This window comes from Zingiber officinale, chromosome 2A, assembly GCF_018446385.1.
Source record: "Zingiber officinale cultivar Zhangliang chromosome 2A, Zo_v1.1, whole genome shotgun sequence".
NCBI classification, from domain to species: Eukaryota; Viridiplantae; Streptophyta; class Magnoliopsida; order Zingiberales; family Zingiberaceae; genus Zingiber; species Zingiber officinale.
This window is the reverse complement of record NC_055988.1, coordinates 165,647,775-165,715,846: the sequence shown is the minus strand read 5'-3', so window position 1 is coordinate 165,715,846 and position 68,072 is coordinate 165,647,775. Positions and strand designations below refer to the sequence as shown.

The 68,072-nt window shown below is 42.8% G+C and overlaps 2 protein-coding genes across 2 annotated transcripts; both read left to right on the top strand.

The window, feature by feature from the left end:
* Positions 1 to 23,328: 23,328 nt before the first annotated feature.
* LOC122043043 (MA3 DOMAIN-CONTAINING TRANSLATION REGULATORY FACTOR 1-like) lies at positions 23,329 to 33,606 on the top strand. Its single transcript, XM_042603487.1, has 4 exons — positions 23,329 to 23,457; positions 23,526 to 23,766; positions 31,200 to 31,294; positions 31,429 to 33,606. The coding sequence occupies exons 2-4, from the start codon at positions 23,541 to 23,543 to the stop codon at positions 33,202 to 33,204; spliced, it is 2,097 nt and encodes a 698-aa protein (XP_042459421.1). The 5' UTR covers positions 23,329 to 23,457; positions 23,526 to 23,540; the 3' UTR covers positions 33,205 to 33,606.
* Positions 33,607 to 49,885: 16,279 nt separating this feature from the next.
* On the top strand, positions 49,886 to 50,440 carry LOC122044216. The gene is made up of 2 exons (XM_042604742.1): positions 49,886 to 49,912; positions 50,027 to 50,440. Exons 1-2 carry the CDS (start codon positions 49,886 to 49,888, stop codon positions 50,438 to 50,440), a joined length of 441 nt encoding a protein of 146 aa, XP_042460676.1.
* Positions 50,441 to 68,072: the final 17,632 nt, after the last annotated feature.

Genomic DNA, 68,072 nt, shown 5'->3' with positions numbered 1-68,072 from the left:
CTATTTGTGACATTTAATATAGATTTTAGGTGTTATCAGGGTTCTGATCGGGCTCAGGCCGAATATATACATCACCCCTTCTGGCAGGAACTTCGTGATATCAAACTTCAGACCGGCTCAGACCGAATATACATCACCCCTTCCGGCCGAGTCTTGAACCTTTTGAGTTCTGGGGAGAGAGGGTGTCCGACCTGCCATTGGGTTGGGAAGGGAGCCAGCTCGGGAAGGCGAATATAAAAGTAGAATTCTTTCCAATGCTTATTGGAAGAAGGTAGTTTATTGAAGAAAACTAAGTCGGGCCAAGCCTAGAACATGTAAGTGCTCGGCTCAGACTGTTTAGGGTAGTAGAAATAGTAGAAAACCTCCGGTCGGAGGGGAATGTTATGGATTTTGAATAGGACGACAACGCCGCATAGAAGGCGGAAAGTGTTGGGTACTAAGCTTCCGAGCAGAATGCCGAAAAAATTGCAAACGTCAATGATAAAGGGATGAATTGGGAGGCGTAGACCGGCAGTGAACTGGTCGCGGAAAACACAAAAGGCTCCACGCGGCGGTTTGTGTGGTCGAGCGGAGGGAGTGGGTAAGATAATTTCGAGGTCGGAAGGGATGTCAAAGTTATTTATCAGAATATCGGCGTCACGCCGATCGAAGCGTGACTCCATGGTAACATACCACGGGCCGAGAGTTTGGTCTTGGGATTGAGAGGAATGGGTCATTGTCCGAGCGGACGAAATAAAAAAAGGCGAAGAAAGGTAGAGGATAGGAGAAAGAAGACAGCAAACGAAACGATGCCCCGAGGATTGAAACTCGGGGAAGAAATGAAAAGAAAACACAAGAACCAAAGAGAGAAAGAAGGAGAACCTTACAACGAAGAGGAGGATCAAGGGACGAGCACCGGAGATTGCTGAAAATAGAAGAGCAAGATCGCCAGAAATCTGGAACGCGAGAAGCAGCGGTGAGCACGCGACAGCAGAAATGCGGCGGTGGGTGAAGACGAAGGCTTTATAGGGTTAAGCCCGGGCGGCCTCAGCCGTCGATTGCAGGTCACGAGAACCGAAGTCCGTATCTAGCCATCCATTTCAAACCGTCTCGATCCCGTCGGAGCACCACGCCGCCGCCGTACAATGACGGCAACATCCCCACGTGGCATTCAGCCACTGGAACGCATTTAATGAGCGCGTGCTCGACCTTAATGATGGAGATTGGCGAAAACTTCGAAAAGATACCGAGGAGGGTTGGCGTTGATTGGCGTTTTAGCTACCCCCGTGAGGGCCGAGCGGAGGACAGTTGCTTATGGACGTCGCTCGACGAAACTGATGGTCCAGTCAGTCAGACTAATCGCCTCCTTCGACTAGACTTGAAGGGGAGGCAAGTGATCCGGCGGTAACGACGGGGGACCCTCTTTGAGGGAAGTCAACGCCACGTGAAGATCAGAGGTCAAACGGCCGACCGGAGAAGGGGATGCCGACCGGACGAGCAGGATCCTAGCGGAATTAAAGACAACCCGACGAGGGAGTCGGGTCTCCGACGCTCATGGGGAACAGGGTCGCCTGACCGATCGGGTAGCCCACTCGGCAGAGGCAGCAGCAATACTGTGAACAGTCAGCAGAGCACGCGACCGGGAGTCTCCCGAGCGGACCAACACCTACGACCGACCGGACGTGAGGGGACTGCCAATCGACCGGACGATCGACATTGGGGAAGAAAAGACAAAAGGACAAGAGAACATCTTCTGACAGCGGGTATGTTCAACGACCAGGCCATACGCAGGATCTTACGACAGAGGGTTCCGCTGTCCCATCAGAGAGGTGTTCGGGCTGTAGCAGTATGGTGTCAGGCAAGCCCCTCTGACAAGCCCATACTGAGGTATGGTAAGAGGACACGTATTCGCCTCGGTATGTGTGCATGAGCTTCTCCCTGGCTCTATATAAGGGTCCTCATTCTTCACCGAAGGTAGGCGATCTGATATAGTCGAAGCCACTTCTTAGTTTCCTCTTGCCTGACTTGAGCGTCGAAGGGTCGTCGCGGGGAACCCCTTCCCGGCTCGACTTCTTTGCAGGTTCGCCGGAGGTCCATACGACCCGTCAGAGATCTACGTCAGCAATTCGGAGAGCACCACGTGCCCAGCGTCCATTGATTCAGCGTTCGGACAGGATCAAAGCTGAATCTAAATAAGTGTCTATTCAGCGTGAAGAGTGGTCATTTCCTGGGTTACATCGTCACCGAACGGGGCATTGAAACCAATCCAACCAAAGTCAAAGCGTTATAAGACATGCCGCCTCCTTGGAACTTGAAGGAAGCTCAATGGTTGGCTGGTCGGATAACAACACTGTCCAGATTCATATCCAAGTCATCAGACTGAGCCTGCCATTCTTCAAAGTGCTTCGTTGAGCTACAAAATTTCAGTGAGACGTCGAGTGTGATCGGGCATTGGAAGAGCTTAAGGAATATCTAAACTCCTTGCCTGTATCGGCTAAGCTGATTGTTGGTGAGCCACTCTAAATTTATCTATTATCCAATGAACATGTCGTTGGATCGACTCTAGTTAGACAGAACGACCAAAAGTAATGGTCTATATACTTTTTAAGCCATATATTGAAGGATGCAGAGTCTCGCTACACCGGTTTGGAAAAATTAACTTATGCTTTGATTCTCGCCGCTCGGAGGCTTCATCCATATTTCCTAGCACACTCAATCATCGTGCTGACTAACAGTTTCTTGGGGCGGGTTCTTCTCAACCCTGAGGCATCAGGAAGACTGATCAAATGGACGACCGAGCTAAGTGAATTCGACATACAATATCAACCCCAAGCGGCAATCAAGGCTCAAGCCTTGGTGAATTTCGTCATAGAAGTCCAGAATATCGAGTCGGAGGTAACGTGGAAAATATATGTTGACGGCTCATCCACTCGACAAGGTAACGGAATTGACATATTGCTCATCTCACCACAGGAAGACTGGATATAGCTTTCCATTCGGTTTGACTACCGTGCCACCAATAATGAAGTTGAGTATGAAGCATTGATAGTCGGCTTACAAGCAACCCGACATGTGGGAGCCATTAAAGTCCTCATCCACCGGACTCTCAGTTAGTCGCTCAGGAGCTATCCGAGACGTTCGAGATAAGCATTGCCCGACTCAAGCTCTATGCGAAAGCCTTCAAGAAGCTGAAGACCTACTTTCAGGAGATCATTATACAAAAGATCCCCCGATCGGAGAACCAGGCGCCAGATGAGTTAGTAAAATTAGCCAATTCATTATCACCGATCGTCATAGGGCAGCCGATCGAGCAAGTCTCGCTCGTGGCACATATTGACCGAATGGAAGGAATGACCTTCCCGAATGACTGGAGGACGATTCTGACAGAGTTTCTGCGGTTGGGAGTTACACCTGCCGATCAGGAAGAAGCTCGCTTGCTGAAGAAGAGGGTCGGATGGTTCATCTTGGTCGGCGACCAACTTTATTAGAGAGTCTTCTCCAGGCCCCTACTCAAATGCGTCGGATCGGAAGATGTCAAATACATTCTGCGGGAAGTGCACCAAGGTTCCTGTGAAGGCCATCCGGGAGGCCGCACGTTAGCTCGAAAGATACTCCTAGCCGGATATTTTTGGTCGACCCTCCAAGAATATGTTGCTCGGACGGTAGCCACCTGCCTGTCCTGCCAAAAGTAGCACAACCTTCCGCACTGAACAATCGAGGAAATGAAGGTGCCCACAGTATCTTGCCCGTTCGACCAATGGGGCATAGACATCGTTAGGTCATTCCCCATGGCGATAGGCAGTGGAGATTTCTGCTCATCGCGGTGGACTACTTCTCAAAGTGGGTGGAAGCCGAGCCGCTTGCAAGAATAATCGAGCATATGATCATTAAGTTCGTTTGGCAAAACATCATACGCAAGTTCGGCATCCCACGGTGGCATGTAGGCCACTAGAAGCGCGCAAAGAGTTCCCTGCGGGGGACCAAATAATGATGGTGTTTGATCAGACGACGTAGGGGCCGCAGTCTCTTTAACTGGAGTTGGGGGCGAAGTTTCAACCCGCTTGATGGTTCGCACCATTAAGGAAGCAGAGCGGGATGAACTCTCCGTCCGACGCCTCTTATGCCTTATCAGTGGCTCTCCTAAGGAGGTCGGGCCCGACGCCCTCTCAACCTGAACGACTAGAAGCCGTTCGGAGGGAGGTTGTGATCCATCAGCCGCTCCACCGCTAGGCGTCTGGCTGGCTGCCCCCTTCTCTCACCAAGACTGAAGCCGCTTCACTTTCGTCACGTACGTAGAATGACTTCAGCTGCAAAAGAGAAAGAAAAATCAATTAAAATCAAAGGAAGAAGTTGCATACCTAGGCTGGATGGAAGCCAGGTGCGGATCAGACTCAGGCCAAAAATGTAGAGGAGACCCTCCGACAGCAACTTGTGGATGCCATATTTCTGACCGACCAACATTGAAGCTACATTGAGGTAGTCCGATCCGCTCTTGTACTATTTTAAGGGAGGCTGATTCGCCACTTCGGGCTACCAATTGGTTGGGAAGTCTGGCCGCTCGGGAATGTGCACAAAAAAGAAGTACTCCTTTCAATGCTTGTTGGATGTCGACATTTTGTCAAATAAAACTAAGCTCACTCGGACTTGGAAAAGAAAAGTCTCCGACTCAGACAATTTGGGATAATAAAAGTAATGAAAAAACTGGGGAGTGAGGGGAATGTCGTGCAGACGGAATAGAACCACTACCTTGCACAATAGCCGAAAGGAGTTTGATACTAATTAATGAAGGGAGATGCGAAACTATTTACATACGACAGGAAAGAAGGGGGTGGATGGGAAACCGTAGACAGATGGTAAACTGATCCCTAAAGAAACAAAGATAGCTAGGCGACGGAGAATTTGACCGATCAAAAGGAGAAGGAAGAATAACTTTGTATTCAGAAGGGAACTCAAAGGCGGCTGTCAGACTCTCAGTATCACCAACGTCAAACTTGAACTCAGTAGAGGTGTACCAAGGCCCAAGGATGCCGACGGGAGGTTGTGAGGAACTTGCCATCGCAGAAATGCCAAGGAGAGTGAAAAGACACGATTGGAAGGGAGAAAAGCTTACTGGGGTGTCGCTGGAGAGCAACAGAGGAAGAAAACCGCGGAGGAGCAAAGACAGAATGTCTCCAGGAAACACACGGGTTTATCGCTAAGGAGCTCGAAGACAGAGATGCGAAGGAGAAGGTGATGCGTACGGGTTTATAAACCTCAGGGCCGACCGACCGGAGCCGTCCGATCTAGGTCGCGGAAACCCAGACAGAAATCGGGTCGTTGAATTTGAAGCGTCAAACGTCACATCGCCAGCAGATATCCGCTTGTCACGTCAAGCGTACGATGGCAGCGGGCAGGACATGTGGCGTTTAGCCCCGGGACGACATTTAATAGAGGCAATTAAGGAGGCATGGGTTGTGCTCAGCCATCATGAGCCGGGATTTGCATGGTTTCCCAAAAATATGGCCGACGTAAGCCCGGATCGCGCTTGCCCAAGGCAGCGCAAGAAAAGGTTTTTCAAGTATGAATGTTCATTGTGCTGATTGACGTAAGGAAGCGGACATGTCACCGAACGACAGTCTTCAATAGGCCGATCGATAGTAAAAGTTGTTAACATTTGCTCGATTATAGAAGAGCAGTCCCATAGCCGACCGACGGATTATGTCGGGCCGATCAGAATATAAGGAGAATCATAAGGCGGGCAGGTGAAAAGCTTCACAAACAATTTTGTCCAGTCAGTCAGAATTACAGCTTCCTTCGACTAGACTTAAGGGGGAGGCATGTGATGCGGTGATAAGGAGGAGGCCATATTACGGGGGGATAGCTGCCGTAGTGGAGGTCAAAGTCAAGGCGGTCAACTCTCAGATATCATCGATCGGTTGGGCGGTGATCGTGCCCCGACCAGGATGAGAAGGTTCTGGTCTGATCCTGCATTTGACACGGGGGAGGTGTCAAATGACTGACACTCAATGGAGTATTGGACGTCGGACGGAGGAGAAGACGATATGTAGAAGCTGGGCTGAGCAGCTAACCCGCTCGGCCAGGCAGTAGGACTCGACATTGGTAGAGCGGAACTTCGGCCAAGTGGACATGACACAAGCACAGGGGAGTTCCGGTCGAGCGAACGCGACACATGCAACAAAGCCCCAGTTGAACGGGTGGTATACAGGAACAGCGAAGTCCTGGCCGAGCGACTTTCTTGCTCGGCCTAGCAACTATCTCGCTGTGTTATCCCTCGACATCCTTTTGGGAGTTAGTGCCGCCGACACCAGGCATTGTCAACCAGAAGATTGTACGACAGAAACTTTCACTGTCACATCAAAAATATGCTCGGTCTATTAAGATATTGTGTCAAGAACACTTTACTGACAAGTCTTTTTAGGGAAAACTTTGGGAAGCGTGATCACCTTGGGGAGCATGTATGCGGGCTACAAGAGCTCTATGTAAAAGGGGGTCTAAGCATTGGCGGAAGTACGCAATAGATAGTATTCATGCTACACTGTTCATTCTTGTTGTTGCTCCTCCTTTTACATCATCGTCAATGACTGACTTGAGCGTCGAAGGGTCAACGCCGAGGACCCCTTCCCTGGCTCGGTACTGACGTCATCTATGTTGCAAGGCGGAGCGGAATCTACAGACGGTCAGCGGAAGTGCCACATCCCCAGCTTTCCATTTCATCGACTTTCGGTCAAGATCAATATCTTTTCTTATTTTACCTAAACTAACTTGAGGATAAGACGATAAATGAATTGAATGTTCATGAATAAGTTTGATGTTCAGTTTGGTAAAAAATTATTTATGTTCGTTCAATACACACAAAATCAATTAAATAAATAAATTTGAACAACTCATTAAACTAAACGAGCATGCTTAACACATATGTGTTCAGGTCGTTGATATTCGTGAACAATATTCATAAATAAGACCTCCATAAATAAATAACATGAACATTTATAAATAAATTTGAATAACTCATTAAACTAAACAAGTATGCTAAACAAGGATGCTTTAAGTACGTAAGGATTGAGAATCCAAGTTGAGGAGCTTGATCAACTAAAAACATAGGAGATTGTGATTGAGGGGATACTCAGAGTATTCAAGGCTAGCTAGAGAACTCAGATGTTTGAGTGGACTTAATAAAAGAGGTCTAAATCGAGAAGTCATTCAAACAACTCAAGAGAACCCTTATTGAGAAGAAGTTAATAACTAAAGACATGTGAAGCCTCCGTGTGATTATAATGATGAAATATTTTGAACTTATTAAATGTATGAAAGAGAGTCTTAGTGTAATGATAAAGATGTTATCGTATAATCTAAAGTTATGATTTTAAGTTAAAAAAATAATTTTTTATAATACAGAATAAGGCTGTGTGTCATAAACTCTAACTGCCTGCTTGGTTAGAGGGAGTTGACCAAGGGAAAGGGTTTGGGAATTAATTGGTATGTTTGGTGAGTGGGTTTGTTTCCTAAACCGTAAATTCCATATACTCGTTTATGGGTTTTCTCCAATCCCTAGTAAATTAGGGGGAATGAAAAAACAACACTGTTCATTCCCGATCCCTATTTAGCGCTACTCTTTCCCTCCATTTGCCCTATTTCTTTTCTTCTCCCATCCAAATCGCCACAGCTCTTCCCTACCAGTTCTCTCCATAACTCTTCCCTCTCCTCGATGTTGTCCTCACCGTGACTCCACCCTCTTCGCGACGCGTTGGCGGATGTCGTTCCTCACCAAGTTAGGTTTTTTCCTCAACGTGTTCTCGCCATAGCTCTTCCCTCTCCTCGACGTTAGGTTTTTTCCTCGACGTCGACCTCGTCACGAATCTTCCTTCTCCGTGACGTGTTCTCGCCGTGACTCTTCCCTCTCCTCGATGCAGTTCCTCGCCAGGTGAGCTATCTCCTAACCAGGCATCTTTTTTTTTGTGATCTTGATTTTGTTCTGATTTTGTTCTGCGATCTTGATCTAATTTTTTTTCCCTCACAAAACTGAGCATAAGTTCTTCTTTCAAGTTATCTTTAGGTATTTTTATTTTTGTCTCAATCTTTCTATCTAGTTGCCTGGCATTTATTTTCTTTGTAATATTACTGATATAAGTAATATTCTTTTTCCGATCTTGTTTTCCACTCATATGAATGTTCTTCCATGTCATCTTTTTGGCATTTGCAACTTTGCCAATTTACATTATCTTAGCGTTTCCCATTTCCTTGGCATTTTTTTTGCGATCTTGATCTTTATAGGATATGAAGAAGAATAGTTTTAGTATCTCTTCTTATGAAGAAGAATATGGAAAACAGAACTTGAAACACATGGTTATTTGATTTATAAGGAAGATGCACCTTGAGAGATTTGCTTGCAATATATGATGCCCATGATTTGTTTCTTGTTTTAAAAATGGTAACTGATCATGTCCGAGAGTCGAGTAGACGGACGCTGGGGACGTGACGCTCTCTGTTGATTCCGTGTAGACTCTGGGCTGACGTGGACTCCGGTAAACTTGCAGCAAAACCGAGTTGGGGAGGGGATCCCGGCGACGACCCTCCGACGTTCAAGTTAGGCAAGAAGAAATTGAAGCAGAATAACGAGACAAAGAGCTACAGTAGATGATCATGCATACCTCCGTCAAAGTCTGGGGGTCCTTATATAGGACCCCTGGGAGGCGCGTGCACGCTTCTAGAGGTGTGCATGCTTCCCAAGACATACCTCAAAATGGATGTGTCAGAAAAGTACGTCTGACGTCATACAGTAACTGTCCGAGCATATCTCCGACATGATAGTGGAAACTTCCACCGTACGATTCTCTGTCCGGTCCGGTCGCCGACCATGCTGTTAGTCGGTGACACATTTCTTGAGAAGGACATCACCCACTGTCCCCTTCGTCCTCTTCTACACCTTTTGTCTGTTACTAGCCTGGACGGGAGAGATGCTTGGCCCCACTGCCGTCCTGGAGAGGACATGTTTTGGACCGAGCGGGAAGGCCGCTCGGCCTCATACTCGGACGGGAATGTCGTCTTCATTGATTTGCAACTCGCTTGAGCGAATAGGCCGCCCGGCGCCTTAACCCTCTTAGGCAGACTCATGAGCGTTGGAAACCCGACCCGCGATCGAGCTGTTTCTACACCGCTCCGGGTGCAGTCGTGGCCGATCAGCCATGTGGCCTTCCGATCGGCCATACTTTTAGGTCGACTATCTTGGCTTTAACCTCCACGTGTCATTTACCCTCTGTCCAGTGCGGGATTCCACTCTTGTTACCGAATCACGTGCCTCCCCCTCAAGTCTAGTCGGAGGAGGCTGCAAGTCCGACTGACTGGACTATTAGTTCGGTGGCATAATGGCCGCTCGACCGATGAATCGAGTGCTCTTCCGCTCAGGAGCTGTGAGGGTGCCACTTCGCCGCTCAGCGGCCCACTCGCTGGGCCTAGAAAGGTTTTGATTACCGCTGATTGCCTCGCTGACCCGAAGGCGATCAATGCTGATGTCTTTAGGATCCCTCGGAATTCGTGCAAATCCTCGTCATTAAGGACGAGCACGCGCCCACGCCCGCGTAATGGTGTTCATTAAATGCCACCCTCTAACATGCCACCACGTGGCGCCACCGGCATCATCGCACGGTGAGGACGCCAGCTCCGATGGGACAGGCGACGGTTTGAATTCGACGGTCGGATGTCGACTTCGATCCCGATGACTTGGATCAGACGGCTAAGGCTGACCGAGCCCTATGTTTATAAAGCACAAGCGCCAACAACTATTCCATCGTTGCTGCTTCTGCGTGTTTCACCGGCTTCCTCGACCTCCAATGCTCCGACGATCCTCCCCCTCCCTCTCTTAGGTCTACTTTTATAAGCTCCCTGATCCTTTCTTGTTTTCGCGTTTACTTCCCCTTGCTTTCCTTGGAGTCGCCTCTTTCGTTGTTCTTTCTGTCGATCTTTCCGATGAAGCTTCTGCGTTATTCACCTTCCGATCATGGCCAGTTCGTCCGCCCCCTCTCCCGGCCTTTGGTATCAAGCCATGGAGAGTCGGTTTGACTCGGGAGATGCCTTTAAACTGATCAATGCATATGACATCCCCGCTGACCACAAACTCACCTTGGCCGAGTCGTCCGACCGGCCTCATGACCTGCCGGTCGACACTGTTACCTTCCTCCGCAACCAATTCGTAGATGTCCTTAGGTTTCCAACCCACCCATTCATCATAGAAGTGTGCAACTACTTTCGTATTCCGCTCGCCAACTCGTGCCCAACTCCTTCAGGCTGTTGTGCGGCGTAATTGTGCTCTTCTGAGTGCACAACATCCCCCTTAAGCCTCAGATTTTTCATTATTTTTACTATCCCAAGCAGTCCGAGCTGGGTACCTTCTTGTTTCAAGCTCGGATCGGCTTAGTTTTCTTTGATAAAATGTCTACCTCCAATAAACATTAGAAGGATCATTTCTTCTTTTTGAGTTTTCCCGAGCCGCCACCCTTCCGAACCCAATGGCAAACTTCGCTGCCGCCTCCCCCCGATCTGAAGAGGTATAAGACCGAACCCGCTTTTCTACACGCGGCTAGCCTGCTGGTCGGCTGAAGTTGGACATCCATAAGCTGCTGCCTGAAGGGATGCCGTATCTATTCGGCTTAAGCCTGATCCGAACGCGGCTTCCGAACGGCCCGGGTAAGAAATAACTTTCTCTCATTTTTCTTGAGTCTAACTGATTTCTTTTCTCTTTCTTGCAGCTGAGACCATGATGAAATCGGTGGTGTTAGGCATGCTGAAACGCAAGGTCACCGAGATAGAGGCGGCTGTAGCGCAGGAGGCAGAGAGACTTGGCATCACCCCGGTCGGCTCTCATGAAGGCGAGAGCGAAGAGATGCAGACGGCGGGCAATGCGTCTGTCACTCGGACGGTCACTACTGATGTAGCTGGAGAGACCGCTCCATCGAGTACGCAACCGACCACTCGCCTCGAGGAAGCCGAGTCTTCCAATGATGAACTCCCTTTGGTTGGACGCAAACGCCGCCGAACGCGCACACCAACCCGCTCGGCCACCTCAACCGTTCACGTGTCCAAGCAGATGGACGATCCTCCTCCACTGCCTCCAGCGACTGTGGAAGCGCTATCTTCTAACCGGACCCCCTCTCAAGGATATTGGCCTTCCGACCTCGTACCTGCTTAGCCTCTCAGCTAGCTCCCTCCAGCTCCACGGATAATCAAGCGATTTCTTCTTCGCTCTGAGCCTGTCGGACAATCTTCTGCCCCTTCTGCATCTGCTCAGTCTACTCTGGGCCGGCGCAGGACTGTCAAGGCCTTACTCCATCTACTGACAAAGGAATATATGCAGGCAGCCGAATAGCCAACGAGCCCTGAACACTTAATAATCATCCGGGGACCCCTCGTGAAAGTTTGGGAGGATGCCCGAGCGCGCGTGGGTCTGATGCCCCCTGGGCTGCTCGGCAACAGCTATCTGCAACAAACCACCGGGGTAACTTTTATCATAAGCCTCATTTCTCCTTCTCCATTCGGTACTGACTATTTTTTTCTTTTAACCGGGTTGCAGTATTGGGTGGAAAGTATAGCGGTATGCCACTGCTTAGCTTTCCTTGAAGAGGAGTTCAAAAAGCTCAAGGTCTCTGGTGGGGCTCCCCCTCAAGGCCCTTCTTATGCCGAGTTGAAGGCCGGCCTGGATAAGACCAACAAACTGCTAGAGGCCAAGCAGCACAAATCTTCAGGCTTGCAAACTATGGTGGACCGGCTCGAAACCCAGGTCAAAACATACGACAAGAAGATCACTTTGGCTACCACTAGGAAGAATCAGGCCATCACCGACCTGGAGACGAAGAATGCTGAGGCTCGGGCGCTTGAGCTGAAAGTCAACGAGTTTACCGACCTGCTCACTGCCGAGAAGAATGGTCGTTCGACGGAGGTGGCCGCTCTTCAGAGTGATCTGAAGACCTTTCAAGACGCCTGGAGGCCTCCCGAGCCACCTTTAAAGAATATCAGGAGGCCGAACCTGGCAGAGTCACTGTCATGCAGCAGAATTACATTCACTCGGAGAAATTTGTTGAAAAAGCTTACGCTCAGCTCGTCCATGCGTTCGAGTTGGCCATCATCGTTACAGCTAACTATCTAAAGACAAAGGGTCGGCTTCCTGAGGATTTCACTATTCCCATCCGCGATCATGCTGATCTTCTGACCATGATTCTGGATGAGATTTTTAATTATTTAGAGTGAAGTCGTGGATGTGTATTGGTCGTTTGACCTATTTCACTATGTGTACTCGTCGTTCGACTTATTTTGATCAATAAACTTTCTTTGGCCTTTCCTTATCTGCTCGTCCAATTACCGTGTGTATTCGAGCGAGCTGTCTGACTCGTGCGAGTCTTCGCCTCTCGATCTTCGAGCTACCGCTCGACAGTCGAGTACAAGACCATCACTCTTCCATAAGTTCCATTAGGATTACGCGGTGCCAAGGCTGAACCCTATAGTTGTCGCTCGGCGGTCTACGAGCTGGGGGTTTACAGTCGCCGGTTCGACTCTGGAGTTTAACGTCGCCGCTCGACGGTCTTCAGGCCGGGGGGTTTATAGTCGTCGGTCCGACTCTAGAGTTTAACGTCCCCGCTCGACGTCGCCGCTCGACGGTCTTCATGGAGCCTAGACGTTCGGCGTATTCTTTGCTTTTTGATATCATTCCTGCATTCAAAGAGAGCCGAGGAACGGAAAGTACATATAATGAATTACATTGGCACACCTTTCATCCAACTCGATACGGTTGGAGATGTTTAGCGCTCCATGGTTGTTCTAGCTACCGTCCATCTTCATCTTTGAGGTAATAGGCGCCCGATCGGAGCTTCTCGATGACCTTGAAGGACCCAGCCCAGGGTGCCTCCAGCTTGCTCACATCGCCGACCGGCTTCACCTTCTTCCATACAAAGTCGCCGACTTGGAATGCCCTGGGAATCACTCACCTGTTGTAATTCTACTTCATTCTTTGCCGGTACGCCATTAGTCGGACGGCTGCTTTGGCTCGCGCCTCGTCTATCAGGTCCAGCTCCAGCTATCTCCGCTCGGCGTTACTCGCGTCGTACTGTTGCACCCAATCGGATTCTACTCCGATCTCCACGGGAACGACAGCCTCTCCTCCGTACACCAAGTGGAAAGGTGTGACCCCCGTTCCCTCCTTAGGGGTGGTGCGAATCGTCCATAACATGCCTGGGAGCTCATCTACCCAGCTGCCACCGACATGGTCGAGCTGAACTCGAAGAATCCGCAGGATCTCCTGATTGGCGACTTCTGCTTGCCCGTTGCTTTGCGGATAAGTCACGAAGGTGAAGTGTTGCTGAATGTCATACCCCTCACACCATTTTCGGAGCTGCTGTCCGACGAATTACCGCCCGTTGTTGGACACGAGCCGTCATGGAATGCCGACTTGGCATATTATATGCTGCCAGATGAACTTCTTGACCATCTGCTCGGTTATTTTCGCGAGCGACTCGGCTTCCACCCACTTTGAGAAATAGTCTACCGCTACTAGTAAAAACTTCCGCTGTCCGGTCACTATGGGGAAGGGTCCTACAATATCCATGCCTCACTGGTCGAACGGGCAGGCTACTGTAGAGGCCTTCATCTCCTCCGTCGGTCGATGGGAGAAGCTGTGATATCTTTGACAGGAAAGGCAAGTGGTGGTGGTCCGAGCGGCATCTTCCTGGAGGGTCGGTCAGAAATATCCAGCTAGCAGGATCTTTTTTGCTAACGACCGATCGCCCGGGTGTCCTCTGCAGGATCCTTGATGCACCTCCTTTAGTATATATTTCGCGTCTTCCGAGCTGACACACTTTAGCAACTGATGGGAGAAAGCCTTCTTGTAGAGCTGGTCCCCTATGAGGGTGAACCAACCCGCTCTCCTTCTTAGCAACTGTGCCTCAGCCCGATTGGACGGAGCAGCTCCTGATCGCAAGAATTTTACTATGGCCATCCTCTAGTTGCTCGAGAACGCGAGGCCCTCCATCTTGTCAATGTGAGCCACTAAGGATACCTGCTTGATCGGTTGCTGGGTGACAATCGGTGTTATCGAACTCGCCAGCTTCGCCAACTCATCTGCCGCCCAATTTTCCACTCGGGGGATCTTCTGTATGACAACCTCGCCGAAGTTGGAAGTTGGTTTTGAGCTTGTCGAATGCCTCCGCGTACAACTTCAGCCTGGTGTTGTTGATCTCGAAGGTTCCGAAGAGCTGCCGAGCGGCCAACTGTGAGTCTGAATAAATTAACACCTTACTGGCTCCTACGTGCTGAGCGGCCTGTAATCCTGCTATGAGGGCCTCATACTCCACCTCGTTATTGGTTGCGCGGTATTCCAATCGGACGGACAGATGCATCCGCTTTTCTTGTGGTGAAATCAACAAAAGACCGATGCCACTTCCCTGCCACGTGGCTGACCCATCCACGTACACCCTCCAAGTGGCTTCGAGCTCGGGGTTCTGTACTTCGGTGACGAAATCCACCAAGGATTGCGCCTTAATTGCCGTCCGGGACTGGTACTGTATGTCAAACTCGCTGAGCTTAGTTGTCCATTTGATCAATCATCCGGACGCCTCGGGATTAAGAAGTACTCTTCCCAAAGGGTTGTTCGTCATGACGACGATTGTGTGCGCGAGAAAGTAGGGTCGGAGTCTTCGGGCGGCGAGGACTAACGCGAAGGCAAGCTTCTCGAGACCAGTGTAGCGGGATTCAGCGTCCTTTAGGATGTGATTCAGAAAATACACAAGCTGTTCTTCGCCGTCCGACTTTACCAATGCCGAGCCAACAGCATGCTCGGTGGAGGATAAGTATATGCGGAGCGGCTCGCCGATAGTCGGCTTGGCTAATACAGGTAAAGAGTTTAGATAAACATTTAAAGCTTCAAACGCCGGGTCGCATTCTTCGTCCCACTAGAATTTGGTGGCTCAGCGAAGAATCTTGAAAAAGGGCATGCTCCGGTCGGCCGTTTTGGAGATGAACCGCGAGAGAGCCGTTATTCGACCGGTAAAGCGCTATACTTCCTTCGAATTTCTGGGAGGTGGCATGTCCTACAATGCCTTTACCTTGCTGGGGTTCGCTTCTATGCCCCACTCGGTGACGATATAGCCCAAAAAGCGACCACTCTTTACTCCAAAGAGACACTTCTGAGGATTTAGCTAGCTTGACTCCGTACATCCTTAGTGTATGGAAGGTCTCCTCTATATCTGCACATAGGTTGACCGCTCGGAGTGATTTAATAAGGATGTCATCCATGTATACCTCCAAGTTCCGCCTGATCTGCTTCCGGAACACCTTATTCATGAGACGCTGATATGTGGCACCGACGTTTTTCAGTCGAATGGCATCATGTTGTAGCAGTAGGTGTTGTCCGCCGTGATAAAACTTACTTTCTCTTGATCATTCCGGGTCAGCGGGACTTGGTGGTATCCCTGATAAGCGTCCAACATGCATATCAGTTCGCATCCCGCAGTTGAGTCCACCATTTGGTCAATTCGGGGCAGAGGGTAAAAGTCTTTCGGGCACGCCTTATTCAGATCTTGAAAGTCGATGCAGACCCTCCATTTGTTACCCGGCTTGGCGACCAGAACCACATTCGCGAGCCAGCTCGGGAATTGCACCTCCCGTATATGGCCGGCCTCTAGAAGCTTCTCGACTTCCGTCCGGATGATGACGTTCTGCTCAGCACTGAAGTCCATCTTCCTCTGCTTCACCGGTCGCGTGTCCGGCCGGACATGGAGCTCGTGCTGCGCAACGCTTGGCTAGATGTTTGGTAGCTCGTGTGTTGACCATGCAAAGACATCATGGTTACATCGTAGGCACTTGATCAATTCTTCCTTCTGGCCCGCTTCCAGGTCGGATGCAATGAATGTGGTTGTCTCCGGTCGGCCATCGTGGATCTGTACCTCTTCTTTTTCTTCATAAACTAAAGTTGGAGGCTTTTCAGTTATAGTGTTTACCTCCAACCGCGGTACTTTCCAAGCGGATCTTGACTCTGCTCGGACCATCTCCACATAGCCTCGTCGGGCAGTCAGCTGATCTCCTCTAACTTCGCCCACCTTGTCCTCCACGGGGTATTTGATCTTCTGAGAAAAGGTTGAGACGACCGCCCGAAACTCATTGAGAGCTGGCCGGCCAAGTATCACGTTGTAGGCGGACGGGGCATTGACCACAATGAAGTTAGAGGTCTGTGTCCTTCGAAGTGGCTCCTCTCCTAGCAATATAGCCAGTCGGATCTTGCCGACTGGCAGAACCTCGTTGCCGGTGAATCCATATAATGGAGTTGTCATTGGAAGCAACTCGGCCTGGTCAATTTGAAGTTGGTTGAACGCCTTTTTGAAAATAATGTTGACCGAGCTGCCTGTGTCAATAAATATGCGATGAATAGTATAATTTGCTATTACCGCTCGGATGATGAGGGCATCGTCGTGCGGCACTTCGACCCCTTATAAGTCTCTGGGCCCGAAGCTGATCTCTAGTCCTTGCGCTCGCTCCTGGCTGCAACCGATCGCATGGACCCTGAGCTTCCGAGCGTGTGACTTCCTTGCGTGGTTGGAGTCACCGCCTATCGGCTCACCAGCAATGATGTTGATCTCGCCCCGAGCAATATTGCTCCTGTTTTCTTCCTCTCGGGTGGGGGGTCTCGTTCACTCTTGCGAGGCTCGGGGATTGACCCTCGGCTAATGATGCTGTTGCCGTTCGGGGGACTCCCTAGCCACCCGTCGCCCGGTACTCTGGTGTCGATGTCGTTGATCGGGCAAAGATGATCAGCGGCGATAGCTTCTCGGCGCCGGGTGAGCAATCGGGCTGAGACTTCGACAGTCACGGGTGTTGTGTGTTGCGGACTGGTGAAACAAACAAAACATGGGAGTCCATACCTTTCCTTTTTGCTTGGGTTGATCGGCTGCCACATGTTGGACGGCGTGCGGCTTTTCCTCCTAATGAGGGCATGCTCCCTCAGCACGGGGTCCCCTTGGGGGTTGATGACTGGCCGGCGGTCTCCGCTCGGTCAGAGCTGAAGGCTCGGATGGTGCTTCTTTCCTCCTGGCCGCCTGAGCTTCCTCCACATTGATGTACTCGTTCGCCTTCTTCAGCATGTGGTCGTAGTCACGGGACGACTTTCGGATGAGGGAGCGGAAGAAATCCTCGTCGACTAGTCCCTGAGTGAAGGCATGCATCATTGTCTCGGATGAGACCGTGGGGATATCCATGGCCGCTTGGTTGAAACGCTGGATGTAAGCTCGGAGGCTCTCTCTCGGCCCTTGCTTCATAGAAAATAAGCTGACGCTGGTCTTCTGGTAACGTCGGTTGTTGGCAAAGTGGTGGAGGAACGCCGTTCGGAAGTCTTTGAAGCTCCGTACCGATCCGTCCGGCAACCTCCTGAACCAGCGTTGTGCGGAGTCAGACAGGGTGGTAAGGAAGACCCTGCATTTGACTCCGTCGGTGTATTGATATAGAGTGGCGGCATTGTAGAACTTACCGAGGTGGTCGTCCGGGTCGGTTGTACCGTTGTACTCTCCTATCGATAGAGGGGCGTAATGCTTCGGAAGTGGATCTTGCAGAATCGACTCAGAGAACTGGCGATTGATCCGCTCGGGGGATGACTCGGTCTGAGGCATTTTCCCCTTCCTGGCGTCCCGCACGGGCGCTTCGTCGGATGACCACTGGTTGGCTTGAGCTAGCTCAGACGGTGTTTGGAACAAGGCCCGATGGAAGGAATAGGGGCGGGCGGCGCATCTCTTGGTGTGCCGGTTTGACCTTTATTCTGTGCCCAAGTGGAGTATTGTTCCGGTCGCTCTTCATGCGTCGCTTGGCCACTTGATGCCGAGGTCGCCTACTGCGCCAGCCGCTCAGCCAACGCTTTCTGCTGCTGCTCCACAATTTTCGCTGCTCTCGACTCGATAAGAGCATCGAGCTCCTCTTGAGAAAGCGTCACGGTGTGCGATCGTCCATCTCCTTCCATCTTCTCCGCTTGGATTCAGGTGCTTTCCCACAGACGACGCCAATTTGATCTTGTCCGATAGTCGAGTAGACGGACGCTGGGGATGTGACGCTCTCTGCTGATTCCGTGTAGACTCTGGGTTGACGTGGACTCCGGTGAACCTGCAGCAAAACCGAGCCGGGGAGGGCATCTCGGCGACGACCCTCCGACGCTCAAGTCAGACGAGAAGAAATTGAAGCAGAATAACGAGGCAAAGAGCTATAGTAGATGATCATGCATACCTCCGTCGAAATCTGGGGGTCCTTATATAGGACCCCTGGGAGGCGCGTGTGCGCTTCTAGAGGCGTGCACACTTCCCAAGACATTCCTCAAAATGGATGTGTCAGAAAAGTACGTCTGACGTCATACCGCAACCGTTCGAGCATATCTCCGGCATGACAGTGGAAACTTCCACCGTATGATTCTCTGTCCAATCCGGCCGCCGACTATGCTGTTAGTCGGTGGCACATTTCTCGAGAATGACATCACCCGCTGTCCCCTTCGTCCTCTTCTGCACCTTTTGTCTGTTACTAGCCTGGACGGGAGAGATGCTTGGACCCACTGTCGTCCGGGAGAGGACATGTTTTGGACCGTGCGGGAAGGCCGCTCGGCCTCATACTCGGATGGGAATGTCGTCTTTGTTGATCCGCAGCTCGCCTGAGCGAACAGGCCGCCTGACGCCTTAACTCTCTTAGGTGGATTCATGAGCGTCGGAAACTCGACCCGCGGTCGAGCTGTTTCTGCGCCGCTCCGGGCACGGTCGTGCTCGATCAGCTAGGTGGCCTTCCTTATCGCCATACTTTTAGGTTGACTATCTTGGCTTTGACCTCCACGTGTCATTTACCCTCTGTCCTGTATAGGATTCCACTCTTGTTACCAGATCAGTAACCAATTTGCTTGTTACTAATGATGCTTGCATTACCTTCCAATCCAGAAGTTACAATTACTTGCTAGATTTTTTTTATGTAGATCAAATGGCTCGCCTTCCTATTACCAAACAACGCCGAAAACTAAAGAAACTATTATTGCTTCAACAAACAACCAACAATATGTTGGTCTTATTATTTGCTCTATATATGTACTAATTTGTTCATACCTTCGAGATAATGTTCATCATATCAAAACAAAAGAAGAAAAAAGAGTCAATCGAATGAGATGGATGTGTAGATTGACAATGGATTATGATTCTGCTTGCATTAGACAACTTCGCATGGATAGAGCAACCTTTAGGATATTGTGTGATATGGTAGCAAACATTGGAGGACTAAAACCCACTAAGAGCACATCCATAGAGGAGGTTGTAGCAATGTTCATATATACCTTGGCTCATCACAAAAAAAGTAGAACAATTAGCATACTTTTTTACCGTAGTACAGAAACAGTGAGTCGGCAATTTCATCAAGTTCTTAATGCAATTTTAAAATTATATCCTATTTTGCTCAAGAAGCAAGAACCTATTACTCAGAATTGTCAAGATGAGAAGTGAAAATGTTTTCAAGTACTTTTTACATCTAACATCAACTTTAATACATGTTTTTTTTTATAATAAGTGCTAATCGTATAATTGTTAACTTTGTAGGGATGCTTAGGAGCGTTAAACGGAACATTAATTAAAGTTACACCTCCTACAGAAGATAAACCTCGTTATCGCACTAGAAAAGGGTGTATTTCAACAAATGTATTAGGTGTTTGTTGCCCAAACATGTAATTCATATATGTATTGCCTGGTTGGGAGGGATCAACACATGATGGTCGTGTGCTTCGAGATGCGATATCAAGACCGCATGGTCTAAGGGTCCCTCAAGGTACATTTACGTTGTAATGTATACTATGAATTTTATTTTTATTTTTTAATGTTACTAAACAATTTCATTTATATTCAACAATGAAGGTTGTTATTACTTGGTTGACTCTGGATATTGCAATGCAAATGGATTTCTTGTCCCATACCGAGGACAACGATATCACCTAAAAGAATTTGATGGTCATCGACCGGAGATACCAGAGGAATACTTCAACATGAAGCATTCCAAGGCTAGGAATGTTATAGAAAGATGTTTTGGGTTGTTAAAGGGGAGATGGAAGATTCTTGCATCACCATCATTTTTCTCCATTCAAACCCAAATTCGGATTATCATGGCATGTTGTCTTATGCATAATTTGATTCGCAAGTTTATGAACTTTGATCCACAAGAGTCACTTATAGCAAATGAGGAAGAGGAATCTGATGGGGGAAGTGACGATGAAGAAGTAGAGTATATTATGCAAATTAATCCAAGCAATGAGTGGTCATCATTTAGAAATAATATGACAACCAATATGTATAACACATGGTCCACTAGACATAGTGGCAATGTTAGTGATTAAGTTCTATTTTGTAAGCATGTTATAACAATTGTGTGTTCTGATTTTATATATGTATTTGAATGGTACCAGTTGTACTCGACATTATAAGATTCATGTATTGATATATTATGTGATGTTTTGTTTTATATGTATACTCGACATTATAAGATTTATCCATCAGCCATTATTAATGATTAAAAAAGTTCCCTTATGCCAATATGATATTCCTTTCATACCTCTTACACTGTCATCTTTTTTGTTAGGATGACTACAATTACTCCATCAATTGCACGTGGAAGAGGGAAAAACAAACAATATTGGACGGATGAGGAGGTGGAAGTGTTGGTTGATGCTCTCATAGAACTGGCTTTCGATCCTTTATGGAAGGTAGATACTGGTTTTAAAAATTGTTATATGGTTCAAATACACAAAATGGTATTGGGTAAGATTCCAAGTTTCAATAAAGCAGTTATTCCTCATATTGAATCCAAGATCAAATATCTTAAAACCAAGTACAATCCCCTCTCTGAGATGTGTATGCAAAGTGGGTGTCAGTGGGATGATGTGGAGCACAAGATTAACTGTGAAAAGCAATGGTTTGATGAATGGTGTCTGGTAAGAGCTTTGTATGCATAGATCATTTTTCAAGATAGTACTGTAGTGAGTATTTCTCATAATAGTAGTACATTTTCTAAAATATTATTTTTTTATTTTGTACCTCTATTTGTATTCTTTTTGTGTAGACTCACCCTAATGTTGTTGGACTGAGGGATTTTAAATTTCCATATTTGCGCAAACTGGACATTGTGTGGGGAAAGGACAGAGCCACGGGACTTAGTGCTGAAGATATGGTTGACGCAAGCATGGATGCTGATTGGCAAAAGAATTTGAATGTGAGTTCTTCCTCGGACAATGAAGATGAACCTGTTTTGGACATCCTATCACAAGGCTCACCTTCGAGTTCGTCATGTAACAATGGATCGAAAAAGAGAAAAAAACTTTCACCAAGAAGGGAAAGTTTTTACAAGAAAAAGAAAGCAGCAACACCCCAATAAAAAATTGACTTGAGATTGGACAACTTTACTAATAAGTTCGAGTCCATTTGCGATCAAATGGCAACACAATATGCTACTATTATAAATGCTTTGACTGCAGAGTCCAAGCCAGAATCCCTAGGCGGTGAAAAAAATGCAAGAGGTTATTGTTGAACTACTTAATATTGGCATATCTCCAATGGATGTTGGTAGGGCTGCTGAAATTTGTTACAATGACCTTGCCAAAGTTTAAGTTATGTTTGCATTGCCAAGCCATTTGCGGTGATCCTATGTGCTTGGATTTATCTATCCATCTTTTATTCCATGAAACATGTGTGGATTCATGTTTTTTGTTGATGTTAAATAACTAGGTTATTTTAAATTGCATTCGGTATTTTTGAAGTTGTAATATTATAGTTAGGCGCATGCAATATTGTGTTAACCTAGTTATATTGTACATCAGTAAAAATATTTTGTAATATTGAGGCATCAGCTAGACAAAAACTTGTATCAATGCTGTAATTTTAGCACTTGCTGATTCAGATGCTGTTTTATTTTGATGAAGTTATTGTTGGCATATATTATGTGTGGAATTTGTTGTTTGTTGGCTTTCAGATGGTGCAGGAAAGAGAATGATGGAGCTCTATTGAGCTAGTAATTGAATTCATTGATTGGTGTGGCTTTGTTTAAGTTTGTTTTGCAGTGCTTGATTTTTATCTAGTGTTGGTGAATATGGCCTCTGGTGTATGGATTTCTTGTGTATGAGATGTGGTATGTTGTGTTTTGTGTGCAAGTATTGGTGTTTTTAAGTTTATAGGTTGATGTTTGGAGATTTCTTTAGGGAAGTGGCTGTGATGATGCAGGTTTTTGGGTTCTCAAAAGATCTCTATTGTCATTGGATTTGCTTATATTTGGATATTTTTGTATGTGGAATTTGATGTTGTTGGCTTTTGACTTTTGGATGGTGTATCTTTATTTTTCTTATATTGCAACGGTGAAGAAATGAAGTTATTATTTGATGGTTCGTTGTGTTAATGTTGTGAGCTATTTGGTTTGAATCTGTGTGTGAATGTAGATGGTGACGCTGATGTTCTTATTTTGAGGTTATGATATGATCTTTGTATGCTTTGGGTTTTGAAGCTGGTGTCATTTATGAGGTTATGATAGAAGTTGTGGACGTGTTTAATGTTCAAAAATATTTATTTCATCTAATGAATATTTTGCATAGGTAACATATACATTTCATGTTGAAAAGTAAGTAAAATATAAATAACATATATATTGATATTGATTCTTTCATTAGCAAACCAAACACCATCTATAACAATGGTAATGATTTTCTAATACCAACCAAACAACACACTTCTATCAATCATATCCATTCTCATTCTCCACTTTATGAATATCAATGTCATTCCCATTTCATGGTTCTAACCAAGCAGCCTGTAAACTTCTCATTGATGAGCACTTTGTATATAAGGCGGTCCTTTATAGTAAATTGACTTAGAAAAAAAGTTTTCTTGAAACTCAATTAGTCCACTTAAGCAAATTAGTCAATGCAACAATGATTTCCATTATAATACTCTATATGAATCCACTCTTGGACTAGATTATCGTCGTTAACCAAATTAGTGAAAAGCAATCTAATTCAAGTAGTTCAGATCCTCTATCCGAACTCCTGTGTCTTCTTACCGATCGAATGATCATGACATCTTCATGATATGCGTGACATCCTCATGATGTGCATGATATCCTTGAGATATTATTTGACCGACGATGAGCGGGACACAGAGGACATGAAAGTTTAGGACTGTGGATCCGAATTCTAATCCAAGGTCCAAGGGGTAGATTAGGTCAAAGCAAGTCCGGAATGGCTTGGGCTCCACCGCCCATGGCTGTCCTGGCACAGTGGCGGTCTAGGTTTTTTTTTCCGTGTCAGCAGTGCACGCGACTCGCGTTCTAAACGGGCCGTTCCGGTCCGCGTCGTCCGCCTACTGTCTCGCCTATATTATATGCACCTCCTTCTCCTCCGCCTCTTCACAACTCGCCCATCTCAAGCAACCTTCAGTGAAGAGAACCCTATTTTCGTCTCTCGTTTCGGTAAGCTTCGATTTCTACTGTATTCGCTGTCGTAGTTGAGGATTTGACGCACATTTTGTCTTCTCCAGATCTCGCTGGGTCATATGGCGTCGCCGAAGGAGGAAGGATTCCTGACGGAGGAGCAGAGGGAAGTGATGAGGATAGCGGCTCAGAACGCTGAGATTGTTTCTCCGAGATCTTGGAGCTCTTTGCTGGCTCCGGAGATTAAGAGCAAGGCAGTCAGCGGTGGGAAAGGTTCGTCGGTTGGAGGTGGCGGTGCTAAGCACGTACGGCGCTCGCATTCGGGGAAGGCATTGCGGGCTAAAAAGGGTGAGTTATGGTGTTTTACCCGGTTAGAGATTTCCTTGTTGAATATCTAGATTTGCATCGAAGCAGAGATCAGTAGAACCATTTACTACATCTCTATATGATATATAGATCGTTGGAGAGAGGGGAGGGTTTACAAATTAATTTTTGACGAAATGAAAATGACATGTGGTAGAATTGTAACCATAGAATATGAACATCGTAAAATTAATTTCTATGATGAATCATTACCACAGCCACAGGGCATGAAGGGGAGGGCGTAGAATTAGTTAAGAAAATGAAAATGACATATGTGGTAAAATTGTAATCAGACATTATGACCCTCATTGAAATGTATACATTTGTCTCATAGACTATGGGGATAATTTCAGGACTGTAACTGGAGATACCATTGCAGTACAGAAGTTCTATACCAATGGGAGGGTGTAAAATTAATTAACGAAATCGAAATGTCATATGTGGTGAAATTGTAACCATAGAATACGATCGTAATTGAAATGTATACATTTGTCTTATAGACAATAGGGATAATGTACTGAGATATATTTTAGATCCTAGAGGGACTATTATTGTAGATTCCATTGCAGTACAAAAGTTCTACATATCAATGGGAAATAACCTACCTTTGAGTACGCTTTGAATCAATGACCTGATTATAACTAACCAATTAGGTTTTACAATGGAGCCTAGACATGTGAGTTTTTTTTTCTTTAAAGCATATATTAATGTTTGAAATTCATGCAGCCCTTACCTTTGTTAGTTCAGTTTTCTTTCCGTATCTCTTTGGTATGAAAAACTTTTAATCTAGATGTGGCGTCTAAACTGATTGGAGTGGGACATATGTTTAGGTTCCGGAAAAATGTCTAGTCATTCCCTGTGGCAATCTTTTTTGCCGTCCTGTATACATCCATTTCCCTGTGTATCATTTATTCTTAGAAGCTTAAAGTGCTTAGGTTGCATATGATTCACATCAGTGGAATGGAATCAGAGTGATTCATTCTCCTTATGATTCTGATCCAATGTTTGAATGGAAATTTGAGGTGAATTGATTGATTCTAACAAATTACTTATTCCGTTCAACCCATTCCATACTTCAAGAGGTGGAAAACTTTGTCGCCTTGATCAAGTATGATATATATTAATAAATTATCATTTAAAAACTAATGTGGGTTGGTGGACCGAGTGAATTGGATGATCAATTGAATAGGATGCACAGACAAGATGGGTTTTATTGATCTAGTTGGCTTGGGTGGCTAGGCTTGTTGGGTCAATTGTGCTGTTCAAGCCAATCAAGTTAAGTAAATCAACCGAGCTGATTAGGCTAGTTGGGATGGTTAAGCGAGGGAGGGGACTAGTTGAGATATTCGAGTCAAGCAAACTAGTTGTGATGAACAAGATGGGTGGGATATACAGTTTGAATTAGTCGTGTAGGCCTCACAGATAGGTTGTGTTTGCGATGGTTGAGTTAAGTAGGTTGAGTTAATCAGTCAGGTCGGTTAAGCTTCTTGGTAGATAGGTCAAACTAACTTAAGTTGGCTGAGTTAATCAGGTTGGATAGATTGGTGAATTGAATGAGCTAGACGTGTTAAGTGAACCAACCAAGTTGAGGATGGTATGTGGATCAACCAAATCAAATGTATAGAATAAATGGGATTGATTATACACTTCAAGACTAACGAAATGAACCATGCAAGTCAAATTGGCTAAAGAATTAAATGAATAAGAGGTTAAACATAGATTGAAGCATTTCACTAATTATGTCATTCTAGTATTGCTACCAAACAAAAGGATGAAATAGACCATTTTCCATTTTTGTTTCATTCTATTCCATCTCCATTCTCATTTTGATTCCATCTCATCTATACGCACCAAATGCAATGTTAAAGTAATAAAGTTGAGGAGGTTTTCTGAGAAATTAAGTCCTAGGCTCTAAAAAGATTCCGTAGCCTTTTATTTCTATGTAGTATGCAACTGACATTGAGTTATTGTATGTTTTTTATGTCATACATTTATTGAATTTGGATTTATTCTTTGATTAGTGTCGTATCACATATAGTGCAATTTACATTTAATATTTGGAAGAAAATTTTCGTTAATTGAAGAACTATTATATGTTGTGAATAATGTAATTGTGAATAAACCCATTTGTGATCAAGACTTTGGCTGGTGGAAATAAAATTCTAAGCAAGAGCCATGTTCTTTTGCATTTATTGCACCCGCAAAGTTGAGACACTTCTTACAGTATTTGCTCTTGGTCTTAGTCTTAACAGTACAAGGATGATTTGAGTCTTTTGCACAGATCATATATTCAGATATACATAATATTTCCTTCCATCTTGTGGGGATCTTTATCTAGAGAAGTAGATGTTTTCTAGAGAATTTTATAAATGGTGAGCTAGATATGTGGATCCTAATTTTGCATCAAATGAGTCGGAATATCTATAGATTAATTATTTATCCACATACTCCAGCATCTATCAGGCTGGCTCAACTTGGAGCAAACTATTAGTTTGGCTCATATCCCATATACCCAAACACAATGTATCTAAGTATCTCTATATTCATTCCAAATGAACTGTGCCCTTAATTTCCCTATTTCTTTGCCTCTTCTGGCACAACTATTGTTAAAAAATAGTAGGCTAGTCTCAGCAAACATTATTCAGTCAGTTACTAGTAGTAGGGAGCTCCATGATCTCTCTCTCTCTCCCCGTCGCTGTTGTCTATAACTTTACATCATCTTACATCCTCTCTAATCTTTGTTCCCAATCCAAATCCCTTCTCTAATCTCTGTTCTTAAACTCACTACAGACAGCCTGTTAACTTTGTATTGATTAGTTCTTAAAAATTATAAGTTGCACTTTATCATTGCAGTTTATTTTAAATGATCCTTAATTTGGAAGGAAATATGCATCCGCATATAGTATCTATTCTACCAAGTTATCCAATTGCATACCAGGCTGTGTACCTATTTTAAAATCTTAGATAGAGTGGTGTCATTATTTACAGATTTGCATATCTATCCATACACTTCTTGTTATTCCATCAAGCTGAAACAAGTTATTATGAACTTGTCCATCAAATTCAGTACTATGCTAACTTCAGATAAATTATCTCAGTGTACAGTGTCCTTTTTCATTGGGACTGGAGATTTCTTTAATTAAAATTGAGTTTGTCCCATTTGAGAAGTCAAAGTCCATAAGTGCATATTGTACGTAAAATTTGTTATTTCACACTTTTCATCCTCAAGATATTGGTCATAGTATCCATGGGTAAGCCCATGTTGATGTATGGTGCTAGCACATCGTATTTCCTTACAAATTAGAAAAATCAGCCATCTTTCTATGCTACCATGATGATCGAGCATATTACATTTTCATTCACAAAAAAAAAAAAAAAAAAAAAAAAAAATAAAATAAAATTGGAACTGCCACATTAATGGCCTCCTACAACGTCCCCACGTCGTATGGATGGAGGATCAACAGGAGTAGAGATGGTAAGTGCATGGCGGGGCTTTTGCAGGCGGTGAAACATAGGATCAACCCCTATCTTATTCAGACAGAATATATGCGCTTACCATTTGTATCAAGCCCTGGGGGCTACATTTTCATTCAAAAAAATTTGTTGAACTAGGTAACACTGAACTTGGGGTAGCCGGTCTAATCTCACGGAAGTTTCCCACCAACCACCAGGGTATATCGGGAAGCACTCGCGGTGGGCGGCCTAGAAGCCCATCATCCCCCATTTGGAGGAAAAATCTCTGTAAATGCGCCGTAGTTGGGGATCCAACCGCGAATGCTTAGGTGACAACTTGACGCCTTTCCGTTGCACCGTAGAGATAGAGTATGGGAAATGAGAGAATTAGGAATTAGAAAATTAAGGAGAAGATTGATAAAACTTTATATTTTTATTTCCTCAAAAGAAAGGGGAAAAAGGAAAAAAGTAAATTTCTAAAACGCCTCTCGTCTTTAAACCTTTGCATTTGCCTCTTTCTAGTTCGTACATGCGCATTGTAGATCTATATACTCAACTATTTAAGAAAAATATTATAAGGGGATTAAGGAAATCTAAATATTTCACTAAAAATGTGTGAGATATCCTTAGAGCAATTCTCCTATCATAATTCAAACAACCCTCTTCTTATGGCCTTGGAGTGGCAACAGAAGGAGAGTCAAAAGGGTAGAACAAATCAAGGTGGTTTTGGTCTCAGACTGGAACGATACAGTTTCAGTATCGTATCGTGTTATGCTGATAAGGTTTTAATATTTTTTTATTTATATATAGTAATTATTAGATAAATATGTTTATGATGTATAATTTAAAAAAAAAAATTGTATATTGATTTTATATAAGTTATCCATTATTGAACAATTTAATATTGTTAGAAAAAAATTAAATATAGTTTTCTTTAAAGAAAATTGATTTATTAATAACCCGCGATAAAATTGACACATAATACGTTACGTTACTAATACCAAAAGTAGTGGTGTTAATCAGATGTAAACATTGATTCTCAAGATTAAATAATCATAATTATATAAATTAATACAAAGATATTATTTTATATATAATAATTATATAATTTAATTAATGATTAATTTAAATAATATATATTTAAAATTGTAAAAAATATCAGAATATCAATTAAATAGTAAAGAATAAATTAAAAAAATTATCAAAATATAAATTTGATTTTTTAGATTTTTTTTATTTATTTTATTTTTATAGAATTTTTAAATAAAATTTAAAACAGTAAAAACATTCAGATTATTAATTAATAAAATTTATTATTATTTTTTAAAATTTTAAATATATTTTTATAAATTTTATTGTGATAATTTAATTAGGGTTCATGAAAGCCTCTTCGAAGTATCACAATTAATTAAATCTAATTTTCATTGAGGAATAGGAGCATCACACACGCGGATCACCCTTTGACGGCATGCTGCCTGCGGTGTCGGAGGCATCTCATGATGCCGTTGGTGCCACTAGAAGCTTCGTGGGACGCTTTTGGCGGCACTGAAAGCGTCCCGCGATGCTTCCAATGCCACTATAAATGTGGTATGCCAACGACACACCTTTTGGTACGCAACATGCGTGCGTGATGCATGCGAAATCGTTCATTGCGTGGTGCCGGTTTCGCTCCGTCGAAGGAATGGTAAAAATCATCTGTGCCGCTGGGCACAGAATGATATTTCAATCCCTGGAACAAACAACATAAGTGAAATGAAAAAAGGGTGAAGTACAATTGCAAAATAACTAACCAAATACATACAAATTTCAAATTGCAGTGTGTATCATGAAAGCATATTGCACAAGCATCTTAACATCCCAATATTAACTTCTAATTGCAAACAAACAAGACTGTTGAACCCATCCATGGGTGTTACTAATGCTATTCTACATTGCAATAGAGAGTGATACCTCGTGCACTTCCACAAGGAGACATTCTGCTACTTCCGCAAGGAAGAGAGGGGAGAAAGGGGGCTGCCAGAGATGAGGTTATGGGCGGGTCAGAACTGCAATAGGAGGTAGTGACAGACAGATTACTCGCTTGAACCAAACTAATTTGAACCAATATAACTAAGACAATCAAATGAACTCCAAAATTGAATTAGGTCCAAACCTAAAATGAATCAAACTTATTCTCAACCCGGCTCAACCCTCAATCGGCCAATCCAACTCCAATTTGAACCCAAATTGAATCCAGAAAACCACTAAATTCTGCATACATTTGCTTTAATTCAGTCCTAAATAATTTTAATTTCTACTAATGGTGTCAAATGAATTCTTTTAATGCCCTAATAACTCAATCAAATCTCAGATTATAACATGAGATGTCTTAGTTTGTGTTTATTTCTAATTATATAGAATCAACATACTGAGAAATGTACTGTTATTTGACTTATAAATGATAAATCTTAAATAAGAGAAGGTTGAAAATAAAACAACCATAACTTTTTTTCAATAAGTTGGAAATGGCACTAGGGATAAGTTTTCTTGGGTACTTGTGAGTCTGTGACTACTTGACTCGACTCAACTCGTTTAATTGGGATAGCATGTTGATTGAATTGGTCGGGTATAAGTTTTTGAAAAGTAATAGATTGTGATGAGCATCAGATGAGTTAGGATTTAAAGGCTCAAGTACTCAAATAAACTAAAATCCTTAATGTCTCATTTCTCATTTCTCTTTGTTGCATGTTAGAACCAAGTGAATTTGTTGGCTACCTTGGCTATTTATGTTCACATTATGAGAATAGTATGAATATAATAATCCATACATATTTGCGCATAGCGTCCTATATATATGGGTGTGTATGCAAATTTTGCATGTATCCTACCCTCTGCCATTCTTAGATAAATGGTTCATATTTTCTTTGCGGTGTTAGAAATATAAATATTATTTGTATTTTGTTAATCCTTGTGTGATTAGTGTTATTATTATTTTTTTAAAATTTTTAGTAGATATTAACATCATCCTCTGGAGTTACCCTTAACTTGATTTTTCTTAATAAAATTTAAATTTTGTTGTATCAATACAGTGAATGTTAAATAATTTCTTGATATTGATTGCATATGCACCCACATAATGCATATGCCTTATGTGGTAACTTGAACAAATGTCGTATAGCTTGCCAGATATTTGACCTCAAAAATCTGTATTCTGGAATTTTGACAAAATTACTTTCAATTGTAACTAGATTCAAATTCTAAGTTACTACACTAAAGGAAACGAGAATGCATGGGCTAACCTGAATGTTCTTGTTTGTCAAAGAACAAACATCTTAATTCAGAAGAGTAATAATAACCTGAACTTACTACACTAATCTGTGGTTTTAGGAGTCTATTATATACTTTCTTAAAATGGTTTCAGTATTATAAAATGTTTAGCGTATACTTAAGTTTGTACATGGTGGCTAGTGGTTTGTTTATTACTAGTTTTTCTCATTATTTTCCTTTCATTTGGAATAATGATGCTATATTCTTTGTAATCCAGCCATTATACATTCAGATTTGAGCTTCAAAAACAATACATATCTGTTTCTTGTTTTAAATCCTAATTACTACCAAAATGACGGCCTATGAAATTCATTACTTCTTATCTTTACTTAGATGTCATATTTTCATTATATAGAGACTGATAATAATTTCTGAAGAGCAGGAGTATAGGATTGAAAATACATTGGATTAAATGTGATTTCTCTCTCACTTTGGATCAATATAAAGTTTTGGTATAACAATGATTAATGCTTCTTTGCAAGGTTTCTGTCATTTCACTAATTTTTTTCATGTTTTTTTTTCTAAATATGTTACCATCCAAATCACTACAAAAATCTGTTTAGGTAGGTTAATTCTCCTTTGTAAGTTTATTTTGTTGTAGTGTAGCATATCTCTACACATATATTGGTTTATGCACACTGATCTTAGTTTTCTTTTAGATGGTGCTGGTGGTAAAGGAACATGGGGAAAACTCCTTGATACTGAAACAGATTCATGTCTTGACCGAAATGATCCAAACTATGAGAGTGAAGAGGTATGATCCTCTTGATGACCCTTGCACAGATGCATACACAAGCATTCGGTGGATAAAAAGTCCTTTTTGTCGGCTATTATTGTTTATTTTGTTGGATTACATAGACAAATAAATGCTATTGCTGCGAATTTCAGGAACTGTATGAGCTAGTGGCAGCTACTGTTTCAGACCCTGTAGATAACTACAAGAAATCTGTGGTGACAATCATCGAGGAATACTTCAACACAGGTGATGTGCAATTGGCTGCTACTGATCTTAGAGAGCTTGGTTCTGATAAGTACCATCATTTCTTTGTGAAGAAGCTCATTTCTATGGCAATGGATCGGCATGACAAAGAGAAAGAAATGGCATCTGTTTTATTGTCCTCTCTTTATGCCGATGTGACGAGCCCAGCACAGATTAGCCAAGGGTTTGTCATGCTACTAGACTCTGTCGACGATTTGACTGTGGATATCCCAGATGCAGTTGACGTCCTAGCTTTGTTTGTTGCTCGCGCTGTTGTTGATGACATCTTACCTCCTGCCTTCCTCACCAGGGTAAAGAGATCACTCAATGAATCCTCTAAAGCTTTTCAGGTTATACAAATCGCTGAAAAGAGCTACCTTTCAGCTCCCCACCATGCAGAATTAGTTGAACAACGATGGGGTGGTACCGTTCACATTACTGTTGAAGAGGTTAAGAAGAAGATCACAGATCTGTTGAGGGAATATATTGAGAGTGGAGACACAACAGAGGCTTGCAGGTGCATCAGGGAGCTTGGGGTTTCTTTCTTTCATCATGAGGTTGTGAAAAGGGCTCTAATTTTGGCGATGGAGATTCAAACATCAGAGCCTTCTATATTAATGCTATTAAAAGAAGCAGCAGAAGAGTGTCTGATCAGTACTAGTCAAATGGTCAAAGGATTCTCAAGGCTTGCCGATAGCCTTGATGACCTTTCACTTGATATTCCAACTGCTAAGTCTTTGTTCGAAGTGATAGTGTCTAAAGCAATCTCTGAGGGATGGCTGGACCCTTCCTTTCTCAAGTCTAAGGATGTGTTTGAGGATTGCACTGATGAAGAACATATGAAATTAAAACGGTACAAGGAAGAAATTGTTACAACAATTCATGAATATTTTCTATCAGGTGACGAATCTGATCTAACTCAAAGTCTTCGGGACCTTGCTGCTCCAGATTACAATCCTATTTTTATCAAAAAGCTGATCACTCTGTCGATGGAAAGGAAAAACAGGGAAAGAGAGATGGCTTCTGTTCTGCTCTCCACACTAAGTATGGGGATGTTTTCAAGAGACGATATTGTTAAAGGTTTCATAATGCTTCTGGAGTCAGCTGAGGATACTGCACTTGACATCTTGGATGCCTCTAACGAGTTGGCTCTTTTTCTTGCTCGAGCTGTGATTGATGATGTGTTAGCACCCTTGAACTTGGAAGAGATCAGCAACAAGCTCCCTCCCAATTGCAGTGGAAGTGAGACTGTTCATATGGCTCGTTCTCTTATTTCCGCACGGTATGCTGGTGAGAGGCTTCTGAGGTGCTGGGGTGGTGGTACTGGCTTGGCAGTGGAAGACGCAAAGGATAAGATAACGAAGCTTCTGGAGGAGTATGAAAGCGGAGGCGATGTAGGGGAAGCATGCCGATGTATCCGTGACTTGGGGATGCCTTTTTTCAATCATGAAGTGGTTAAGAAGGCTTTGATTATGGCCATGGAGAAGAAGAGTGACAGAGTCTTAGACTTCTTGCAAGAATGCTTCTGCGAGGGGTTGATCACAACCAATCAAATGACAAAAGGGTTCTCTAGAGTTAAGGACGGGCTGGATGATTTAGCCCTCGATATACCCAATGCACAGGCAAAGTTGCAAACATACCTAGACCATGCCAAAAAACAGGGCTGGTTGCTGATGTCTTTCTAACAGTGACGTTAGGCTCCAAATCTCAGCAGAGTTGGAGACATGCCAAAAAGCAGGGTTGTGTTGTTTCTTCTGTGGGACATGGCACATTGGTAGGATCGACCTTTGGTGTAGCTGGTGGCTTTTCGATGTATTTTGGCATCCATGTCAGGTCAGAAAATAGGTATTCTAAAACGCACTTTCTGGGTCTTTTGTTTTTTTTTTAATGCAATGCAGAGGACTAGTTAGGAAAGGAGAACCCACATCTGTTTTGTGATCTCGAGTAAGTTCATTGATGATGGCATAACACTAGAATGCAGGTTTAGTCGTCGAAATTATCATCATGTATTTTGAAGTACTCTTCACCTTTCCTTTCAACTATACTCAATCTTAAGCTCGGTTTTTACACAATATATTTTTGAGAGACCTGGAATTCCCTTTAGATGCTTAGCTAGGTTCCCCGGCGAGGGAGATAAGATAAGATCAGCCTTTAACCAATTGACCAAAGGTTGGACGTTCAAAACATAATACTTGGTAATTATCAAAGAGCATATTAATTTTTTTGGTCTTTCAATTCTACCCTTTATGTTAATTGCATGCAACGTTAACTTCTATCATTCCCTCTCTCTCCATCCCTCTCCATTTTTGGAAAACAAATCTCTCTATTCTTTTCTCTCACCTATCAATTTTTATTTAACTTGAATTTATTTATTTTAAAATTTTTGGACCACTATCAAAGAAGATCGAAAATAATAATGAATGATGTATTTGAAATTTTTATAATTTCAAAAATTAATAAGACCTAAAATAGGTGTAATATGAATTTTTTAGGCCGATTAATAAGTTTTGATCATTTTAATTAAAATTCACTAATCAATTTTGAGATCTCATATTCTATATATTTTAGAATTGTGTAATATGAGCTCTCTAGTAGTGATACTGAGGTTTTGAAGAAAACTATTTTTTTTTTTGTTTGGCTCTTATATGAAAGCATACAAGGATGGTCCTGAGAGCATAGAGCATATGACGATCACATTGGGTTTGATTGGGGATATCAGGTCCAGCATATAAAAAGAAAAAAAAAAAAAAAGGAAAGAAGGATTTATTTTTAGAAAAGTTGAAAATAACAATGAATGTTACTCTTATAATCTTAAAAATTCATAGGACCTCAAATGTGATTAGCCTTTTGCTCTTCTCTAAACTAGCTCTACAAGGGAAGAACCAGTATGCGATGAGCTCCACGTGTTTATGTACCCAACTAGTCGGCAAGTTTGAATGCTTTGTCAGTGCTTGTTGTCAATATATTTTTTTTAATTCAAGTATTTAAATTTTAATTTTAGAGGTGACCATCGGATCGAAATTTATCACCGCACCGTTGTTGCCAAAAGCAGAGTCATATTTCCTAGTTCTTCAAAATTAGAGTTTATTTTATTTTTTATTTTTGGCGAAGAAGAAATATTGAAAGAGAGAAAGTAAATAGATGAGAAATGATAGGATATTATTTTTCTTATAGGAAAGGGAATTTAATCATTATGTCTTTGTTGGGACAAAGGATTATTATTGTTTACTTTATTTTTAAAAACTTAAAAAAATAAAAAAATATAATAATATAATTGCAAAAAGGTAAATTTTCTGAATATTTAAAGAAAAATCAGTCTTGCAACTGATTTCCTATCTTATGAGACAAAAAGAGAAATATTCCTGTTTACTTGGAGGGGCTACCATGATGCCTCACTCACAGCCGTAAGGTGACCGGACCTCGCTTCCCATAATAGAGCCTCGCTCGTGGCCACGAGGCTGCAGGGCCTCTTTTGCGAACCGTGAGATTCGAATTTATGTTTTTTTTCCTTTAAAGATTTTATTTTTTCAATTTTAATTTCTTTCCTTTTAATTTCTCTCCTTTTTTTCGATAAACAGAGTATAAATTTAAGGCATATTAATTTATACAGTCCAATATGATCTCATTAAAAAGTTAAACACCTCCTCTTCCTCACCCTGTCATGGATCTTAATCTTACCCTATGTTTGGATAAATACTAAAGGTTCATTAATGAAAAAGAAGAGAAAAGAAGTAAGATATTTATATTCTTCTTAGAGAAGGAAGATTCATTAATGTAATATGTGTTATCATATTTAGGAGGAAAATAAGGGTAATGAAAGTTAAATATATAAAGTTATAAAATAATCCTCACTTTTGTTAAAGACTTACACGTTCAAGAACCTAGTGTATTTTGCATATATTTATTGGTTAAGACTTACGCATTCAAATATTTGTAACTCATTTGTTAAAGTCGGCATTGAATTCGTTGTTAACGTCAAAGTCGGCATCAGCACCGGCATTGGCATCGAAGTTGGCATCGAAGTTGGCGTCGAAGTCGGTGTCAACGTCAAAGTTGATGTCGACGTCAACATCGATGTCGATGAAGTGTGAGTGTATGACGGTGCAAGTCGAACGGTCGAGTATTTTTCGTCACGACGCAAAGAATATGACAATAATTTTTTGAATTAATATAATAAAATAGAGATAAAATTATAATACAAAATTTTTTTAATTCCCCTTACATTTCCTTACACATGAAATCAGGATGTAAGAAATTTTTTTATTTCATGGTAAGTGATCCGATGATAAGGGTCCACCCCTCAGAGGATCATGACCACGGTGGAAGTCAAAGTCTAGGCGGTCGACGCCCATGTGTCGCTAGCCGGTCGGACAACTCGTTCGCTCGACCGGGACAAAGAAGTACCGATCAGATATCACCACAGCTCGGCCAGGCACCGAGCTTCCGACGCTCAAAACAAGATATGCGTTGAGCGGCCAGCTCACTCAGACTTACATCGAACCTCGAAACTGGTGAAAAAGGATCACATCACGACAACGGAGCTCTGACAGTGGAATGTTGGCCGAGCAGCCACTCCGGTTGGCCAAAGGGCTAGACCACCTGAACGACTAAGAGATGGCCGAGCAGTTGTCCCGCTCGGCCCACTAACAGATAAAAAGAGGATCAATCGACATCCTCGTAGGAATTCGTGCTACTAACAGACGACATGGTTGGCTGCATGGACGGGCAGAGGATCATACGGCAGAAGCTTTCATTGTCATGTCAGAGATATGCTCGGGTCATTGAGGTATGGTGTCAGAGACGCTTTCCTGACATGTCTTTTTAGGGTAAGCTTTGAGAAGTGTGCGCGTTTCGAGGAGCGTGCACGCGAGCCTTCGGAGCCCTATATAAAGGGCCCCAAGCTTCAACGGAGGTATGCATACTTTACTATAATTACTGTTACTCTGCTTCTCTGCTTCCTAGCTTATACATCATCGGAGACTAACTTGAGCGTCGGAGGGCCATCGCCGGGGAACCCCTCCCTGTCTCGGCACTGACGCGGTTGTGGTACAGGTCTTTCTGACTCGGAGTCCACCAACATTTAACAGGAGCGCCACTCCCCCCAGCATCCATAGCCTCGACCCTCGGACAGGATCAAATTTGGCGCCGTCTGTGGGAACGCACCTGCATCCGAGCCAAGAAGATGGAAGAAACTGGACGACTTAACACCATGACGCTCACTCAAGAAGAGCTCGATATGCTCATGCAAGCTCGAGCAACCAAAATAGTCGAGCAGCAATAGCAAAAGGCACTAGCCGATCGACTGGCGCAGCAGGCAACATCGATATCCGGAGGTCGAGCGGCGTAGGAGGACCGACCAGAACAGCTCTCCATCTAGGGACAAAATAGAGGGCTGACCGACATGCAAGGAGAAGCACCCCCCCGGCCGCGCGCGCGCCGATACCGTTCCATCGGGCTCTATTCCAGACGGCCCTCAGAAATCGCACGGGCGAATCAAGAGCATGGGTCTTCTTCGGGTGAAGTACCCGGAAGGGCAAAGCGTCGTGAGGCGACGCGCCCCCTGAGCGGATCAATCGCCAGTTCTCTGAAGCAATCTTGCAAGATCAGTTGCCGAGGCACTATGCTTCGTTGGCAATCGGGGAGTACAATGGATCGACCAATCCGGACGATCATTTGGGCAAGTTCGATAACGCAGCTACACTTCACCAATACACAGATGGGCTAAAGTGCCAGCTCTTCCTCACCACGCTCTCCGGCTCGGTGCAGCGCTGGTTCAGAAGGTTGTCGGACGGATCGATACGAATCTTCAAGGATTTCCGAATGACTTTCCTACACCACTTCGCGAGCAGTAGGCGCTACCAATAAAATGAGCGTCAGCTTATTTTTCCTGAAGCAAGGGCCGAGGGAGACCCTCCAAGCGTACATCCAGCGCTTCAATCAGGTAGCAATGGATATCCTCTCGATCTCATCCGAGACCATGATGAACACCTTTATGCAGGGGCTCATCGAGGGAGACTTCTTTCGGTCGCTCATCAGGAAGTCACCCCACGACTACGACCACATGCTTAAGAAGGCTAATTAGTATATAAATGTGAAGGAGACCCAGGCAGCAAGAAGAAAAGAGGCACCAGCCGAACCCGTGGTGTTGATCGAATGACAACCGCTGAACAACCACCAACCGCCGAAGGGGTCGAGAGCTGAAGGTTGACTGCACCAGGAAACGAGCGTGCATGTCGTGCAGCATGTGACTTCTGACCGGCCGAAGGCACCGAAGGGCAAGGTATGGACCCATGTTTTGTTCCTTCCACCAGTAGGCGTCACACAACACACGCGATTGCTGTGGTCTGACATCAATCACCATACCGCCCCCAAGGGGCTACCGTCGACGATCTCCTTCTCCCTATCGACGACATGAGCATCAATCCACGGGACGGCGGGAAGATGCAAGAAGATCACCTGAGCGACAACAACATCATCAACGAAGGGGAAGCATTGACCCTTCTCGAGCCGCACACGAGTGAAGCAGGCCATCACCTATCAGAGGCTGATGAACAAAGTATTCCGATGGCAGATCGACCGCAACATGGAAGTATACGTCGATGACATATTAAATAAATCCCTTCGAGCAGCTGACCTATGTGGCTATGTGTAGATATCAAGGAGACATGCCAAACACTCAGAACCTACGGGATCAAACTGAATCTTAACTAGTGCCTGTTCGACGCGAAGAGAGGGCGATTCTTGGGCTACATCGTCACCGAGTGAGGCATTGAGGAAAATCCTAGCAAAGTGAAAGCATTACAAGACATGTCGAAGCGTATCACCGGTCGGATAACAACACTGTCGCGGTTCATCTCTAAATCATCCGATCGGAGTTTATCATTCTTCAAGATATTACGTCAAGTCACTAAGTTCCAATGGGATCAGGAGTGCGACCGAGCGTTCGAAGAGCTTAAGAAATATCTAAACTCATTGCTTGTACTAGCTAAGCCAATTGTCGGTGAGTCACACTGAATTTAACTGTCCTCGACCGAGCACGCGGTCGGCTCGGCATTAGTTCGGCAGAACGACAAGGAATAGCAAGTGTATTTCATGAGCCATATATTGAAAGATGCTGAGTCTTACTACACCGGTCTCGAGAAGTTGACTTATGTATTGGTACTGGCCGCTCGGAGGCTTCGCCCATACTTTCTCGCTCACTCCATCGTCGTAATGACCAACAACCCCTTGGGTAGAGTCCTCCTCAATTCAGAGGCGTCTGGTCGGCTTATCAAATGGACGACGGAACTCAGCAAGTTCGACATCTAATATCAGCCCCGGATGGCCATCAAAGCTCAAATCCTTGGCGAATTTTGTTACGGAGGTGCAGAATCCTGAGCCGGAAGCCGTTTGAAGGATATATATGGATGACTCATCCACTCAGCAGGGCAGCGGGGTAGGTATATTGCTCATCTCGCCCCATGAGGAGTGGATGCAGCTGTCCATACGGCTGGATTACAAAGTCATGAATAATGAGGTTGAGTACGAAGCGCTCATAGCTGGCCTGCAAGCCGCCCGACACGTTGGAGCCATCAAGGTCCTCATCCATTCGAACTCTCAATTGGCCGCCCAATAGCTGACCGGGACATTCGAGATTACTAGTGCGCGACTCAAGCTCTACGTCGAAGCCTTTGAGAAACTAAAGGTCAACTTTCGGGAGGTCGTCATACATAAGGTCTCCTGATCGGAAAACCAAGCTGCGGACGAGCTGGCCAAACTAGCCAGTTCGCTATCACCGATCGTCATAGCACAACTGATCGAGCAAGTATCTTTGGTGGCTCATGTTGATCAAATGGAAGGACTCTCTTTTCCAAATGACTGGAGAACGACTCTAGTGGAATTCTTACGATTAGGAGTTGCATCATCCAATTCAGAGGACGCTCACATATTGAGGAGGTGAGCCAGTCGGTTCACCCTGATCGGGGATCAGCTTTACAAAAAGGTCTTCTCTAGGCCTCTGCTTAAATTGTTGGATCGAGACGTGTTAGAGGGGGGGTGAATAGCACTCGTGGCTAAATCGTTCGGTTAAATCGAAGAACTATCAAAGTAAATATACGCAGCGGAAATAACGAATGCAATCACAGAGGGACACAAGAAGTTTTACTTCGTTCGGAGCCTAAGGCGACTCCTACTCGAAGGCCCGCGATCCTTGATCGCTTTCCGTGGGCAACAACTATAAGCTCGTAAAATGTACAATAAGATATTACAATTGAAAGAACTAAAACAAATTATACCGACAACAATAAAGTAGCAGAATCTGAAGCTCCGGGTTGTCGGGGACTTGTAACAGCACTTCTGGGTGTTTCTAGAGCAGCTTGTAGCGTAAGGATTGCTTGGAGTTCGTTGTTGTGGTGCTGCTGCTCGAGACCCCTTATAAAGGGTGTTCAAGGCGCCTTGAAGCCCTTCAAGGCGCCTTAAACAGGCCGAGTCACCCGCGGAGATCAGCACAGACTTGGTCGAATTTCATCCAGTTCAAGGCGCCTTCAGCCTACCCAAGGCGCCTTCAACCTTCGACCCAAGGCGCCTTGAACTTTATCTAAGGCGCCTCCAACCTTCTGCGCTGGCTTTTCCTGGTTCGCACCCGAGGCGCCTCCAAGCTCCATGGAGGCGCCTCGGACACTGTTCATCCGAGTTGTAACTTGCTCCTTTGTTCCTGCAAAATGTGTTAGTCCCAAACACATACCCTGTAAAACAAAGTTAGCACAGAAACATAATGAATAATGAAAGTTTTGACAGCATTCGAACTGTCCGGGTCTGACTTCAGGTTTCCCCCCGGAAACCCTAGGTCGACCCGACGCCTACTGTTCCCTCTACGGGGAAGATTTACCTGTTGCCAGTGCGATCCTCTAGATCGACTGGACTTTTGCTCAGCACTCGACGCTTCCGGACTTTCTGCTGGACATCCGCTTCCCGGCTAGTCCAGTCTTTCACCTGGTTCGCGACACCAGGACTTTCCACCTAGGGTTACCACCCCCTAGGAATTTTGCCTGAAGCCATCGACCTGCCACGACTTTCCGCATAGGGTTACCACCCCTTATGACCTAGGGTTACCACCCCCTAGGGTTTTCCTCTACCTAGGGTTACCACCCCCTAGGACCTAGGGTTACCACCCCCTAGGGTTTTCCATTTGCCTAACCGCAGCTAGGACTTATGCCTAAGTACCACTTAGGACTTTCCTGCAAACTTGTTCAACATATTAGAAAATAACAACCCTTAACTTTGAATCATTTGCCATTATCAAAACTCAGGTTTGATCGTCGGATGCTTCCCGCACCAACAATCTCCCCCTTTTTGATTATGGCAACCCAAATTCAAAGTTAAGTAAAAATGCATAAGTATGTTAAAAAGTTTTAAGTGAGCAAGCTTAAGTATATAAAATCAAATCAACGCCTAACTTAAACTAACACTTAAACTTTTGTGAAGCTCCCCCTTAATACAGGGTTTCCTTTTTAAATTTTTACTTTTTACTTTTAAAGTTTACTTTTGAATTTTCTTATTTGGTATATCTCCCCCTTTTTGATTATGGCAACCCAAATTCAAAGTTAAGTAAAAATGCATAAGTATGTTAAAAAGTTTTAAGTGAGCAAGCTTAAGTATATAAAATCAAATCAACGCCTAACTTAAGCTAACACTTAAACTTTTGTGAAGCTCCCCCTTAATACAGGGTTTCCTTTTTAAATTTTTACTTTTTACTTTTAAAGTTTACTTTTGAATTTTCTTATTCTCCCCCTTTGCCTTTATAAAAAAATAAGCCAGTTTCAATTTTTCTTTTTGAAAAATAAATTAGACTAAAAAACAGGATAAGTGCTAAGTTGAAAAATAACTTTTCACCTAAAATTTTGAAAGCACTGAGTTAAAATTTTGCAAAACAATCTGAAAGGTAACCTAGAAAATATCTTAGCAATAATATATAACGTTAGGTTTCAAGGTTGGCTAAGTTTGAAAAAAATTTGAAAGTTGCTCTATGAACCACTTAGCTAAGCCTTTTGCAAACATTGAACTTTGAAAATGTAGCTTAAGTGAAAAGTGACTTAGCTTAATTAAAAAACTTGTTAATTTTTTAAGTTGAAGAGAGAGAGTAGCTAAAATTTTAATTTAGGTTATTTATTCAGTTGGTCCTTAAGTCCAAGCATGAGTCAAGTTGAATAGCAATGTAATTGGTGTTGATCAGATATCAGAGCCCTAAAGTATAGGCATTTTTAACTAAAAGATTGAGTATCCTTTGCCAACTGTCTAACCTTGAGTTACTTGCTGATTGTCTACAGGACAATAGCTTTCACTTGGTTAGTCAAGTTAAGTTATTTTGGTCCAGATAGACTTGACTAGAGCTGGAGAACTTAACTTGATTAGTGTTTATTGCATATTTAACGCCCAGACTCATATCGATGCACAGATATAAGCATTCTTGAGTCCAGGCTGTACCCTATGCATCTCACGCCATTCTATGTTTTACAAACACAATCAAGGTAAACCTAGGTGTTTGTGAGATGCTCTGGCTGAGTCCTAGGGGAACATGATTTCTAGGGGAAAATCGTAGGCTAAGTCCAATTTTTGAAATTCTAGAAAAGTAGGGATTTTGACAATATCAAGATTTTACCTAGAATTTATAAAAAAATGTAAGAATATAATGTTATAGTATTTATTCTACCCAACACATACCTATTTGTCTTCTAAGAGAGCTGAACTCAAGTTCAGGTAAGGGTTTTGTGAAAATGTCAGCTAGGTTTGATTTTGACTCAACATAGTTGAGTATAATATCACCCTTAGCTACATGGTCCCTTACAAAATGATGCTTCACCTCTATATGTTTAGTCCTTGAGTGATGAATTGAGTTTTTTGTTAGATTTATTGAACTTATATTATCAATTGAAAATTTTGTTTTATGATATTCTAGTTGATAGTCTTTAAGAGTATGCATCATCCATAGCAATTGAGATGCGCATTCACCTAAGGCTATATATTCAGCTTCAGTGGTAGATAAAGCAACACAATGTTGCTTTCTACTTAACCAACTTACAAGGCATTGCCCTATAAATTGACAACTGCCACTTGTGCTTTTTCTATCTAACTTGCATCCAGCGTAATCTGAGTCAGAATAGCCATGAAGGTCAAGAGTGCAAGTTCTAGGGTACCAGAGTCCTATATTTAGAGTACCTTTAATGTACCTAAGTATTCTTTTAACATAGGTTAAGTGTGACTCTTTTGCACAGGATTGGTATCTTGCGCACATACCTACAGCAAACAATATATCAGGTCGGCTTGCAGTTAGATACAGTAAACTACCTATTATACTTCTATAATATTTTGGGTCTACTGGTTTTCCAACTGGGTCAGAGTCAATATTGATGTTGGTTGCCATTGGAGTATTTATTATTTTTGAATTTTCCATACAGAATTTTTTAATTAACTCCTTAGCATATTTAGTTTGATAAACATAACTTCCATCTTTAGTTTGTTTTATTTGTAAGCCTAAGAAAAAATTAAGTTCACCAACCATACTCATTTCAAATTCATTTTCCATTAGTCTAACAAATTCTTTTAGAAATTTAGAGTTAGTAGATCCAAAAATTATATCATCAACATAGATTTGGGCTATGAAGATGTCTTTATCTACAGTTTTTACAAATAGAGTTGGATCTATTTGACCTTGGTTGAAGCCTTTGGATATAAGGTGATTGGATAACCGTTCATACCATGCCCTAGGGGCTTGTTTAAGTCCATACAAGGCCTTTTTTTAACTTAAATACATGATTAGGATTATCTAAGTCTTCAAATCCTGGGGGTTGGCTTACATAGACCTCTTCTTTGATGAAACCATTTAAAAAGGCTGACTTAACATCCATTTGGAATAATTTAAACCCTTTATTTGTTGCATAGGCTAATAGCATTTGAATGGATTCGAGTCTAGCTACTGGTGCGTAGGTTTCATCGTAGTCTAATCCTTCAACTTGACTAAACCCTTTGGCTACTAGTCTGGCTTTGTTTCTTATGATATCACCCTGATCATCCAACTTATTTCTAAAAACCCATTTGGTGTCTATTATTGATTTATCTATGGGTTTAGGTACAAGGTCCCAGACTTGGTTTCTCTCAAATTGGGCTAATTCTTCTGCATTGCTATAATCTGGATCAGGTAGGGCTTCTTCTATAGTTTTAGGTTCAATTTTAGAAATTAGAGCGATCTGACTAAGGTTTCTATAGGATGATCTTGTTCTGACTCCAAGGTTTGGGTCACCCAAAATTTGGTCAGGTGGGTGAGAAGTGCTTATTCTAGTTGGTCTTATCTGTGAGTCAGAACCTTGTTCTTCAGACTCATTAAGATTAGGTTGGATTTCATCATCGTCTACTGCTCTTGGATTAGTGTCAATATTTTCATTAGTTAAATTATTTTCTTCATCAAATATCACATTAGTTGTTTCTTCAACTTTCAAGGTATTTTGATTATATACTCTAAAGGCTCTACTGGTAGAGGAGTATCCTAAGAATATTCCTTGGTTAGATTTGGGTGTAAATTTTCCTAAGTAATCTTTAGTATTTAAAATGTGAACTTTACAACCAAATACTTTTAAATAGTTTAAGTTAGGAATTTTATGATAATATAGTTCATAAGGAGTTTTCTTGTGATATTTATTGATTAAAATTCTGTTTTGAATATGATTTGCAGTATTTATGGCTTCAGCCCAAAATTGGTGATTTAAATTATATTCATTTAACATAGTTCTGGCGGCTTCTTGTAGTGTTCTATTTTTACGTTCCACTAGGCCATTTTGCTGAGGGGTTCTAGGACATGAAAATTCATGTAGATATCCATTTATTTTATAAAATTGAGTAAATCTATGATTTTCAAATTCTCCCCCGTGATCACTTCTTATTCTTATAATTTTAGTATCTTTTTCATTTTCTATTAATTTGCAAAAATTACTAAATGTTTCATAGGTTTCATCTTTTGTTTTTAGGAATCTTACCCATGTAAACCTAGAATAGTCATCAATTATTACTAAGCAATACTGGTTCTTGCTTAATGACTTGGCTCCATGTGAATCAAATAGGTCAAGGTGAAGGAGCTCAAGTAATGAGTTGGTTCTTTCTAGATTTGTTGGTTTGTGTGTTGACTTAGTTTGTTTTCCTTGCTGACAAGCATTACAGATTGAGGTTTCAATGAATTTTAGTTTGGGCAGACCTCTAACTAGACTGTTATGACTCATTCTTGAAATGAGTCTAGTGTGAGTGTGACCCAGTCTTCTGTGCCACAAGTCAGTCTCCTCTTCTTGTGTTATTAAACACTTTATTGAGGATGTGGGTAGATTAATTGAGTACATATTATTTTTCCTAAGTCCCTTAAGTGTAATTTCAGGATTTTCAATATTTTTGACTAGACACCTAGTTTTGTCAAAAGTGACTAAGTATCCGCTATCACATAATTGGCTTATACTTAGTAAGTTGAAATTGAAATTATCAACTAACAGAACTTTTCTAATAATAAACTCGGAGCTGAGTTCGATATTACATCTTCCGATTACTTTAAGTTGACCATTGTTGCCGAATGCAACTGATCCTAAATTTTTTAATTTGAGCTTTGAAAACTTCAATTTATCTCCAGTCATATGTCTGGAGCATCCACTATCCAACATCCATTGATCCAACTCCTACACATGAAGTAGTTTAATTGGTTTCTTTTTAATGGATTAAAGATAGCGTGATTGAAGTAGACACTATGTTTTCTATTCCATTGTATTCAAGATAATTAAAATAAACTAAAAATTACTTTGCATTTTAAGTTTTAAATAATTTTGACATTAATTTTAAGAAGATTTTTTAAATAATTTTGAAATTAATTTTGAAAAGGTTTTTAAATAATTTTGAAATTAATTTTGAAAAGATTTTTAAATAATTTTGAAAAGATTTTTAAATAATTTTGAAATTAATTTTAAAAAGATTTTTTAAATAATTTTGAAATAAATTTTGAGTTAATTACTTTGATGATAATTTAAGATAATTAACTTGATTAATTTAAATTCAATTCAATTTTACTTTTAATTTCTTAGTCATCTCACTCGATCTAAATTGTCAATCAGGGAATCCTATAATTGATGTGAGATGATTTATTGTTGAATTTAAAGGTCTGGTTTAACTTTGTGTTAGCTTCAGGTTTAGCTTTGGGTTCAACAAGTAAGCATTCTTTGGATAAACTTCTGGGCTGTGGTGAGTCACAAGGAACTCATTAAAGTAACCATGCCTTCGAAGTTTCCAAATAGTCCTACCCACTGAACTTAGTACAAAACCTTGGTCTAACTAGTTAGGATCCATTTAAGGGTAGCTTCGGTCAGTTTCACTTGGCCAAATGCACCAGGTCGAAGCCATATCTTCCTAGACATGCGATGCCCAAGCTTCCCTAACGTACTATCATCCAAAAACTTCACCAGTACTGTGGGTCAAGTTAAACGTAGCCCATTTTTTTCTAACCTTAATTACCCTGCCGGGTAGTCTACTCTTGTTTACCCATTTCGGGTAGATTAAGTTCGGAGGTGCCAGATAATCTGGAGCCTTCCTTTTAATTTGATTTAATTATTTAATTTCGAATTTTGAATTTCATTTAATTCTTGAATTTAATTTTTGAATTTATAATTTAATTTTGAATTTTTGATTTTTGAATTTATAATTTAATTTCAAATTTTGAATTGAATTTTTGAATTTATAGTTTAATTTCGAATTTTGAATTTCATTTATAGTTTAATTTCGAATTTGAATTGACTTTTTGAATTTATAGTTTAATTTCGAATTTTGAATTGAATTTTTGAATTTATAGTTTAATTTCGAATTTTAAATTTAGATTTTGAATTTTAAATTTAATTTATTTTTAGTATCGTTTTTCTTTTTGCTCCCCCTGGATCACGGCCTCGATGTGGTCTATCGAGGTAGTATATTTGATCCTTCGGGACCCAGTATTGACCAAATCTAACTTGATTGATCAATTTGGACTTGGGGACCCATGCTTGGACTGATTTACTACTTTGTTTATTTATTAAAGATAAATAGGATTTATATATCTTTTTTACTTTTGTATCCTAGCCCAGTTCTATTATAGACAGCTCTTTGTGTCCCAAGAATTAGATCCAAATTCTTGGAACCCAGAGAGAACTTTTCTAGAGTAATTTTTAATTTGTTTAACTGATTTTTCAGATTTGAATTTTCTTTCTCAAGTCGTTGTACTTGAGTTGAATCTTCAGTTAAAGATTTTGAGTTAGTTACTCCTTTAAGAGTGGTTATTTCTCTTAAAAGTGACTTAATTTTCAAATTTGACTTAGCTAATTTGCGAAGTAAATAATTGACTAAATTATTGAGTCTAGGAATACTTACAGCGGAGTCTGGTCCTTCGGAAACGGATGCGGATCCGTGGCTTTGCTCAGAGTCGGCTTCTGACTCGCTCTCGGATTCGCTGATCTGGTCCCGGGCCATCAATGCGAGTAAACTTGTTTGGTTGAGTTCGTCGTCTTCGTCCTCCGAAGAAGATTCGTCCCAGGTTGCCTTTAGAGCCTTCTTTCTTCTTTGCTTCTTGGCTTCCTTTTGATTGAGGCAGTTGGCCTTGATATGGCCCTTCCAGTTGCACCCGTAACATGTGACTTCAAATTTTGTCTTTGATTGGGCCTCTTTGGATTGGACTGCCTTCTTCAGATCTTTCTTGTTGAATCCCTTCTTCTTCTTGTAGAGTTTCTTTACAAGATTCACAAATTCGCCGGCCAGTTCATCTTCTGAATCTTCTGAATCGGATTCGTCTTCTGATTCCGATTCAACTTTTCGCCGTCCTCTTGATTCCCGTGTTCGACTCGTTCCTGCAACCAAAGCAATCCCTTTCTCGAATGGCCGTGCATTAGTCTGTTCATGGAGTTCGAATTCACTAAACAATTCATCTAATTTTAAGGAAGACAAATCCTTAGAGACTTTATAGGCATCTACCATTGATGCCCATAGTGTACTCCTAGGGAATGAGTTAAGGGCATACCTTATTATATCTCTGTTTTCTACCTTCTGCCCGATTCCATGTAGAGAATTCAGGATATCTTGAATTCGGGCGTGCAAAGAGCTTGCCCTCTCGCCTTCCTGCATTTTCAAATTGTATAGTTTATTTAATAACAAATCACGCTTACTTACCTTGGTTTCTGAGGTGCCCTCATGTAGTTCGATCAGTTTCTCCCATAGTTCCTTTGCGGAGGAGAATGGACCGACTCTGTTGAGCTCTTCTTTGGTCAGACCGCATTGGATGGTGCAGGTGGCTTTGGCGTCGGCTTCCACCTTCTTGATAAATGCGGGCTCCCAGTTTTCACAGGATGTAGGCTTACCATCGGTACCAGTTGGTAGTTGTAGTCCTGTTCTGACGATCATCCAGGTGTCGAACTGGATCTTTAGATATATTTCCATTCGCCCCTTCCAATATCCGAAGTCTTCTCCGGAAAATAGTGGGGGGCGAACGGTGCTATATCCTTCTTGTTGGGCCATTTAGATCTAAAAGAACAAAAAACAACAAGATCTATTCCAAGACTGAGTCTTGGATTAGTAGTGTGGGAAGAGAATAGTAATAATTACGAGCTCGAGTGGTGTTGCACCAACTTCGGGCAAAAAATCGATTCGTAAAAAGAAATTAGAATATAGCTATGAGGCTAAATTCTAATTGACTCCGAATAAAACCACGAAAAGAAAATTGTCTTGAATAGTGGTTGCACTGATTCAAGACGACCCCGCTCTGATACCAATTGTTGGATCGAGACGTGCTAGAGGGGGGGTGAATAGCACTCGTGGCTAAATTGTTCGGTTAAATCGAAGAACTATCAAAGTAAATATACGCAACGGAAATAACGAATGCAATCACAGAGGGACACAAGAAGTTTTACTTCGTTCGGAGCCTAAGGCGACTCCTACTCGAAGGCCCGCGATCCTTGATCGCTTTCCGTGGGCAACAACTATAAGCTCGTAAAATGTACAATAAGATATTACAATTGAAAGAACTAAAACAAATTATACCGACAACAATAAAGTAGCAGAATCTGAAGCTCCGGGTTGTCGGGGACTTGTAACAGCACTTCTGGGTGTTTCTAGAGCAGCTTGTAGCGTAAGGATTGGTTGGAGTTCGTTGTTGTGGTGCTGCTGCTCGAGACCCCTTATAAAGGGTGTTCAAGGCGCCTTGAAGCCCTTCAAGGCGCCTTAAACAGGCCGAGTCACCCGCGAAGATCAGCACAGACTTGGTCGAACTTCATCCAGTTCAAGGCGCCTTCAGCCTACCCAAGGCGCCTTCAACCTTCGACCCAAGGCGCCTTGAACTTCATCTAAGGCGCCTCCAACCTTCTGCGCTGGCTTTTCCTGGTTCGCACCTGAGGCGCCTCCAAGCCTCGGACACTGTTCATCCGAGTTGTAACTTGCTCCTTTGTTCCTGCAAAATGTGTTAGTCCCAAACACATACCCTGCAAAACAAAGTTAGCACAGAAACATAATGAATAATGAAAGTTTTGACAGCATTCGAACTGTCCGGGTCTGACTTCAAGTTTCCCCCCGGAAACCCTAGGTCGACCCGACGCCTACTGTTCCCTCTACGGGGAACACGTCCTCACCTACTCCACTCAGGAGATTTACCTGTTGCCAGTGCGATCCTCCAGATCGACTGGACTTTTGCTCAGCACTCGACGCTTCCGGACTTTCTGCTGGACATCCGCTTCCCGGCTAGTCCAGTCTTTCACCTGGTTCGCGACACCAGGACTTTCCACCTAGGGTTACCACCCCCTAGGACTTTTGCCTGAAGCCATCGACCTGCCACGACTTTCCGCATAGGGTTACCACCCTCTATGACCTAGGGTTACCACCCCCTAGGGTTTTCCTCTACCTAGGGTTACCACCCCCTAGGACCTAGGGTTACCACCCCCTAGGGTTTTCCATTTGCCTAACCGCAGCTAGGACTTATGCCTAAGTACCACTTAGGACTTTCCTGCAAACTTGTTCAACATATTAGAAAACAACAACCCTTAACTTTGAATCCTTTGCCATTATCAAAACTCAGGTTCGATCGTCGGATGCTTCCCGCACCAACATAAATGTGTCGGATCGGAGGACGCTGATTACATACTGCGGGAGGTACATCAAGGGACCTGCGGGGGACATACGGGCGGACGCTCATTAGCAAGGAAGATCCTGTTGGCCGGATATTTCTGGCCGACCCTCTAGGAGGATGTCGCCTGGACAGTGGCCACCTGTCTGTCATTCCAGAAGTATCATAACCTCTCGCACTGGCCGATCGAGGAGATAAAGACGTCCACGGTCTCTTGCCCGTTTGACCAGTGGGGCATGGATATTGTTGGGGCATTCCCCATGGCAATAGGTCAGCGGAAATTCTTGCTCATCGTAGTGGATTATTTCTCCAAATAGGTAGAGGCTGAGTCGCTGACAAGAATAACTGAGCAGATGGTCATGAAGTTCATCTGATAGCACATCATCTGCCGGTTCGACATCCCCCGTCAGCTCGTCTCTGATAACGGAAGGCAGTTTGTTGGTCAGAGACTTAAAGAATGGTGCGGAGGATATGACATTCAGCAAGCCTTCACCTTAGTGGCCTATCTGCAAAGCAACGGACAAGCGGAATTTGCCAACCGCGAAATTCTTAGAATCCTATGCGCTCGCCTCGACCACGTTGGAGAAAGTTGGATAGATGAGCTGCCCCGCGTGCTATGGGCAATCCGCACGACACCCAAGGAGGGAATCGGGGCAACTCTTTTCCACCTGGTATATGAAGGTGAAGTAGTCGCTCCCGTCGAAGTTGGAGTTGAGTCCAATCGGCTACAACATTATGATGAAGATAATGCCGAGCAGAAGTTAATGGAGCTAGACTTAGTAGATGAATGACGTGCTAAAGTCGTTGTCTGGCTGATGGCCCACTATCAAAAGATGAAGCAGAACTACAATCGGAGGTTGATCCCTATATTGTTCCAGGTCGGCGATTTGGTATGAAAGAAAGTAAAGTCGGTCGGCGATGTCACCAAGGTAGAAGCCCAGTGGGCTGGACCCTTCAAGGTCGCGGAGAGGCTCTGTTCGGGCGCCTATTACTTGGAGGATGAGGACGGGTATTGACTGGAGTGACCGTGGAGCGCAAACTATCTCCAGCCTTACAGAGCCAGGTGAGAGGTGAGCCAATATAATAATCAATGTATCTTTATATCCTTGTGCTCCCTGTATGCAGGGCAGAAATAAAAGACTCAAATTCCGAGCTCTGTGTTGAACGACCAAACAAACCATCGAGCGGCGACGTCAAACGTGGGATCACTGTCAAATCGTCGAGCGATGACGTTAAACCCCAGTATTTGTTGAATCGTCGAGCAGCGACGTTAAACCCCTATCTCCATCGACGGTTGAGCGGCGACCTTAAACCCAAGTCTTCGTCGAATCGTCGAGCGATGACGTTAAACCCCTGTCTCCATCGACGGTTAAGCGGCGACCTTAAACCTAAGTCTTCATCGAATCGTGAGCAGCAACGTTAAACCCTTGTCTCTATTGACAGTCGAGCGACGATCTTAGATCGAAGTCTTCGTCAAATCATCGAGCGACGACGTTAAACCCCTGTCTCCATCGACGGTCGAGCGGTGACCTTAAACCAACAACTTCGTCAAATCGACGAGTGGGGACGTTAAACCTCTGTCTCCATCGACGGTCGAGCGACGACCTTAAACCCACGACTTCGTCAAATCGTCAAGCGGCGACGTTAAACCCCTGTCTCCATCGACGATCGAGCGGCGACCTTAAACCCACGACTTCGTCAAATCGTCGATCGACGACGTTAAACCCCTGTCTCCATCGACGGTCGAGCGACAACTTTAAACCCACGACTTCATCAAATCATCGAACGACGACGTTAAACCTCTGTCTCCATCGATGGTCGAGCGGTGACCTTAAAACCAAGAGGAGATAAATCGTAGATAGACGATGACTATAGCGGAATGGGAAGACATATAAACAAACAAGACATTTTTAAGAGAAAGCCCGCCGAGCGGGCAGATGACTTCATTAATCAAAAGGAAAGATCGTTGATTGGCGAAAGTACAAGGAGACTTAAAAAAGACTTCAACAAGACAGATGCTCGACCTCACTCTATATAACATCGTCAGGCATCGAATCGTTCAGTTTGGTATGACTGACAATGTTGTCCGTCATCTCGGGAGGAAGGTGGTCGTCCTCCTTAAGTTGCTGGAGTGTCCCGTCGATCTCCAGCTCGAAGACGCGGACGATCCGCTGGACCACCTTGTCGGTAAACTGGTCCGAGCAAAGGTACACTTGCTTCATAGTCTCAAACCTAGTCGGCTCGGCTTCCTGGTAGGTCACTAGAGTTGAGCCGGAGGCCTTCAGAGCGTCCTCAGCCTCCTTAAGCTGCCCCTTCAGAGCAGCTTCTCCAGCTGAGCGGCAGTCCCGCTCAGTAACCAGGTAATCCTCGGCTTCTTTAAGCTTCTGGGATAGCTGCCGAGCCTTCTGGTTCTTCAGCTCCAGATCGGCAATAGCTCTTCTCTTCCTTCTGGTTCTTCAGCGCAGATTTTCGCTCATAGACATCGGTTTTTTAGCCGATGTCTATGAGATCCTTTTTTTTTGTTAATAGACATCGGTTTTAACAGCGGTTTTTAAAACCCGATGTTAATGAACCAAAAAAAAAATTTAATTTTTCCACCAGCCAAAATTACAACACTTTACAAAGTTCCCTCCAAACCTAAACCAATATCGCGCCCCTTCTCTCACCCTAAACCTAAACCTAAACCTCCGCGTTCCAGGCGACGTCTGTTCTTTCTTCTTCTTATTTTCTTGTTAAGGTTTATTTCTGATCTTGTTTTCGCCTCTCACTCGGTTTGATTCGAGTTCCATGGTGAGAAAATTGTCGTTTTGTTTTCCTCCCATTATCGACTTCCTTGATATGACGAGAAGAAACAAACTTACAAATTGCCCCGTTATCGTTTTGATCTGCGTTTCACTCACTCGGTTTCATCGTGTTGATCTGCGTTTGATCTTCGATTTCTCTGCGATTTTTCTGGTAAGAACCCTAATCTGCTCATGGTTTGTTTGATCTGTGATTTCTCTAGTAAGAATCCTATAATCTGTTAGTGGTTGATCTGCGATTTCTCTAGTAAGAAGCCTATAATCTGTTAGTGGTTGATCTACATTTCTTTGCGTAATCTATTCGTGGTTGATCTACGATTTTTCCGGTAAGAATCCTAATCTGGTTTCATCGTGTTGATCTGTTATATCTCCGCTTGATCTGCGATTCGTGAGCTCACCGTGGTTGATCTGCGATTTCTCAGCGATTTTTTGGGTAAGAACCCTAATCTTTTCGTGGTTTCATCGTGTTAATCTGTGTTTGATCTGCGATTTCTGTGATTTCTCTGGTAAGAACCCTTAGCTGTTCATGGTTGATCTGTTATTTCTCTTCGTGATCTGCGACTTCTCTGGTAAGATCTGCGTTTTCTCTGTGTGATTTGCGATTTCTCTGTAAGAATCTAATCTGTTCGTGGTTGATCTTCGATTTCTCTGCGTGATCTTCAATTTATCTGCACGATCTGTGATTTCTCTTGTAAGATCCCTAATATGTTCAGGTTTCATTGTGTGCGATTTCTTTGCGTGATCTGCGATTTCTCTAGTAAGAACCCTAATATGTTTGTGGTTGATCTGCGTTTGATCTGTGATTGCTCTGGTAATAACCCTAATTTGTTCGTGGTTTCATCGTGTTGATCTGTGTTTGATTTGTGATTTCTCTGCGTGTCTCTTCGATTTCTCTAGTAAGAACCCTAATCTGTTCCTGGTTTATCTGCGTTTGATCTGCGATTTCTCTCTGTGATATGCGATTTCTCTGGTAAGAACCCTAATCTGTACGTGGTTGGTCTGCAATTTCTCTGCGCGATCTGTGATTCTATGGTAAGAACCCTAATCTCTTCGTGATTTCATTGTGTTGATCTGCCATTTCTCTGCGTCATCTGCTATTTCTCTGTTCGTGCACCTTTTGTTATTTGTAAAATAATGGATTCAGAGATCTTGTTTATTTTATTATAGAAACAAGCAATGGGTTGGTGCACACATTGTAATGAGGAATGCACCGCCATATATCGGGATCCTGACGACAATCATTTGTAAGTTTGTTTTGTATATATTCGTTTGTTTTGATCTTGATATGACTCGAGTTCTGCACATATCTTTAAGATTGTTACTCTGCCTTGTGTGTATCATCATTATCATATGTTTTGCACATGTTGTGTTTGTCAAAATTCCACACTCGTCGATAACTTTGATTTGCTCTTCAGTTAAATCGGATGGATTGTTCATTTAGTCGATGGATTCTTCCCCTTTTTGCCTCATTGGATTGCTAAGGCTCATAATGTTGTTTTGCAGCATGGGCATTTAGGATTTATGCTCTCATGTTATGATGTTGAAGTTAGCTACGATGGCCGCACTGACATTTTTCTGGCAAGGTATGCGGACAATTGCTCTCATTTGAATTCAAAATATGTTCTCCTTTTGATGAAAAGTTAAGTTGTGTCTGTCAAAGTTATCACACTGGCTTCATATAACATGGCGTGCGTTATTCATTCTTCTCGACTTGTAGATATCCACCACATGGAAGAAGAACTGTGGTCATAGAAGAAGTTGACCAAAATATATAACTCTATGATCGTATGTATAAGAGACTTTCTTTAATGTATATGAAAATGCATATTATAAATGTTACAGTCTTTGTTCAAATTAGTGCCTCTTTTACATTCTTAAAAAGACTCTTTCAGGCACAAGGAAGAAGAAGAGCTTCTGAATCTTTGTTTCTTCCAGGTTCAGACAGCTATGGAATCAGCTTTGGTAACTGCTATGGCTCGCATCATGGGCGAGAAGGTGGCAATTCTCATCCGACGCAACAAGAACGTTAAGGAAATAACTGATATTGAAGAGAAGATGGAGAAGCTCAAGGAGTTGTTGCTGATTGTTAACATGGTGATCCAAGATGTCGATGTTATAACATTTGAGCAACAACATCAACGTTTTAGTGAGTCATGATCCTGTGTATCTTGGGCATGTTCAATTATGCAGTGATTTTATTATTACATGTATTTCTGCACATAACTGTTTTTTTACTTTACGTTTCATCTCACTTATTTTAACAACTAAATTGTGTACAACTTTGTTGGACCAGCATGTACCTTCTGTGTAAGAAGTTTCATGATTTAAATCTATTCCTCATATGCTAGTCTTCCTAATCATTTGTGTTTTGGTGAACTTCTTGATGCTAATTATGAAGCCATTTTTGTTGGACTAACTACAATTTAACAACTTTCATTATGCACTTAGTATGTGTATGATATGAGTTACTTATGAAGTATACAATAGTCTTTTGTAGAGTATTTTGTTCTTCTTGAAAAACTTTAAGATACTGTAAAGTGCGATTGAATGTCTTTTCTGCATAATGCAGCAGTTTTTTATAGTAAATCCAACATATATGAAAAGCTGATTAACTTATTTTAACCTTCCCGATCAACTTGTTTCAATTAGACATAATAGGGTTTAATCTATAATGTTTCTAAACTATTGAAAAGTTATAACTGTTTTCAAAATTTTTATGCCTTGTGACTTTCTAGGATACTCTCTAGCTACCATTCCTTTGATGTTGAATTCTGAATGCTATATTCTCAACACACTTCATTTTGGCGAAGTTGAATTTGTAGACAAGCCTAGTACCTGGACTGATTTTGTTTCTTCTGCTTAATACAATGTTAAATCCGATTGGATGATTATCTGCCCCATGAGCTTAAGCTATCAGTAAATCACTTGATTTATGCTATTTTATGCAATATAATAAGTCATCCCCCCCCACCTAATTTATATCGTTTAACTTGTACCTGCAAACAATTGTGAATTTTCCTCCTTTATAGAGAATTATATATATGCTTGCAGGAAAAGAATGATGTTAAGCTTGAGAAAGTTCTAAAGGAAGCAGCTATGGAAAACAAAACACTAATATTAACAACTTTGAATGCTGCCTGGGCTTCTCCTGGTTCTATTATAGATTTTTTTTTTCAAAGTTTTCGGACAGGAGATGGAACACGCAGACTCCTGGACCATTTGGTAATCATTGCCTTGGACAAGAAAGCGTACATAAGGTGCATATCCTTGCATACTCACTGTTTTGCTCTTTATACTGAGGGAATGGATTTCTCAGATGAGAAGATTTACATGACTGCTGGAATGGATTTCCACCGCTGCAAAACCGGTGTTATTAACTAATATTACATCGGTCATTTACCGCTGCCAGAACTGGTGTTATTAACATACAATATTACATCGGTTTTACACCGTTGATGAAACGGTGTCGTTAAGTGATACTACACCGGTTAATAACCGATTCGAAGACCGGTGTCGTTAAGTGATACTACACCGGTTTTAACCCGATGTCTAAAATGGTAGACTTTTAACATCGACTTCATAGACATCTGTCGAAAATGAAATAGACACCGGTTGAAAACCGATGTCTATGAAGGTTTTTGTTGTAGTGTTGGCCTCAAGAAACTTCTGGGCCTTCTCCAGATCGGCCTTTAACTCGGCGACCGATGGCCCCTGGGAGGAAGAGGCACCGCCCGAGATTTTGAGTTTCTTTAGCTCTTCCTCCACAAGAGCGAGTCGCTAGCACATAGTCACGCTCTCCACCCAGTATTGCAGATGACAAATGTTAAGCATTAGTCGGAGGCAAATTGTGAATTGTTGATGAAATACGTACCCCGATGGACATCTGCAAGTGGTTGTTGTCGAGCGGCCCTGGTGACATTGTCACCACTCAGGCCCTCGCTTCCTCCCAAATACCGGTAAGTGGCCCGCGGATCAGAATCTTATGCTCGGGGATGGTCGGACGGGCGCACTGCTCAAGGTAGTCCTCTATTGGAAGGTTGAGGGTCGTTGTCACCGATCGTCGGCCGCTTGGGTAAAATAAGAAGGAGACCACTGGACTGGAAGGAGCGGCAGCAGATGCAGGATCGATCTGGGACAGCAGTGGTCTCTGATGGGTTCGGGCCGACGGCAAAGAGGCGACCGACTGGGTGAGAAGGGCCTCCAGGGGTAGCTCGGACAATGATGGAGTTTGGTCAGATGAAGTAGCGTCCGTTGTGGCCGGAAGGGTTGTGGGAGAAGAGGTGCCGACCCGTTCGACGACCCCCATGACCGAGGTGGCAGAGCGGGATGGGTTGTCCGTACGGTGCCTCTTGCGCCTAAGGAGGGGCACTCCATCGGAAGACTCGGAGCCTCCGGTTCGATCGGTTGGCTGTGCTTCGGGGGTTGGGAGTGGATCACCAACCACTTCAATGCTGGCTGTCTAGTCGGAGGTGCCCTCACCCACAGCAGGCGTCTCCCCGCTCCCAGCAGCCGTGCCATCCTGGGAACCGATCGGCGCTAAGCCGAGGCTCGCCAACTCCTTGGCAGCAACCGCCTCGACCTCGGCATCCTTCAGCTTGCTATAGCCGGCCACCCGTGCTCGCATCATGGTTCGGGCTACAAAAGAAAAAAAAAAAGAAATCAGTTAGACTCAAAGGAAAGAGCCTAAGAAGTTTCTTACCTAAGCCGCGCGGGAGGTGGGATCGGATCGGACTTAGGCCGAAGATATACATGACACCTTCCAACAGCAGCTTATGGATGTCATATCTTTGGAAGCTAGCATGGTTGTTGCGTGAAGATAGTTCGGATGGCTCTTGTACTTATTCAGATCGGGCTGAGGGCGCAAGCCGACCTGCCAGTGCGTTCGGAAACAGGGCCGCTCGGGAAGACGTAAAAAGAAAAAAAATACTCATTCCAATGCTTGTTGGAAGTGGGCATCTTGTCAAAAAAGACCAGCCCGACTCGCGACTGAAAGAGGAAAGCCCCCAGCTTAGACTGTTTGGGGTAGTAAGAATAATGGAAGGCGCGCGGGGTTAGGGGAATGCCGTGCAGCCTAAACAAAACAACGACGCCACACAGCAAACGAAGAGAATTGGGGATGAGCTGCAGAAGGGGAAAGCGGAAATAGTTGCAAACTTCAATGATAAACGGGTGGATCGGGAATCGAAGGCCGACTACAAATTGATCTCGGAAAAGATAAATAGTATCGGTGGGTGGGTTATTTGGCCGATCGGACGGGAAGGCCAAGATTATCTCGTGGTCATAGGGGATCTCAAAGATATTCCTAATGTTCTCGGCATCGCCCGCATCAAATCTGGTCTCCATGGTACTGTACTAGAGACCAGGAGCGGGGTCAGAAGGCCGAGAAGAGCTAGCCATCGTCGGAAAACAAGAAAACGAGATTTCGATAGGAATAAAAACGGACCGGAAGCACAACAGACATAGGAAAGAGGCAAGGATCTAAAAGAATGGCAAAGGATCGAGGGGAGCTTACAGAAAGAGTGGAAAAGGTTGTCGCGGAGGAGGAAGGGGAGCCGTCGGAGCGCTGGTCGCATAGGAATCACTGTAGCACTGGAGCAGAACACGAAGGTAAAAGAAGTAGGGGGCGCTGCGACGTTATAAGCCCTCGGCTCGGGCGAGCAGAACCGTCAGATCTAGAGCGTAAAATCCAAGAGGCAGATCCAGCCGTGGAATTTAAACCGTTCGACGTCGCATTTGTTGGAACCCCAAGGTTGTTTTGGTGTGATCAACAAGTTAAGTTAGGTCCTGTGTTGTTTTAACCTTGTGTCTAAGTGTGCAGGAGCTTAGGCGCACAGATACTCGAGCGGAAGACGCAACTAGCTAGAAGGACGTCACGCGGTGCGTCTGACGGACGAGGTGCTGCGGAAGAGTACCCCGGTGGACGAGAAGGAAGCGTGCGGTGGTTCCAAGGGACGAAAGTCAGAGCGGAAGATTGCTCGGGGAGCAAGAGACGCAGCTAGCGAGAAGGTCGGCACGGGGTGCGACCGAGGGACGAAGACTACGGATGAGTACGCTGGTGGACGAGAAGGAAACACGCAGCGATTCTGAGGGACGATAAGCCGGAGCGGAAGGTTGCTCGAGAAGATCGGAACTTGGGTTCGGATGAGCCCTTTTCCAGATGGCAGAGATCACCCAAGCGAACGGATCCGGAGTAGAAGACCCGTACTGAGCCGAACCAAACCAGAGCAGTGGTCCCGGATGAAAAAGTCAACATGAGTTGACTTTACTGGTCCGGGGCGCCCGGACCAGCCCGGGGCGCCCGGACCAGCCTTTTGACCAGGATCGAGTTTTGGCTCGATCAGATCGTTGGGGGATATGTTGGGACTGATTATGTAGCTAGGGGGGTGAATAGCTCGGTGCGCTCATCGTGCTCTTCGTTGCTTGTTTCTTCAAGATATGCAGCGGAAAATACAAAGAAACAAAACACACAACGCTAACAAGAGGATTTACTTGGTATCCACCTCACAAGAGGTGACTAATCCAAGGATCCACACACTCACGCACCCTCCACTATGAAAACACTCCTTTATGGTAACTACCAAAGGTGGAGAAACCTTACAAGTTCACACTACAAGAAGAAAGGGAAAGGGAACAAAATACAAGCTAAAAGCTTACAAGTTTGCATAAGGAAACCCTAAACCTAACTTTCTTCTTCAGCTGTAGATCCACCTCTTAACTTGGAAAAATCTCCAAGAACCTTCACGAACTGGCGATCTGAACTTTGTGGAGAGGCTGTGGAGTTGTTGTGAAGATCTAAAAATGAAATCTCGAAGTTCTGCTGAAGGAAACGCTCGCCTGCAGCTAAATACGACGCCAACGGTTGGATCCCGATCGATTGGATTGCTCCTAATCGATCGGGGAGGCTTTGGATCGATTGACTAATCGATCTAGAGTGCCTCTGTACTCTCGGGAAAACGTTTGGATCGATCGACCGATCGATCCAGAGCTTATCGCGCGAAAACAGCTCTCTCTAATCGATCCACTGATCGATTGGAGCCTCTGGATCGATCGGCTGATCGATCCAGAGAGGTTCTATTCGTGTGACATTCCTCCCCAATCGATCCACTGATCGATTGGGAGGATCCCTGTCATGGGGACTCATCCGATCGATCGGTTAATCGATCCAACCTTTGGTTTTTGCCCTAAAACCAAGTCCAAAACCCCCTAAACCAACATCCGGTCAACCCTTGACCTGTTGGTACATGTGTCTAGCATCCGACCACCCTTGGCCTGCTAGGACTCCCTCACAAAGTGTCGGTCAATCCCTTTGACCCACTTGGACTTTTCTTCCTTGTATCAAGTATCCGGTCAATCCCTTTGACCTACTTGGACTTTCACCAGATGTCTAGTCAACCTTAACCTATCTGGATTTTCTCGTGCCTGGCTTCACTCACCAGGACTTCCCTTCTGCCTAACTTCACTCACTAGGACTTCTCATCTGCCTGGCTTCACTCACCAGGACTTTTCTTCTGTCTGGCTTCACTCACCTGGACTTCCCTTCTGCCTAGCTTCACTCACTAGGACTTCCTTCTGCCTGGCTTCACTCACTAGGACTTTCACCTAGCTTCACTCACTAGGATTTCCTCACTACCTAGCTTCACTCACTAGGTCTTTCACCTGACTTCACTCACCAGGATTTTCTTCTGCCTAACTTCACTCACCAGGACTTCCTTTGCCTAACCTCCAAGTTAAGACTTTCACCTGACTTCAGTCACCAGGATTTTCCAGTCAAGTATCCGGTCAACCTTGACCTACTTGACTCTCCATCACAATCTCCACACATGAACAATTGCACCTGCAATCTCCATGTGTTGTCTATATGTATTGTCAAACCATCAAAACATAAACATTAAGACTCGAGCTTGACCCAATTCAAGCTCAGTCAAACTAGGTCAACCTTGACCTGGGGAATATTGCACCAACAATCTCTTAACAATCTCCCCCTTTTTGATGTTTGACAATACCTTCTTCAAGTTAGGCTAATCTCATAGCCTAAACCTCCTTCATGCCACTAGGTAATGAAGGCATAAGTTAAACCATTCATTCTCCTCCTAAGAGGGCAAACTCCCTCTTAGATAATGAAATCCTAACTTAAACCCTACATTTCTCCCCCTATTGGCACACATCAAAACAAATTCTCCCCCTGAAGAGTTACTCAACGTTGTTCACAAGTTCACTCGTTGTGATCAACCCGATAATGAAAGTCCCATACCTTTCATTTTCCTTTAACCCTACATTCTTCCCCGATGTAGACAAATGTCTATCCTTGAACATTTTTAACTTAAACAATGAAGATATCCACTCTCCATTGTAAACAAATGCTCAACCTTGAGCGTTTTTACTAAAGAAGGTTAATCACCTTCCAAGGTGTATGAAAAATAATTTTCATGTCCTTAAAGAGTAACTCCCCCTAAAGACATGATCGTGAACTTCTATCATTGCACCAACAATGATTTGGAATCCCTAAACCTTTAGGAAACTCAAATTTAGAAGTTTGAGGTTCAAAAATTTAATATTGAAACCAAACATCAACCTAAACTTAAATTTAATCTTCCTCAACCAATCCATCCTTGTTTTCAACATGAAAACACCCTTTTTATGTATACAAATATATTTTGAGGTGTTAGGAATGGTTTCCTAGACTAAACTTGGTTTGGAATGCTGAAATCAGGCTTTCCTAGCCAAAATCAGCTTCCTCAATCGATTGGAGTTGGGTCCCAATCGATTGAACCAGCTTGAATCGATCCACTGATCGATTCAGGAGGGCTGGATTGATCGGTGGATTGATCCAGGAAGCTTCTGTTCGCGAGAAGCTTGCTCACAATCGATCGTCCGATCAATTGAGACCCTTCAATCGATCGGGTGATCGATTGAAGCTCTGAAAAAGTTGAAATTCCATTTCAGTCAATTTCAAAAACCCCTAGAAAAATCTACAAAATTCTAAAAATCATAAAAATCGTTGTAGACATTATTTAGGGCATATAGTATCATGGAAAAATAGTTTTCTAAGAAAATATTTCATATTTTCAAAGATTGACACAAACTTGAAAACTTATAAAAACTTTAGTGTTTTCTTCAAGTTTGTGCTCAACTATTCAATGATGATTACTATCAAAAGATAGCCTTCACCAAGGTTTTCCAAAAGTATTTTAAAATAATTTTCAAAACCAATATCCAACCATGTTCCTTGGGCTCAATGCACATGACTTGTACATTAGCTTTCCCAATGATTGAAAAACACATAAGTATGTGTTTTGATGAACTTAAAACTCAAAAGAATGCACTAAATCAACATCTTGAGTTTTTTCCATCATCCTAACATCTCACTTATATCTAATGTGCACTAAAACACATACAAGTCACCTTATGGATCTTTGTGAGATGTAAAGCTTGATTTTGCCCTAATCTAGGGATCATGCATATCTATCTAGGCATTTTTGAATTATAGACATCCACCAAGAATGTTACTCATTAATTAATGCCATTAGTCCTTAATAAACAAGGAATTAAAATGATGCATGATGATGTTATGGTATACATCAAAAAGAAATATTTTTCAAAAGAAAATATCCTATAACTATACGATGTATGTATGACATGACATGATATTTTTGTGATTTTCATAATAAAATATGAATGTAAAAATAAATATGATGTCATGACATATGATGGACAAACAATCATGGCAAGTTTTAACATAAATAAAATACCTAGATTACCTATCTAAGTATCCTAAAACCTTAGCTCAAATAAAAATAAACCTAGATTGCCCACTATTTCCCAAGAAAATGCCAAAATTCAATTTTGACATTTCTTTTTATTTTTCTAATTTTGTGCCAATTTAAATTAAGTATATTCCTCAAATTCTGACACAAATAACTCTTTTAAAGAGTAACAAATTAACATAAGGCTTAGACTTGCCTTTACCTTCCCAATAAACTGTCAACATCCCAACTTGGCATTTCTTTAGTTTTGATTTTCTTGTGCCAATTAAAATTATATCCAAAAGCTCAAATTTTTGACACATCGTACTCTTTCCAAGAGTAAGCCATTAATCCTTATCATTTTCAAAGGTTAACAATAACCTTGAAAATGCTCTTAGAGTGTCAACTTTATCATGATTGAGTTAACTACCCTTTCAATTAGAGTTGACACTTTTTAACCCATTTATGGGGTAGAGAAAATGCTCCTAGGAACCCAAAACCTATTGGTGCTCCTTGGATGCTCTAGGTACTCGCTAGGGATAACTTTCCTAGATACCTTCCTAGTGACCTTGTTAGACTTCTTAGAAGCCTTGGTCACATTTTCTAGGTTAACTCTGGGGATTTCTTCCCTTGTGACTTTCTTTGTGACTTTCTTGGACTTTTTTGAAGTCTTAGTCACATTTGTTGCAAAAATACTTTTAGGGATGACTTCCCTAGTATTTTTGACTTGACTATTTCACCTAGGGTTGGTTCCATAACTATATGGAACCTTATGGTAAGAAATTACATCCTTCTTAGCCTTAGGTATGTATCCCAAACCTCTATGGCCATTGGATGATTTTTGTACTCCTAGACCTAAGCTATGCTCATTTTTCCCTTTTAGGATATTTTCCATCCTTTTTATGGTCTTTTCTAATTTATCAAGTCTTGATCTCAAGACTTGATTTTCCACCATTAAGTCCTTAGCTTTAGGGTTTTTAATGAATTCATGAGCATTTTTATTTCTAGACCTATAACTAAAATTCTTAGTTTCCTTATCTAGATTTTTATCTACCTTCCTAAACCTATGTGTGGTAGTTTTAGCATGTAGAGCCACATGTTTTTCTTTAAAGCTCTCATGCTTTCTATTCTTATGGTAAATAGCATTAAAATGATAAAAATTAGAACTAGCATGCTTTTTACCATTATTCAAGGGAGTAGGCTCAATAAATGATACCTTTCTTTTTACCTTGGAGGCTCCCCCTTGAGTTGTGCTTCCTCCATGAGCCTTGATCGCTTTCTTCCCCTTGGAACATTGGCTCCTATAATGTCCCTTTTGATTGCAAGAGAAGCACACAATGTGCTCCTTGCTCTTCTTTGTTGTGGGGATGGTCTCCTTGGGCTTCTCCTTGCCCTTTGGTGCCACTTGGCCCTTTTTCTTGGCTAATTTAGGGGATTTGCTCTTATAATGCCCATGCTCCCTACACTCAAAACATATGATATGATTTTTATTTTTATTTCAAACATTTATACCTTCATGTGTAGGGATGACATCTTCTCCTTTTGATCCGGAGGTAAAGGCTTCCACTTAATCCGATAATGATGCTCCTCCAATAGATTCGACTCGACTTGTGGAGGTGGAAGCTTCTTCATCCTCTTCTTCTCTTGACCCGGATGTGGAGACTTCTCCTTCTTCTTGATCCGGTGTCATCGAAAATTGCTCCCCCTCAATCCTAGAGGTGGAGGCTTCTTCATCTTTGTCTTGTGTATGGAACAAGGAGTATGCCCTCTCCTTGCCCTCTTCATTGCATTCCTTTGAAGATGAAGCTTCTTGGACTTCTTCTTCGGAAGATGAGCATCTCTCACCTTCGGAATTCTCCTCCTCTTGGTCTTGCTCCAATGAGTCACCCTCTTTGGATTTTTCTTGGATTGGTACAGTGTAGGGGATCTCATGAATCTTGTCCAATTTGCTCCATAGCTCTTTGGCATCTTCAAAATCTCCAATTTGCTCCAAGATATTGCTCAGCAATAGATTGACCAAAAGCTTGGTCACTTTATCATTGGCATCACATCTTTGGATTTGGTCTTGGCTCCACTTGCTCCTCTTGAGAATTTTGCCCCTTGAATTTTTTGGAGCTTCGAAGCCTTCCATTAGAGCAAACCATTGCTCTATCTCCATCATTAAGAAATTCTCGATCCTTGATCTACAAAGATCGAAGCTCATCATTGTGAATGGTGGAAGCACCCTTGTATCGAATCCAAGACCATCTTGGAATTCCATTTGAAGTTGAGCTTGATGATGAAGTCTTTGACTTGATAGAATTTGCTCCAACTTCTACACCCTCTAGCTTTGTTGCCCCTTCCGACGATGATTCCGGTGAAGAGCGGCCTCGCTCTGATACCACTTGTTGGGACCGATTATGTAGCTAGAGGGGGGTGAATAGCTCGGTGCGCTCGTCGTGCTCTTCGTTGCTTGTTTCTTCAAGATATGCAGCGGAAAATACAAAGAAACAAAACACACAACGCTAACAAGAGGATTTACTTGGTACCCACCTTACAAGAGGTGACTAATCCAAGGATCCACACACTCACGCACCATTCACTATGAAAACACTCCTTTATGATAACTACCAAAGGTCGAGAAGCCCTACAAGTTCACACTACAAGAAGAAAGGGAAAGGGAACAAAATACAAGCTAAAAGCTTACAAGTTTGCACAAGGAAACCCTAACCCTAACTTTCTTCTTCAGCTGTAGATCCGCCTCTTGACTTGGAAAAACCTCCAAGAACCTTCAAGAACTAGCGATTTGAACTTTGTGGAGAGGCTGTGGAGTTGCTGTGAAGATCTGAAAATGAAATCTCGAAGTTCTGCTGAAGGAAACGCTCGCCTGCAGCTAAATACGACGCCAACGGTCGGATCTCGATCGATTGGATTGCTCCCAATCGATCGGGGAGGCTTTGGATCGATCGATCGATCCAGAGTGTCTCTGTATTCTCGGGAAAACGCCTGGATCAATCGACCGATCGATCCAGAGCTTATCGCGCGAAAACAGCTCTCTCCAATCGATCCACTGATCGATTGGAGCCTCTGGATCGATCGGCTGATCGATCCAGAGAGGTTCTGTTCGTGCGACATTCCTCCCCAATCGATCCACTGATCGATTGGGAGGATCCCTGTCACGGGGACTCATCCGATCGATCAGCCGATCGATTGGACATGAGCCAATCGATCCAGCCTTTGGTTTTTGCCCTAAAACAAAGTCCAAAACCCCCTAAACCAACATCCGGTCAACCCTTGACCTGTTGGTACATGTGTCTAGCATCCGACCACCCTTGGCCTGCTAGGACTCCCTCACAAAGTGTCGGTCAATCCCTTTGACCCACTTGGACTTTTCTTCCTCGTATCAAGTATCCGGTCAATCCCTTTGACCTACTTGGACTTTCACCAGATGTCTAGTCAACCTTAACCTATCTGGATTTTCTCGTGCCTGGCTTCACTCACCAGGACTTCCCTTCTGCCTAGCTTCACTCACTAGGACTTCTCATCTGCCTGGCTTCACTCACCAGGACTTTTCTTCTGTCTGGCTTCACTCACCTGGACTTCCCTTCTGCCTAGCTTCACTCACTAGGACTTCCTTCTGCCTGGCTTCACTCACTAGGACTTTCACCTAGCTTCACTCACTAGGATTTCCTCACTACCTAGCTTCACTCACTAGGTCTTTCACCTGACTTCACTCACCAGGATTTTCTTCTGCCTAACTTCACTCACCAGGACTTCCTTTGCCTAACCTTCAAGTTAGGACTTTCACCTGGCTTCACTCACCAGGATTTTTCAGTCAAGTATCCGGTCAACCTTGACCTACTTGACTCTCCATCACAATCTCCACACATGAACAATTGCACCTGCAATCTCCATGTGTTATCTACATGTATTGTCAAACATGTATTGTCAAACCATCAAAACATAAACATTAAGACTCGAGCTTGACCCAATTCAAGCTCAGTCAAACTAGGTCAACCTTGACCTGGGAATATTGCACCAACAATCTCCCAACAATCTCGCCCTTTTTGATGTTTGACAATACCCTCTTCAAGTTAGGCTAATCCCATAGCCTAAACCTCCTTCATGCCACTAGGTAATGAAGGCATAAGTTAAACCCTTCATTCTCCTCCTAAGAGGGCAAACTCCCTCTTAGATAATGAAGTCCTAACTTAAACCCTACATTTCTCCCCCTATTGGCACAAATCAAAACAAACTCTCCCCCTGAAGAGTTACTCAACGTTGTTCACAATTTCACTCGTTGTGATCAACCCGATAATGAAAGTCCCTGTAACACCCATAGGGTCCTTAGCAAAATTCTAGAATATTCTATCATGAATAAAGAAAAATATATATGCTTTAGTTGAATTTTTCTCCTAGCCGAACACTTAAACAAATAAAATAGAAATAAAAATACATAAGGTCTAGGACTTGAACTCTAGATCTCTCATTAGATGCCTGAATAAGATAACCACTAGACCAAGAGAAATTATTGTTAGGAAAGAGAGGGAAACCATAATTAAATGTAAGAAGAAAAGGCTCTTCTCTTAGAAGGAGAAGTGAGAGTTGTCTTCTCCCTCTCTAATGAAGAGATGCTCTAGAATATTCCTTTCTTACTCACCAAGAAGGGATGTATCTAGACTTTTCTCTTAATTATGAAGAGAGTAAAAGAAAGGGAGGAAGAAAAATATATTTTCCTTCCTCCTCTCATAATGAATAAAAGGAGGAAATTAAAGATGAGTTGTCATTTGCTCTCATTCTCCTCCTACTCTCCCTCACCGTGACCTCTCTCTCCCTCTCATCCTCTTGCTGAGACCAAGGAGCAAGGAAGCTCTCCTATAGGAAGGATTCACAAGCAAGGTTCCCTCCTTAGAGAATTTAGCGAAGGATATGAGTATTCCCCTCACTGCAGTACAAGTTGTTGTCGAATCGATCGTTAAGTTTTTTTTTCAAGAGTTTTCAAAACCGTAAAATTTTCTTGTGGGTTTTTGATGGATGATCTTTTAGGGTCAACAAGTTTCAAGTTATGTTTTATAAAAAAAAAAAAAGAAATCTAAACCCTCACTATGAATATTTCGGCCAAGAGACAAAAGAGGGTTAAGGCTAGGTTTTTTTTCTTGTGAGAACATGCTTGATTTCATACTTATATGATATGTGAATTTTATGTGTTGATAGTTAAGTTCTCATTCTTCATGTTGTGACAAAAGCAAGGAGATTTCTATACATATGTTTCGGCCAACATGACTTATAGGCCTTAGGTCAAGAATTTTGCATAGAAACCATAGTAGCTGTACTCTTTTATGATGTAGGAATTTTTATATGTGGATAACTTAATTTTTTTTATGCTTGATATAGAATGAAAAATCATGAAACCCTACTGATATGTTTTGGCCAAATTTAGATAAATAAGTTAGGGTTAGAATTTTGAACTCAAATAGTCTCATTCATGAAGTATGGTGACTTGTATGTGCTTGTACAATGCCTTGTATATACTTAGATTAAGTTTGCATGTTATATGGTTAAGTTTTATGCTTCATATGGAATAAAATGATATAAAACCCTACTGATATGTTTCGGCCAAGTTGAGATAAATAGGTTAGGGTTAAAGTTTTGAACTCAAATAGACTTATTCATGAAGTATAATGCCTTGTATATGCTTGTATAGTGCCTTGTATATGCTTAGATCAAATTTGCATGTTATATGTTTAAGTTGTATGCTTCATATGGAATAAAATGATATGAAACCCTACTGATATGTTTCAGCCAAATTGAGATAAATAGGTTAAGGTTAAAGTTTTGAACTCTAATAGGCTTATTCATGAAGTATAGTGCCTTGTATATGCTTGTATAGTGCCTTGTAT

What these genes read in the sequence shown, in the direction of transcription:
- LOC122043043 (XM_042603487.1), top strand. Translation starts at nt 23,541, where the DNA reads ATGGCGTCGCCGAAGGAGGAAGGATTCCTGACGGAGGAGCAGAGGGAA. An exon ending in GGCATTGCGGGCTAAAAAGG is followed by an intron (nt 23,767 to 31,199) that starts GTGAGTTATGGT and finishes GTTTTCTTTTAG; the next exon opens with ATGGTGCTGGTGGTAAAGGA. An exon ending in CAAACTATGAGAGTGAAGAG is followed by an intron (nt 31,295 to 31,428) that starts GTATGATCCTCT and finishes TGCGAATTTCAG; the next exon opens with GAACTGTATGAGCTAGTGGC.
- LOC122044216 (XM_042604742.1), top strand. Translation starts at nt 49,886, where the DNA reads ATGGATATTGTTGGGGCATTCCCCATG. An exon ending in TTGTTGGGGCATTCCCCATG is followed by an intron (nt 49,913 to 50,026) that starts GCAATAGGTCAG and finishes TTCATCTGATAG; the next exon opens with CACATCATCTGCCGGTTCGA.